The sequence below is a fragment of the Taudactylus pleione genome, unplaced genomic scaffold (assembly GCF_031769625.1).
Source record: "Taudactylus pleione unplaced genomic scaffold, aTauple2 ptg001750l, whole genome shotgun sequence".
In the NCBI taxonomy this organism is placed as follows: Eukaryota; Metazoa; Chordata; class Amphibia; order Anura; family Myobatrachidae; genus Taudactylus; species Taudactylus pleione.
The window spans coordinates 713,155-785,243 of record NW_028286147.1 but is presented as its reverse complement, the minus strand read 5'-3'; the positions used below and the strand labels follow the sequence as shown (position 1 = coordinate 785,243).

Genomic DNA, 72,089 nt, shown 5'->3' with positions numbered 1-72,089 from the left:
TCATTCTTAAAGCCACCCCAGTTTATTGTGCCTAGTAGGTCTGCCTCCTCCCAGGAGTCTCAAGTGTCGGCAGCCATGACAGGTTGGATCTGAAAATCCAGCTTCAACCCCTTAATAATGATGTCCCGGACCCACGCGTCCTCGCAAGACTTGATCCAAACTTCCTTGGAGTTGCAAAGGTGAGCTCCCACCCTGGGGTCCCCCAGGAGAGAAGGGAGCGCATCATGATGGAGGCTTAACTGAAGCCTTATCCTGCTGGAAGGAGGATGCAGTGGCTCTACCCCTGCCTCTGGGACCATGGGAGATAGCGGGAGCGCCTTTCCCATGGCCCCTGAATCTCCCTGGAATATGAAAGGACCGAAAGGACGGTCCAGCAAAGGGGGGAGCAGCAGATGGGAGATAAGTGGACTTACCACCTGTGGCTTGCGATATCCACTTATCTATTTCTGTTCCCAAACAGATCTTCTCCTGTGAATGGAAGCACTTCCACAGCTCTCTTGGATTCCACATCCGCCTGCCATTGTCGCAGCCACAGGGCTCTGCGGGCTGAGACAGCCAAGGCCGAGGATCTAGAGGAAAGACTACAAATATCTTTAGAAGCCTCTCCAAGAAAAGCATCAGAGTCTGCAATCTGTTCCGCTAGAGGAACCAGATCCTCTGCCGGAACCCCAGTCTTAAGGCCCTCAGTGAGCTGCATAGCCCATGCTTCCACCGCCTTGTTGACCTAATAGCTGACTAATGCGGGTCGAAGGGACACCCCTGCTACAGTGTACATTGACTTCATGGTAGTTTCTAACTTCCTGTCAAAAGGCTCCTTTAAAAATACTGCCCCTGGAACAGGGAGCACTGTCTTTTTTGATAGACATGACACGGAAGGGTCCACTGAAGGAGGTGTTTTGCATAAATGCCTGCTTTATGCAGGAAAGGGATAGTATGATAAAAGCTTCCTTGAAATCTGAAACCTTTTATCAGGGTGTTTCCACGCTGAGGTAAGGATCTCGTCCAATTTCTCAGACAATGGAAAAGAGGCTGCCAGTCTTTGCTTTTTATTAAAGATAGACGGCCTAACCTCTACAGGATCCTCATCCTCAACATGTAACACCTGGCGTATCACTGCAATCAGCACCATTACTCCCTGATATACAGGCTCCGCCTCCTCTGGCACCTGTTCCTCTATAGGGTCCTGTACCTCCCCTTCCTCCATATCAGGCATGACATCCTCTTCCGGATCATTCCACATAAGGGGATTCTGTATAAGTCTCCTGGTAGGGACACTAGAGGACGATGCCACGGGAGGAACCTGGGCTGACATAACCCTTGTGAGCCCTTCAACAGACCTGGCTAAAGACCGCGCCCAGTCTGGTTCAGAGAAGGCAGACGTTAGAGATCTTTCAACCTCTCTCTCCCTGCGAGAAGTTTCTAGCTCTGCAGACATTTGAAACATGACTGATGTCATTTGATCAGTCCATGAATTTTGTGAGCATGCTGCAGTCTGTGTATCTGAAACACACTTCTCACACAACAGGGAACTGGATGATAGTCCCTTTGTAAACTTCTCCGCACAATTCTTACAGGAGAAAGTTTTCTTGTGCAGCCTTAGACCCCTTAGATGACATTCTGCCACTTCACTGTACACAGCACACAGAGAAAAAAGGTAGTGATACAGACACACACACACACACACACACAGAGACTGTTTGAAGAAGGCATAGAGGGAGATTATGCTATCAACCCCGCCCAACCAGCTCTGCTTCAGAGACCAGCGCTATTAACACAATATAATGCTGTAATCACTGTGTAAACACAGTCCGACCTGGTCTTCACAAGTCTATCCCACTGTGCAGGCACAATCTGGGCAGACAGGTCTCTTTCTCTGCGTGTGCCAGCAGCCTTGTGTTTGTAAAATGGGCACCAGTCTCCTTCTGGAAGCCCTGGGGTTGCTGGGAGGCAAGAGAAGAACTGCGTGTTAGGCTCTGCCCCCTCCATTCTGGCGCCTTTCAGCGCTGCTGCTTAGTGCTTTTAATCCCCATCTGTAATTTCCTCCTGGTCACCCTGCTACTCAGAGTGCTAGGAGTCACTAACCTTCTGCTGCCAAATGCTGCCGGCGGTGGGCTTGCTAATGGGGGAGCGTGACAAACGCCGCATGCAGCGTGTCTGGCTACCCCCCAGAGACAGCGGTCTCTGTAGCTGAAGATCCCAGCGTGCACTGCAAGCAGCGGCGGTGAGGTCTCTCGGCAGCTCCAATGAAGCAGACAGCCAGGGGCAGTGAGCTGCCTGTCTGATCCTCATGCTGATCGAGGATCCATTGATTTTTAGGAGAGAGCTCTTGTATGTGACCAGCTCCCTTGGCACAAAATTTAGACTGACCTGTAGGGGGGTATAGAAGGGGAGGAGCTAGCTACTATTCAAATGTATTAATGTGCTAGCTCCCGGTTATCCCACATCTATACCCCACTGTACTGAGACTCCATTGTCCCCTAGTGGATGAAGGAAAAATATATATTTATATGCCCAGCCCCTGGCCACCATTCCAGCAGCACAGCCAGGCCAGCAGCGCAGTCACTCTCTCAGCACCCCTAGCAGACTCAGTCAGATGATGTGATGATGATGACGATTCATCCAACCAGCACAGCACCTCTGCCCAGTGCCCATCAGCACCCCTCAGAGTCTCAAACTCAGCAGACAGCCAGCACCCTTCTCTGCCCAGTGCCAAGTGAGTGCCTGCCGCCCCTCTCCCAGCCTGAGCTAACTTACCTAGAGAGAGTGAGACTCACTCTTGTCTGGTGGCCTCAGGTCAGCTATGCTGGAGTGGGGGTCGCCGGGTCTGTCCTGGGCTGTGCTGCAGTGCCACTGTACTGGTGCCTGCCTTCTTTCTTGATACCTGGTCCGATGGGCGCTGTGCAGCAAGCAGCAGCTAATATGGAGGTGGAGACGTGAGTTGTCGCTCATGGCTCTGCTGCGCAAAAGCCCATGGGAGGAGTGGCCGCGGCTGGGCATGCGCAGCAAAAAAATATATATGTTAACTCCCCCACTTAAATATTATTATAATTTTTTTATTTAAATAACGCCACAAGACTTCCAAAGTGCCTTACAAAGTCCATAAACAGAAACAGTATGAACTAGAGATGAGCAGGTCCAGTTCTCAGAGAACCAGACTCAACCGAACATAGGGGATCCGAGCAGGATCCGAGTCAGGCTCTGGTTAACCCGTCTAACTCAGAATCCAAAACAAGGCAAAACGTCATCCTCCCGCTGTTGGATTCTCGCTGGTTTTGGATTGTATATAAGTCCCTCCCCGAGGTGATCAGAGCCATTTCCTTGCTGAGTCCAGGGCTGTGCGGTTGTGTTGTGCTCCACGGTCACTCCAGGAGGGGGTTGTGTGACAAGAGGGCTGTTGTCCAATCCAGACTGTGCACTGTGTGCTTTGCTCAGTCCATGGTGCTGTCACTATGCTCTGGCTGTTGTCCAAAACAGGGGTGTGCTGTGCTCTGTCCAGGGGGGGATGTGTGTCCAATCCAGGAGTGTGCTGTCACTGTGCTCTGGCTGCTGTCCAAAACAGGGGTGTGCTTTGCTCTGTCCAGGGGGGGCTGTGTATCCAATCCAGGGGTGTGCTGTTACTGTGCTCTGTCCAGGGGACTTTGTCCAAAATAGGGGTGTGCTGTGCTCTGTCCAGGGGGGTCTGTGTGTCCAATCCAGAGGTGTGCTGTCTGTCCATGGGCTGTAAAAAAAAAAAACTGTGACGCTGTTTGTCAAACCCTCCCAGTGTATATATAAGCACTGTGACGCTGCTGGCCATACCGCAATATTCATAAAAGTATTGTGACGATGTCGGTCATTTAGTATAATATTCATACAAGTATTGTGATGCTGTCGGTCAGTAATACCACAGTGTAATATTCATAAAAGTATAGTGACACTGTCTGTCAGTAAAACCTCAGTGTAATATCCATAAAAGTATTGTGATGCTGTTGGTCATTCAGTGTAATATTCATACAAGTATTGTGACGAGGTCGGTCAGTAATACCGCAGTGTAATATTCATACACGTATTGTGACGCTTTTGATCATTCAGTGTAATATTCATACAACTATTGTGACGCTGTCGGTCATTCAGTGTAATATTCATACAGGTATTGTGACGCTGTCGGTCATTCAGTGCAATATTCATAAAAGTATAGTGATGCTGTTGGTCAGTAAAACCGCAGTGTAATATTCATACAAGTATTGTGACGCTGTCGGTCATTCAGTGTAATATTCATACAAGTATTGTGATGCTGTCAGTCAGTAATACCGCAGTGTAATATCATTGTGATGCTGTCGGTCATTCAGTGTAATATTTATACAGGTATATTGTGACGCTGTTGGTCATTCAATGCAATATTCATAAAAGTATAGTGACGCTGTTGGTCAGTAAAACCGCAATGTAATATTCATACAACTATTGTGACGCTGTTGGTCATTCAGTGTAAAATTCATACAAGTATTGTGATGCTGTCGGTCAGTAATACCGCAGTGTAATATTCATACAAGTATCGTGATGCTGTCGGTCAGTAATACCGCAATGTAATATTCATACAAGTATTGTGACGCTGTCGGTCAGTAACACTGCAGTGTAATATTCATAAAAGTGTAGTGACACTGTCGGTCAGTAATACCGTAGTGTCATATTCAAAAAAGTATTTTGCCGCTGTCGGTCAGTTTTACCGCAGTGTAATATTCATACAAGTATTGTGACGCTGTCGGTCAGTAATACCACAGTGTAATATTCATACAAGTATAGTGACACTGTCTGTCAGTAATACCTCAGTGTAATATCCATAAAAGTATTGTGACGCTTTTGGTCATTCAGTGTAATATTCATACAACTATTGTGACGCTGTCGGTCATTCAGTGTAATATTTATACAGGTATTGTGACGCTGTCGGTCATTCAGTGCAATATTCATAAAAGTATAGTGATGCTGTTGGTCAGTAAAACCGCAGTGTAATATTCATACAACTATTGTGACACTGTCGGTCATTCAATGTAATATTCATACAAGTATTGTGATGCTGTCGGTCAGTAATACCGCAATGTAATATTCATACAAGTATCGTGATGCTGTCGGTCAGTAATACCGCAATGTAATATTCATACAAGTATTGTGACGCTGTCGGTCAGTAATACCGTAGTGTCATATTCAAAGAAGTATTTTGCCACTGTCGGTCAGTTTTACCGCAGTGTAATATTCATACAAGTATTGTGACGCTGTCCATCACTAATACCACAGTGTAATATTCATACAAGTATTGTGACGCTGTCGGTCAGTAATACCACAGTGTAATATTCATACAAGTATTGTTACGCTGTCGGTCATTCAGTGTAATATTCATACAAGTATTGTGATGCTGTCGGTCAGTAATATCGCAGTGTAATATTCATACAAGTATCGTGACGCTGTCGGTCAGTAACACCACATTGTAACATTCATTAAAGTATTGTGACACTGTTAATCAGTATTACCGCAGTGTAATATTCATACAAGTACTGTGACGCTGTCGGTCATTCAGTGTAATATTCATACTAGTATTGTGACGTAGTCGGTGTCAGTAATACCGCAGTGTAATATTCATAAAAGTATTGTGACACTGTCAGTCAGTAACACCGCAATGTAATATTCATACAAGTATTGTGACGCTGTCCGTCAGTAATACCGCATTGTAATATTCATAAAAGCATTGTGAAACTATTAATCAGTAATACCGCAGTGTAATATTCATACAAGTATTGTGACGCTGTCGGTCATTCAGTGTAATATTCATACAAGTATTGTGACAGAGTCGGTCAGTAATACCGCAGTGTAATATTCATACAAGTATAGTGAAGCTGTCGGTCATTCAGTATAATATTCATACAAGTACAGGTTGAGTCTCCCATATCCAAAATGCTTGGGACCAGTGGTATTTTGGATAACGGAATATTCCGTATTTTGGAATAATTGCATACCATAATGAAATATCTTGGGAATAGGACCCAACTATACACACAGAATGCATTTATGTGTTATGTACACCTTATACACACATAAAATGATAAAAAAAATTGAAGAGGTTAAAGATGACCTTCTCAAATTGAGAGATCAAAATGCATTTAAAGAAAAAGATGAGCAAATCAATAATAGAGTAGAAAGATTTGAGAGAGAATTAGTTCAAACAAAAAAGCGCAAACTCCTTAGAGATCAAGAAGATTACAAAATGGATAGGATTAGAACATACAATAAGTCAAAAAGAGATTTGAGTATAATACAACGTTACACATCTACTCATTATACTCCGCCTGTGAAATGAAGAGAATACATAGAATCTCCAAGAAGGAGATATTCCCCTCCAAATAACTATAGGAATACCAATCTTAGAAGACAGAATGACCAGCAACAACATAAAACTAATTTTAAAGAGAGAACATAAAACTACCCACTTCTGTCTTAGACAGAGAAAGGGAACAAATTGATCTTACCAAGGATTTTTTCCCTTGGCAAAATATCGCCATCCAAATCCATACGAGACACTGACCAACTACACCCCCATAAGAAAACGCAGAGAAAGAGAGGAAGAAGAGGTAGAGGAAAAAGAAACAAGGAGAGCCACAGATAGACATCAAAGGTATATACAATCTGTCCTCTCAAGAATTGTCCATTGATCAGAAAACATTATTACAGAAAGGCCTTAGTTTTGCTCCAGCAAAAGAACCCAACATATTTGAGCTTTTTTTAGACCTCAATAAATTTACCAGAGATGTTTGTAGAAAACGTTATTTTGCCTCTAAGAAACATAAAACTCTTGATGTCAATGTTCAAAACATACCAATAGTCCTCAACGAATCAGACCAAGAAGGATTACTTTGTTTGGAGCAATTATTCAATGAAAATTCCACAGAGATTGTATTGTTTGATACCAAAGCAAATATTGAGAAATCAAAGCTACCTAAATTTAAAAGGAAATCACAATTTTTTCCACTTGAACATAAAAGCTCTGCAGTGAATATTTTCTATAACAAAACTTTGAATGAATTTAAAACATTATGTCAAAAATCAGATATTAAAAATAGAAACAAAAAGAAATATTATCCCATGTCATTCAAACAAAATCTCTCTAAACAAGAAAGATTAGCGTTAACGCAATTAAAAGATAATAACTCTCTGATTATAAGGCCAGCTGATAAGGGGGGTGGAATCATAATCCAAGATAGAACTGATGACATCTTTGAAGCAAAAAGACAGTTGGATAATATCAACTATTATACCTTATTACCAGGTGATCCCACCATACCGTATCGGCTGGACTTTATAAATATGTTAGATCAGGCAAAAACTGAGAATGCGATATCTGAAGATGAATTAAAATTTTTGTTTTGTGCACACCCTGTCACCCCGATATTTTATCACTTACCCAAAATCCACAAAACACTAATTTCACCCCCGGGCCGTCCTATAATTTCTGGTATTGGTTCATTCACTTCTAATTTGTCACATTTTGTAGATGCTCACTTACAATATCACGTCACTAATTTAAAATCTCACATTAAAGATACCAAACACATATTACAAAAAACGTCTGAAGTACACTGGACCAAAGGGTGGGGGTTCCTCACCCTTGATGTCCAGGCACTTTATACAAATATTCCACATCAAGCAGGTATCGAAGCAGTAAAATATTACTTAGAAACTGATGAAAATTTTACTGTAGAACGACGGGATTTTCTGTTGGAAGCTATTATGTTTATCCTCACACACAATTATTTTCTTTTTGACAATAATTATTATTTACAAGCACTCGGGACGGCCATGGGGAATCTCTATATGGCCCATCTTGAAGAACAACTTATCTGGACTGGCCCATATAGAGAGAACCTGGTCCTCCATGGCCGTTTTATAGATGATTTATTTATCATTTGGGATGGGGGTGTTACACGAGCACTAGAGTTTGTTAATTATTTAAACACCAATACGTATAACCTTTTTTACTCACACATTTAGTTATGATTCAATTAATTTTTTAGATATCGCATTCTCAATACAAGATGACAACATTATTGTTCCATCAAATTATGTAAAACCTGTTGGTGTTAGTAATTATTTGCATTATCAATGTGGTCACTACAGACCGTGGATAAAGAATATCCCAAAAAATCTAATTCTAAGACTTAGGTGTAATTGTGCCAAAGATGATGATTTTCTTCTTCAAGTGGAGGAGATGATCACTCATTTTAGAAGAAGAGGCTATCCAGAACAATTACTGGAAGATGCAAAACAATATGTTAAATCAATTAATAGATTAAATCTTCTTACAAATAAGAAAAAAGAAGAAAATTATGTACAAAAAGATGAAGACCCTGATAAAGATACTCTAGAATCAGTAACCTTTATATCCAGATTTAATACTAGCTCAGGACAAATTAGGAGAATTATACATAACAATTTTTCAATCCTGAAACAAGACCCTATACTCAAAAATTGTATTGTAGATAAGCCTAGGATTACCTTTAGAAAAAATACAAACTTAAAGAATATATTGGCACCAAGTGAATTGAAATCAACAGCGAAACCCCCAGAAAAAATATGGTTACAATCTAAACCTGAAGGGAATTATCGTTGTAACAAATCAATGTCTAACTTGTAACTATATGCAGAACAGAGCCCGTAGTGTCACTTCCACTGTGAATAATGGAACATTTCATATTAAACAATTTATTAATTGTGATTCTACACACTGTGTGTACGTCCTACAGTGTCCCTGCTCCCTACAATATGTAGGCAGGACTACACGTACCATCAAATGTAGATTTAGGGAGCATAGACAGAATATTATTAACAAGGTATTTACACACAGTGTGTCACAACACTTTTTCTATCATCAAAAGTGACCCTTCAGGTCTGTCTGTTGTGAGAGTAGAACATTTTGGCAACACCAAAAGAGGAGGAAATAGGTTTAGCCAATTATGTATAGGGGAATCAACATGGATATTTAAATTAGATACCTTAAATCCTAATGGGCTAAATGAGGCCCTTGACTATGTGTCATTAGAATAAAAGAATATGTCTTCACTATTAGGTTATTGCAGTACTAATTAAATATATAAATTGTCCATTTAAATTAAAAGAAATGAGTGAACTAGAACTGGTGATTATTATCATGATATAAAATATTTAATTATCTCATACACAGGAGGCTTGTGAATTTTTTATAATATATCTATGTTTCTTCACATCTACCATTATATGGGTTTTTCTTTTATATATATATATTTCTTATATATTTATTTATTTATTTATTTAAAGATATAAAATGAATTAGTAGTTGTTGCAAGAATTATTCTTACATTATAATTGAGAAAAGGATTTTATTTATTTATTTTTGTGAGGCAGAAGTGGTCTGTATGAAGTGGTAATACAAAGAGTTAAAAACCAGGTGCAGGAGATAAACAATCACTTATTAAGACACTGGAGGAATATGAGGAGACTTTTTGGATCTAAGTCCCCAGTCTTGAGAAAGTCCCGGCATCCCACCGGACGAAACGCGGTGACCTTTACCCTCCAGGATACCTTTGAGCCAGACAAGCCTGAGTAACCGCTGGACATTATTGCCGTGAGCACAATTCTCCCTCCCTGCTGCCTGCTGCCTCTGCATGGACTTTAACATCCAGTCCGCCGAAGTGTGACTAAGGGGTTTATTTACTAAGCAGTGTTAGGAGACAGAGTGAAAAGTGATAAGGTACCAGCCAATCAGCTCCTAACTGCCATCTCACAGGCTGTGTTTGAAAAATGACAGTTGGGAGCTGATTGGCTGGCACCTTATCACTTTTCACTCTGTCTCCTAACACTGCTTAGTAAATAAACCCCTAAGAGCGGCTGCTTTACATCACATTTACAGCGTCAACCTCTGCCTTCATAGGCAAACGCAGGGGGGGGGGGTTCAGTCTGCCTGGAAACCCCCCTCCCCAGCACACACCATGACCACAATAGAAATAGTAATATTATACAATGTTACTAGTGCTGCATGTTCTTCTCAGTATCACAAATGAAATGATTAGCACCAACTGTGGATCTTTTAAAATGTGGCAGCCAGTAATAAATATACCTGTGCACCAACTAGGAGATGTGGAAATCATGCACTGTTAGGGGCGCACTGCTATAAACATTCAATAGGGTTAATAATTAATGCTGTATAATACACTCTCCAATGTATAATGAGACCAATTTGTACATATATGTCCAGGGCAGTGCTAAGTTCTTCTGCTGCTCCCTCAGACTTCCGGACTTGTTTCAATGCTCAGGAATGGTGCCCACATCTGAAAAAAAGCATTCTGCTCAGACAGGATAGACCTACTGCTGCATCTAATGGCATACTATGATTGCAGGTCCTGTATATGCTGGAATTATGCAACACAATATGCTTTGTATGTGACATATTTTTAAAGCTGGATAAGTACTAATTATGCCCCCTTCATGGACTGGCCACACTCACTCTAAAATCAAGCATTTGGAAACCCCCCTCTAAAAATCCTGCATTTGCCACTGGCCTTTCAACAAAGGCTGATTGCCCTACACAGGGGATTTCACCAGGCTTCAAAATATCTCAGCGTGGCCACGCTTTTACAGGGAGTTGGAGACCACAGAAGGTGATTATACACCAGCCTACTTGGACCGAGGTAACACTGCATTATTCAGTGGCAGAATTATTTGATTTAACTGGGACGCCAGTATATTACTGTTTAACACGGAGAGTTAGCCTCAGGCTTGTTCTGTGAGGATACTGCAATTGTAACAATTGGTTACTTATTTAAAGCCATTTGATACATTCATTTGTAGCAACATTCATTCAGCTGTGAACACTGACTATTCCTATATACAAGTGGCGATTGAACAGCATTTTATGACCAGTTCATTTAGCAACCAATTTTTATTATATGATTATTTATGAGCTCATTAGTATTCTATATTATGCTGCTTTATCGATTATATATTTTTTATGCACTTCTATATATTTTTTTGTCATTCAGATATTTTTTGTGATTAAACATTATTGCATTTTAACAAGCCTCCTGTGTCCAGAATACTAACCAAACACTGATTTATATTATTTATTTTCATTTTATTATGTATCACCAAGCGCAGTTAACTTAGATTTTTGTAACACCTCATACACACAGCCTGCAGGTAATTTTATACAATATTTTTAATAATTTGTGCCTTAGACAAAGTTTGTGTACATTGAGCCATCAAAAGTCATAGGTTTCATTATCTCAGTCATGCCAAAATGATTCCGTATTTTGGAATATTCCGTATTTCGGAATATTTGGATATGGGAGACTCAACCTGTATTGTGAAGCAGTCGATCAGTAATACCACAGTTTAATATTTATAAAAGTATTGTTACGCTGTTGGTCATTCAGTGTAATATTCATAAAAGTATTGTGACGCTGTCGGTCAATAATACCGCAGTGTAATATTCATAAAAGTATTGTGACACTGTCGGTCAGTAATACCGTAGTGTCATATTCAAAAAAGTATTTTGCCGCTGTCTGTCAGTTTTACCACAGTGTAATAGTCATACAAGTATTGTGACGCTGTCCGTCAGTAATACCGCATTGTAATATTCATAAAAGTATTGTGACGCTATTAATCAGTAATACCGCAGTGCAATATTCATACAAGTATTGTGACGCAGTCGGTCAGTAATACTGCAGTGTAACATTTTTAAAAGTATTGTGACGCTGTTGGTCAGTAATACCGCAGTGTAATATTCATATAAGATTTTGACGCTATCGGTCATTCAGTGTAATATTCATACAAGTATTGTGAAGCAGTCGATCAGTAATACCACAGTGTAATATTCATAAAAGTATAGTGACGCTGTCGGTCAGTAATACCGCTGTGTAATATTCATACAAGATTTGTGACGCTGTCGGTCAGTAATACCACAGTGTAACATTCATAAAAGTATTGTGACACTGTTAATCAGTATTACCGCAATGTAATATTCATACAAGTACTGTGACGCTGTCGGTCATCCAGTGTAATATTCATATAAGTATTGTGAAGTAGTCGGTCAGTAATACCGCAGTGTAATATTCATACAAGTATTGTGACACTGTCCGTCAGTAATACCGCATTGTAATAAAGTATTGTGACGCTATTAATCAGTAATACCGCAGTGTAATATTCATACAAGTATTGTGACGCTGTTGGTCATTCAGTGTAATATTCATACAAGTATTGTGACGCAGTCGGTCAGTAATACTTTTAAAAATGTTACACTGCAGTATTGTGATGCTGTTGGTCAGTAATACCGCAGTGTAATATTCATACAAGTATTGTGACGCTGTTGGTCATTCAGTGTAATATTCATACAAGTATTGTGACGCTGTCTGTCTTTAATACCACAATGTAATAGTCATACAAGTAATTTGCCGCTGTCGTTCAGTTTTACCGTAGTCTAATATTCATATAAGTATTGTGACGCTGTCGGTCAGTAATACCGCAGTATAATATTCATACAAGTATTGTGACGCTGTCAGTCAGTAATACCACAATGTAATAGTCATAGTATTGTTACGCTGTTGGTCATTCAGTGTAATATTCATAAAAGTATTGTGACGCTGTCGGTCAATAATACCGCAGTGTAATATTCATAAAAGTATTGTGACACTGTCGATCAGTAATACCGTAGTGTCATATTCAAAAAAGTATTTTGCCGCTGTCTGTCAGTTTTACCACAGTGTAATAGTCATACAAGTATTGTGACGCTGTCCGTCAGTAATACCGCATTGTAATATTCATAAAAGTATTGTGACGCTATTAATCAGTAATACCGCAGTGCAATATTCATACAAGTATTGTGACGCTGTCGGTCATACAGTGTAATATTCATACAAGTATTGTGACGCAGTCGGTCAGTAATACTGCAGTGTAACATTTTTAAAAGTATTGTGACGCTGTTGGTCAGTAATACCGCAGTGTAATATTCATATAAGATTTTGACGCTATCGGTCATTCAGTGTAATATTCATACAAGTATTGTGAAGCAGTCGATCAGTAATACCACAGTGTAATATTCATAAAAGTATAGTGACGCTGTCGGTCAGTAATACCGCTGTGTAATATTCATACAAGATTTGTGACGCTGTCGGTCAGTAATACCACAGTGTAACATTCATAAAAGTATTGTGACACTGTTAATCAGTATTACCGCAATGTAATATTCATACAAGTACTGTGACGCTGTCGGTCATCCAGTGTAATATTCATATAAGTATTGTGAAGTAGTCGGTCAGTAATACCGCAGTGTAATATTCATACAAGTATTGTGACACTGTCCGTCAGTAATACCGCATTGTAATAAAGTATTGTGACGCTATTAATCAGTAATACCGCAGTGTAATATTCATACAAGTATTGTGACGCTGTTGGTCATTCAGTGTAATATTCATACAAGTATAGTGACGCAGTCGGTCAGTAATACTTTTAAAAATGTTACACTGCAGTATTGTGATGCTGTTGGTCAGTAATACCGCAGTGTAATATTCATACAAGTATTGTGACGCTGTTGGTCATTCAGTGTAATATTCATACAAGTATTGTGACGCTGTCTGTCTTTAATACCACAATGTAATAGTCATACAAGTAATTTGCCGCTGTCGTTCAGTTTTACCGTAGTCTAATATTCATATAAGTATTGTGACGCTGTCGGTCAGTAATACCGCAGTATAATATTCATACAAGTATTGTGACGCTGTCAGTCAGTAATACCACAATGTAATAGTCATAGTATTGTGACGCTGTCGGTCATTCAGTGTAATATTCATACAAGTATTGTGACGCTGTCGGTCATTTAGTGTAATATTCATACAAGTATTGTGAAGCAGTCGATATGTAATACCGCAGCGTATTATCCATAAAAGTATAGTGACACCGTCGGTAAGTAATACCGTAGTGTCATATTCAAAAAAGTATTGTGACGCTGTTGGTCATTCAGTGTAATATTCATACAAGTATTGTGAAACTGTCGGTCAGGAACACCGCAGTGTAATATTCATACAAGTATTGTGACGCTGTCGGTCAATCAGTAATACTGCATTGTAATAAAGTAGTGTGACGCTATTAATCATTAATACCGCAGTGTAATATTCATATAAGTAATGTTATGCAGTCGGTCAGTAATACTGCAGTGTAACTTTTTAAAAGTATTGTGACGCTGTTGGTCAGTAATACCGAGTGTAATATTCATGCAAGTATTGTGACACTGTCGGTCATTCAGTGTAATATTCATACAAGTATTGTGAAGCAGTCGACCAGTAATACCGCAGTGTAATATTCATAAAAGTATTGTGACGCTGTTGGTCTGTAATACCACAGTGTAATATTCATTAAAGTATTGTGATACTGCCGGTTAGTAATACCGCAGTGTAATATTCATACAAGTATTGTGAAGCAGTCGGTCAGTAATACCACAGTGTAATATTCATTAAAGTATTGTGATGCTTCCGGTCAATAATACCGCAGTGTAGTATTTATAAAAGTAAAGTGACACTAACGGTCAGTAATACCGCAGTGTAACATTCATACAAGTATTGTGACGCTGTCGGTCATTCAGTGTAATATTCATACAAGTATTGTGAAATAGTCGGTCAGTAATACCACAGTGTAATATTCATACAAGTATTGTGAAACTGTCGGTCAGGAACACCGCAGTGTAATATTCATACAAGTATTGTGATGCTGTCGGTCAAAATACCGAAGTGTAATATATATAAAAGTATTGTGACACTGACGGTCAGTAATACAGCAGTGTAATATTCATTAAAGTATTGTGATACTGCCGGTTAGTATTACCGCAGTGTAATATTCATAAAAGTATTGTGACACTGTTGGTCTGTAATACCGCAGTGTAATATTCATACAAGTATTGTGATGCTGTTAATCAGTAAAACCGCAGTGTAATATTCATACGCTGAATGACCGACGCTGTCGGTCATTCAGTGTAATATTCAAACACGTATTGTGAGGCTATCGGTCAGTAGTACAGCAGTGTAATATTCATAAAAGTATTGTGACACTGTCGGTCAGTAATACAGCAGTGTAATATTCATACAATTATTGTGATGCTGTCGGTCAGTAATACCGCAGTGTCATATTCATAAAAGTATTGTGATGCTGCCAGTTAGTAATACCGCAGTGTAATATTCATACAAGTATTGTGAAACAGTCGGTCATTCAGTGTAATATTCATAAAGGTATTGTGACGCTGTTGGTCAGTAATACTGCTGTGTAAAATTCATACAAGTATTGTGACGCTGTTGGTCATTCAGTGTAATATTCACAAAAGTATTGTGACGCTGACGGTCATTCAGTGTAATATTCATTGTGACGCTGACAGTCAGTAATACCATAGTGTAATATTCATTAAAGTATTGTGGTGCTGTCGGTCATTCAGTGTAATATTCTCATAGTCTTATAGTCAGTAATACCGCAGTCTAATAGTCATAAAAATATTGTGATGCTGTAGGTCCTACCCCAATGCATTCACATAAGCGGTGTAACTGCGCAGTGTCATTTGTGAACAAAGTTTAAAATAAAGTTAAAAATGTTACATTTTTGTACAAATTGATATGTGTGCTGTACCCCACTTTGTTCGTGTTTGTAGATGTGGAGAACGACCAGTTAAGAGGAGAGCAGGAACCACATACTAGTGCTGGAGCTGCTGCTACCAGTGACGATACTAATCCGTCAACGTCATCTACTCAAGCCGATACCCAAGGGCAAGGAGGGCTTAAGTCAGGGCATCTAAAATCTAAGAACCAGTCTTTTACAGTGGTAAAGAAAAATATCAAAGGGAAAGTTAGCTGCAGAAATACATAAAATTGGCTGTGCAGGAGATGCTCTCTGTGGCCCGAAAAATATCTGGACATTTTTGCCATTCAGCAGGTGCATGTAGAAGATTGCAGCACCTGCAAGAAATATTGAATTTGCCCTGCCACCAGCTGAAACATGAGGTAGTTACAAGGTGGAACTCCACCCTTTATATGTTTCAGCAAAAGCCATCCAAAGCTACACAACGAACTATGACATAGGAAGAGGAGGAGGAAATATACCTTAATCAGGCTTAGTGGAAATTACTTTCTGCGTTGTGCAAAGTGCAGAAACCCTTCGAAGTAGTCATCTGTGAAGTGTGTTCAGACACTTCCAGCTTGAGTCTGTTAATTTCCCTAATTAGATGAGTCAACACAGCCAAGTTTTGAATATTGTGAGAAGATGATGTACACACTGATGAGGGTGAGGAATCGGATGATGATGGTGACAACAACTTGCCTCTGTAAAGCCAGTTTGTGCACAGAGAGAGCATTGCCAGCAATGTCAGCTGCCCATTGGTAGCTTGTTTTGTGGGGGCCCAAACAAACCAATCGCTTCAGCCACAATTGGCAGTCCCTGTCGCTGACGTGATTGGTTAACCTTTGCATGTCCTGTTTAATATATACAACATAAGGGTGAGTGGAAGGGTCCGAGGACAATTCCATCTTGCACCTCTGTGCATTATGTGCTCTTGGGGCATTGCTGTCTGACTTAATTTTAGAGTTTATTAAACTGCCATCCTGTTTTCCACTGTCGTGTAGCAAATGTTTCATAGATGTCCTATATATTTTTAAATTGCTGTGCTTTTGTTCTGCTGCTCTGATGCTTCCATTTTTTTTGTTTCATACTGTATTTATTTCAACTAAATAGGTATACTTACAAAATACTCTTATGCCATTTTTCAACCTTGATTTGTAGATACCAACCTGGTGGGCTTGGTATGCCTTGATCATAACAGCCATGTTTGGTGAGATGCAACTCAAGCACCAAATTGACAGGCTATTTTGTGATGGTATCTGGAGATGTTCTGCCACCACCCCTCCCAGCATTCCCATACATAATTCCAGAAGAACAATAACATATGTTTAGTACCAGACCCCTTCCTGTTCAGAGTTTCCATTTTGTGTGCTGCCACAGACAGCATCTCATACATGCCCCTTTCATTTAAAAAAAAAAAAATGTGGAACCACCAAAGAGCTCAACTGGGGCAAGGACTGATGTGAATGAGTCAATTTTCTTTGTAAATGACTCCCCTCCTACCTCATAAATTTGCTTCGGAATCAAAAAAAATATTGAATTTATTACAAATCAACCCTTCATTTCGCTGCCTTCAACTACATACATACTCCGTCTCCCTCAGGCCTCTTGATTAATAAAAACACTTGTTTCCTGATGTGCCATTTTGGAAGTCGCACTGCCACAGACGCATCCCAAAAATGTCCAGAAATTGTTATGGCCACAGACAGCATCTTCTGCATGCCCCTTTCATTTTTTTAAAAAATTCTGAACCACCGAGTTGATGGTGTGGGCAAAACATCTCTCTTACATGCGTTTTCCGTCATGCATACTGGCGTAATTAATGCTGTCATGCATCCCGATTGCGATACGTCCAGCCTTAGATTCGCTGATTTGCTTTAAGTTAATTACTATTTTTTTATGTAGTTTTATGTATTCCATGTATTATATGCGTGTTATTCCGTTTTTTTTAACATTCTAGTCAGTGTGATGAGAATTATATATACAAGAAAGGAACGGACATGCCGGTTGAATGAGCCTGGTCCATCCTGTGGAATTTGTTGGGTACACTGCAGAACACGAAATGATCTTAACAAATATATATTTACAGATAATGGTTCATTTCTTAATTATGTGATAGATAAGGTCAGTGGCAGCCATTTAGGAGGCAGGATTCACAATGGGTAACTATTCAATTATATTAGGGGTTAGGTGCTTGCTTACACCACCATCTTCTAAAAGCACCAGCCATCACTCTAAGGCCGGGATGTACTAAAGGAACACTGAGGTAAAAACACAGTTTTCGGGGTTTTACCGCATTTCCATATGTACTAAGGCCCGGCCGCACTTTTATCGGTGCAGAGGGTAACGCCAGAAAAACCTGGCGTTACCCTATAGAAGCCTATGGGCTTCTTACAGCTCCCAACGATTCGCCGCCGCCTTGCCGTCACCCAGCGCTGGCCCCCACTCACCTGCTGTCCATGGTCGCCGACCCGCGCTCCTCCTGGGTCCTCCGCCTAATCTTCTTCTGGGTGCAGGGAGGAGGAGCCCGGGACTTCCTGCACAGGTGACCAGCAGGAAGCTCTCGGGGCTCAGAGGAGGCGGGGTCCCACGGAGACCCCGTCACCCGGCGTCGGCTGCTTCGCAAAGGGCAGCTCTTATAGCAAGAGCTATCCTTTGCGATACTAACCGCATATGTTAGTACATATGCAATTAGTAAGGTTTGCGGTGACTGTCTAAATGGTCACCCCAACCTTAGTACATCCCGACCTTAAGGAGTTTACTTATAAATATATAAATAAAAATACAGGCAGCCTTTTATACTGGATAAATGGGGGTTAAATGAGTAAAGATCAAGTAGATTCAAAAAAAAGGAGCGGGATGCACATGATCCATAGCGGCACTCAGCCAGGCTCACCAGCGCTATCCTGGCCTGGAGCAGTAGTGACGGCCCCTGGGAATCGTACCCCGGGCAACGTCACACCTCTCTTCCTACAGCCCTGCCTGGTCCGCGTCTGAGCCGGAAGATGAGCTCAGCGTTGCCCAGGCAAAAAGGTAGAGCCGGCGGCTGGGAATGCAGGGCAGCGCTGTCCAGCCTCTCCCATGGCTCCGGGCTACGGCCATCCCGGGTTGCCCTTTGTCTCAAATGACCTCTAGTTTAGCATTATTATTATTAAACTTTACATGAATCCTCCCTCCCCCTGAATTCTATTTGTCCGCAGCCGCCTCTTCCGCTCTTATCTCCTGCACTCTGAGCCTCTTCTCTCCCCTGATATACTGACAACGTACTGAGCAGGTCCGGGCAGGTCTGACTCCAGCTGTACTGAGCTGCCTGGTGTGTAGCCGAGCACTACATAAACCCCACTGCAGGAATATTGCGTCTGAATCCAGCACACTGCAAGGTCAGGAGTGGTAATTATTAACCCATAATACATCATTGCAAGTGTGTGTGTGTGTGTGTGTGTGTGTGTGTGTGTGTGTGTGTGTGTGTGTGTGTGTGTGTGTGTGTGTGTGTGTGTGTGTGTGTATATTTGGGCTGTCTAGTAACAGTGTGGATGGTAAAATAAAATGGCTGTAATGTCAGGTGAGAACTTGCAAAAGACTGAAAGACAATCTATATTTATATAAATATCCCCAAATATAGTACAGTACAAGTATTTCTTTTATATATTACCAGTTATTTATATATTGCACACACATCACAGAGAATATTTGGTCATTCACATCAGTCCCTGTCCCATGGAGCTTACAATCTATGGAGTTGATTCACTTATCGTATGCAACTGCGATTACGCACGCAATTGGCCAATTGTTGTGTTCTGCGCATGCATCGCATTGCACGTGTGCGAACAAGCTATTAAACATAAAAGTTAAGTTCTAAAGAATGTGGAGAGTGCCCCAGCTAATAGAGCATTTTTTTTTTTCTGATCAATGTTTCATTACTCTTGGGAGCACCACCAGTCTTCTGTTATATCTATCTATATATTTATATCTATCTCTATATCGCAGCGCTTTACAGAGAATAGTTGTCCATTCACAATAGTTCCTGCCCCAGTGAAGCTTACAATCTATATTTCCTACCACATGTACACACACACACACTAGGGTTAATTTTGTTGGGAGCCAATTAACCTACCAGTATATTTTTGGAGTACCCGGAGGAAACCCACGCAAGCACAGGGAGAATATACAAACTCCACACAGGGCCATGGTGGGAATCGAACCCATGACCTCAGTGCTGTGAGGCAGTAATGCTAACCATTACATTATATAATTTTATTAAATTTTTTTGCATCTAGGCAATTAAGTCACATCAGTATGTATTCTGTGATACCATGACACTGGTAAAAAAAATCAGATACTACTATCTTTTGCAACAAAACACTTAAATAATGAAAACAGCCACATTTTAATAGACATGTCTTAATTGAAATAAAAACTCCCCCCAGTCATTCTCCATGTAATATTGCTAAATCCAAAAGCATATCCTTTTCCATGTTCTCTGGTGAACCAAAGGTTTGACAATAAAGAAAAACCCTGTGAGACATGATCCTTTTCTCCTTGCAGAGTGATTCACAGCCTGCTGATCTGCCCACCATGGACCAATCCAGAGCATGAGAAAGTTGCTCTGATTGGTTGTTTGTGTATAGATCCCATGTGCAGTCTCATAGTTGGTTATTGATAAAATCTAGAAGAGACCACTTAAATGAAGCAAATGAGGAGTGGGGGTTGTTTTCTGCACCAGGCTGCCTACATTGTGGAATCCTGCAGGATCGAGAGGAACGGAGGCTCCAGCCTGGAGGACAGGGTGAGAGGGGGTGACCACCTGCATGTTGCAGAAAAGTTGTGAATCTCCTGCACCTACTGTAGGAGAATCTAGTTTCTATGTGTAGATAACAATAGCTGGAATGTTACATTTACCTGCATCTGGACTTAAGCCAGCATACGGTTTAACTTATTAATGGCAACTGGCCTATTCCTAAGGTGCAGGAGGAGCAGAGTGTATGGAACTGTTCTGATAGTAACCTCAGCACTGTGCAGGAATGAGATGAAGTTTGTACTGTATGATCATTGTGTAACACCTGCAACTTAAGTTATGCGCAGATGGTTCAGAAGGAGTCGACCTTACCTAAACTTTTGTTGGAATGCAGAATTCTACAAGTTCAAGATGGGGAGTTTGTTTCTGAAAAGGGGAGTGGGAGTACAGCATACTTGCCGACATTCTGGCTGCCCCCCCCCGGGAGGGGCAGCCTGGTCGGTGGAGCGGGGGCGTGACCATGCGATTGCGTCATTGCTGCCCTGATAAGCAATGCAGGGATTACTGGTATTGTGAAGCAGAAGGCGGGGTCATAATGACGCAATTGACGCTACGTGAATCGTGCCGTCGTCCCCTCCCCACCGCAGAGGTTGGTGCGGGGGTAGGCGGCCAGCCGGGATACTTGCCCACTTTTCCAAGAGGACAGGAGCGCCACCCGAATTCCGTGAGCCTCCCGTCACTTCTAGAGGAGTAGGCAAGTATGGAGTGCAGCAATGTTGGTATTATTAATATAACCTATTGGTATGACTAGGATGGTTGCAATAGGTGTCAGCGGAATGTGAAATGGAGGTTAGTCCACACAGAGGTCCTTAACCAGACTTGCAGGTTTATTGGTAACAGCGGTGGGTCAATATGCACAGCAGTGGTCACAGTCATGACTAATGATGATCATAATAATAATGGCAGGTTATTAGTGTGGCCTCAGCTGAGGAGCAAAGTACTGCACTCCACACAGCTTTGGCTGGCTCCAGGTCCTAGTGCCCGGAGTGTGTTGCAGAGAGGAGACCGTGCAGGAACGCACTCCTCTCCAATAGGTACAGTATACCTACCAGCAAAAAAGCAGACGAGCCTTTGTGGACACTAAGTACTCTGATACAAATCTACTATTTTGTTGTGTTTGCATAGGGGAACAGTGCCCATTGTTATTCTACCCTGGAGACAAGGGCAGATACCAGGCTTCTCAGTGACTTACCTTCTGTAAGCTGCCGTGTTGTGCTGGGGCTTATAGTCCCAGAACAGCTAGACCGGCACAGACAGCCCTCTACGACTGAAATGGGTGTTTGGGGATTTGGATGGCGCTTCATTGGGTTAAAGCAAGCCTAATATGGCATTGGTTTCCCTAGTGAAACCTGATTAAATGACTGGCAAATAGTGAAATATGTCATATATAGCGCTGCCCAATAAACCAAGTAATTATAATCAATTTGACGTTCAGGTTTTAAGAAAATACAGTTATTAGACATGGATAAAAAATTTAATAAAGGCACAGTATACAAAAAAATAGACAATGAAAAGGCTGTTTAATGATGATTGTCATATAGATCATAAATCGATAAATGTAGGCATGAAATACATTTAAAATGTAAGTGTGCAGCTGTGGTGTGATCCTTGCTGCTTACTACTGTACGTAGGATTAAGAAGGAAGAGAAGGAAAAACGCTGTAGAATGTTCTTAGATGTTTAAATGGCAATTGCAGCTGAGAAAAGGTCCTACCACACACTAATTAGAGAGCGCTCATTAAAATACAGTATTTTGACTACAAAGGTCGCATCCTAATTAGACTGGTAATGCAATATAAAATCAATTGTCCAGAAAGTGGAGTAAAAGTTATTTAGATGGCAAGTACGGTAAGCATTCTTGCTGCACACTAATCCAGATCCAATAGGTCACAGGTTCTCAAACTCTGTCCTCAGGACCCCAAACAGTGTATATTTTCCAGGTCTCCTCACAGAATCACAAGTGAAATAATTACTCCACCTGTGGATCTTTTAAAATGTGTCAGTGAGTAATGACTACACCTGTGGACCTGCTGGGTGACCTGTGTGGGGTCCTGAGGACCGAGTTTGAGAACAACTGCAATTGGTAAAAGAGATGGCACTCGTTATAACAAAATATTATGACTGCAACGGTCACATCCAAATTAGCATGGTTATGCAATATAAAAAAAAAATGTCCAGAAAGAGGAGTGTCCTACCGCAAATGGTGGAGGGGAGCCGCAGGTGTTAGAAACAAAACATGCAGAGTAACCGGTATAACCTGCATGAGGCTCCTGAACCAGATGGCCAGGAAGTCCGGATAGCACAGGGTTAAAGCTTCAGGAGCCTCATGCAGGTTATACCGGTTACTCTGCATGTTTTGTTTCTAACACCTGCGGCTCCTCTCCACCAATTTCCAATACAGGACACAATATAGTAATGACTCCTGGTCGCCGATGCAGGGTTGGAAGTATATGGGGCATACATTGCTCAAAAGAAACAAGACCATATCAAAGGGAAAAAAGGGGCATTTAGGAGAGGGGGCTGCACAGGAAACATAAGAAATATAAGCTATATATGAAATAATATAATGTGGGGGGAATAAATTCTTCCCATGTGTTAAGCTAAATTACCTGTGTCCCTTTTGTTTGGAAACATATGGAGGTGCTCCCCAGACTAAATGTATGGTGCAATAAACCAAAGAGAAAGAGAATCTCTGTAACGGGGGCACACTCCTAAGTATGTATGATGGAAATAAATTAAAATGTAACTTTTATTACAAGACACTGATTAAAATAGAAGGATGCTAGCATTGTATACGAATGGAACACACTAAAGGGCGAACATCATAAATATGGAGTATATTTAATTTGCCCACACATCTGCACAAAACCAGATTAAACATTGTTCGAAAATTAATGTAGGGAGTGTAAAAACTGAATAGGTGAAGGGAACACCACACCAGGATCCCTTACAATACCTCACTGTATGCCACTTCTCACTTACTATAACCTATTCCTTACATTACCTCACTGTATGCCACTCATCACTTACTATAACCTATCCCTTACAATACCTCACTGTATGCCACTTATCACTTACTATCCCTTACATTACCTCACTGTATGCCACTTCTCACTTACTATAACCTATCCCTTACATTACCTCACTGTATGCCACTTCTCACTTACTATAACCTATCCCTTACATTACCTCACTGTATGCCACTTCTCACTTACTATAACCTATCCCTTACATTACCTCACTGTATGCCACTCATCACTTACTATAACCTATCCCTTACAATACCTCACTGTATGCCACTTCTCACTTACTATAACCTATTCCTTACATTACCTCACTGTATGCCACTCATCACTTACTATAACCTATCCCTTACAATACCTCACTGTATGCCACTTATCACTTACTATCCCTTACATTACCTCACTGTATGCCACTTCTCACTTACTATAACCTATCCCTTACATTACCTCACTGTATGCCACTTCTCACTTACTATAACCTATCCCTTACATTACCTCACTGTATGCCACTCATCACTTACTATAACTTATCCCTTACATTACCTCACTGTATGTGCCACTCATCACTTACTATAACTTATCCCTTACAATACCTCACTGTATGTGCCACTTCTCACTTACTATAACCTATTCCTTACATTACCTCACTGTATGTGCCACTCATCACTTACTATAACCTATCCCTTACATTACCTCACTGTATGCCACTCATCACTTACTATAACCTATCCCTTACATTACCTCACTGTATGTGCCACTCATCACTTACTATAACCTATCCCTTACATTACCTCACTGTATGCCACTTTTCTACTTCAGGGTCCATAGGGGGTCCACAGGGTTGACCTTGGGGTTATAGCTGGAACAGGATCCATGGGCACCACACAGTTAAGCTTTTAGCTCCCAGGATGCACTTGGGTCCTCCTCTATACCCCGCCCCCGAGCCACAGGCACCTCAGTGTAAGCTGGTGCCCGGCCGGAGTCGGTCACCGCGCAGGGGGGCTGCAGGAGCAGCCCCCAGAAGCTTTTTATTTTAAGTTAAATTTTATTTATTTTTAATCTATTTTTACTACAGACGGCAGCGAAGGGCTGTCTGTACAGACGCCCACGCTGCCGCTCTGATCCCCGACTGGCGCCGCGACGCCAGTACTGATCTGGGGATCGCGGCGGGAGGACAGAGTCCGTACTAGCCGGACTCTGTCTACCTCCCAGGACTGCTGCCGGAGTCGCCGGGGATGCAGGTAAGCCGCGCGTCGCTGGCTAGCGGCGGCGCGCGGAATGCCTTAAATGCAGTCCTTTAGCCTCCGGTCCTGGGGACAGACCGGAGGCTGCTGGCAGTGGCGGCGGGGCCCCCCCCATAACCCGTGGGACCACTAGACCACCAGGGATAACCGGCAAGGGAAGCCAGCATCCCTGGGGTTATGGCCAGCCAGGGGAGGAAGCCTTCCCTGTCAGCGGCTCCTCCCCTCAGCTCAGCGCGCCTTTCAGCACGCAGTCTGGCGTCGCTGAGCTGCAGTTACTCGGCCACTCCTCCTCTGAGGTCTCCAGCGGCCATTTTCTAGTGGCAGCGCAGATCTCAGGGAGCACGCGGACCGGTCCCCCTGTGTACCTCTCCCCTGATTAAGGACAGCGTACACAGCACTATAGCCCTCCCAGACACTGAATCTGGGCAGGTTGATTGTAGTGTAAAGGTGCAGTGAGTATATCTTCCTGCATGGTATGTGACTTTTTGCTAGTGCTGCCTGTCTGTGCTTATTTTCTACTTACTGTCAGCTTATACCTATCCCTTTACTTCTCCTACAAGCCCTGCAGGTGTGTGGGGGAGGGGCGTTTCTACTGACCTCACTTATATAGATCACGTATTTGTGAGGTCCGTCACATACAGTTGTGTGCTACTCAGTGCCATATTGTGGGCTGTTGTTCAGCACACCGGTGAGTGCGTTTCACTTCTACCCTGGTGCCAGATATATAATATATTCTGTCATGTCAGACGAGGAGGTTGAGCGCTCAGTGGCTCCGGTGTTGGCCTCCTGCGGACGCTGTTCTGCAGGAGTAGATAGGGAGGATTTGTCACAGGATGGCCTGTGTAGTCGATGCCAGGTGGCTCCTGGCCCATCCAGACCTTCTCTGGCGCAGGAACCACCGTGGGCGATGTTTTCTCAGGTGCTGGTGTCTATTGCGGACCGTCTGTCGGTCCCGACTGCTCTCCCTACTAGGGTGGTGCCCCAGCCGACCATCCCCCATTCCCCGGGTGTCCCGCAGTTATTGCGGAGTCCTCCTGGGTCTCAATCAGTTGGTCCCTATGCGGGGTTGCCTATGTATATACAGGCTTCCCCTGTGCCGCAGCAGCCTGTGGTACCTTTTCAGGCCCCTATGGCGACGCCTCCACCATGGGTGGATGTGCTCTCCAACTCCGTGCAAAATTTGGCGGCCGCTTCCTCGGCTTTTCAGTCAATGTTGCAGACTGACATGCCTTCTAGGATTTCTAAACGCCCACTCATGACACGGGCTGCTCAGGTATCGGACTCAGAGGGTTCCTCAGATGATGGGGAGGTCCCTGATGACACTGACTCGGACGCCTCGGTCCAGGAAATGGATACCAAGTCGTCCATTAATGTGCGAGCACTAGTTAGGGCGGTGCGAGCTATTCTTCTTATAGAGGATGAGGCACCGGTTCCTGGGTCGAAGTTTCCTAGTTTCAAAAAAACTAAGGTGGCTTCTGCGGTGATTCCCCTGTCGGATCAGTTGACGGATCATATGGCGGTAGCTTGGCAGGCGCCCAGTAAGAGATTCCTTCCTCAGAAGCGGTTGGCTTCTAATTACCCCTTCCCTGAGGCACATTGTAAAAAATGGGAAACTCCACCGGCGGTGGATTCCCATGTCACCCGTTTAACTCGGGGCGCCACCTTACCATTACCGTCGATATCCTCGCTGAAGGATCCCACGGACAGGAAAGTTGAGACTTGCTTAAAGTCTATTTACTCCCTCTCCGGGGCGGTGGCCCGACCGTCCATGGCCATTTTTTGGGTGGCCAAGGCCATTGAGGGGTGGGCCAATGCATTGGAAGATACCTTCCCGGACGACGCTCCGGATGTCCAGCGGGCGTTGTTGGGACAAATGAGGGACGCCGCTTCTTACATTGGAGAAGCTTCTTTAGATGCTAGTCTGCTGACCTCGCGGGTATCGGCTGCAGCGGTGTCTGCCCGCCGATCCTTATGGTTGCGGTCCTGGAGAGCGGACTCTGATTCAAAGAAAGGTCTGGAGGCCTTACCTTTCAATGGGGAATTACTATTTTGTCCGGACTTGGACAAAATAGTGGACACCCTGGCTAAATCCAAGTCGGCCTTCCTCCCTTCGGCGGCACTGCCTGCTAAGGTTCGGAGTTCGGCTTTTCGTTCCTTTCGGGTTCAGGGTAAGGCGAAAGGTCAGTCCTTCCCGAGACAGTCTGCGAGTAAGACGGCCTCTAAACCCAAGAAGCAAGCCTGGAGTGCTCGGCGCCTTTCTTCCAAGCAGGAAGATAAACCTGCGGCCTGATGGGACGGGCCTCCCTCTGGGGGACCTCAGAGTGGGAGGCCGACTTCTTCTATTTGCCCAGTGCTGGCACAATACCACCACGGATGCCTGGGTTCGAGAAGTGGTCTCCCAGGGGTACGCCCTGTCTTTTCGGCACAGACCACCCCACCAGTTTTTCTGCACAAGTCCTTCTCAGAACAAGACCAAGGCGTTACAGGTTCAGGAGGCTATAGAGTCCTTGCTGAAAGCAGGGGTCATTGTTCCCGTTCCTCTATCACAACGAGGGACGGGGTATTATTCGTCTCTGTTTCTGGTGCAGAAACCCAATGGTTCTCATCGCCCTATCCTCAACTTGAAGTCTCTGAACAAATTCCTCAGAGTTCCCAAGTTCAGGATGGAAACGTTACGTTCCATCATTCTGGCGATGGAACCGGGGGATTACATGGTGTCCCTGGACATCCAGGACGCCTACCTCCATGTTCCGATAGCATCTTCACACCAGCGGTATCTGAGGTTCGCTATCCTTCAACACCACTATCAGTTCCGGGCGCTACCCTTTGGTCTCTCCACGGCACCGAGGGTGTTCACGAAGATTATGGCGGTCATGGCCGCACATCTTCGGAACCAGAATGTACGGCTGCTGCCGTACCTGGACGACCTCCTGTTGCTGGCGAGCTCCCCGGAGGTACTGCTTCAACATCTCCACCTGACGATCGCTTGCCTGCAAGCACACGGGTGGTTGATAAATTGGAAAAAGTCCTCTCTGATTCCATCACAGCGGATGGTTCATTTGGGAGCCCTGCTGGATTCGCGTCAGCAAAGGATCTTCCTGACTCCGGAGAAGGTCGCCTCACTACAGCTGCGGATACGCAGTTGCCTGAGCCGTTGCCGCCTGTCGGTCCATTCGGCTATGAGAGTTCTGGGGTCCATGGTGTCGACATTCGACATGGTGGAATTTGCCCAGTTCCATTCCCGGCCCCTGCAGGGGCTGATTCTATCAGAATGGAACGGGTTACCTCACCGGATCCGCTCTCAGGTGCTGGTGTTGTCTCCGGACGTTCGGCTATCTTTGGCTTGGTGGCTTCAGACAGCTCATCTGGTCGAGGGGCGCCCATTTTGGATCCCGGACTGGGTCCTGCTCACGACGGATGCCAGTCTCCGGGGTTGGGGGGCAGTGACCGGCTCTTTGTCGCTTCAGGGTCGTTGGTCAGCGGAAGAAGCACTTCTCCCCATCAACATCCTGGAGCTGCGGGCAGTATACAAGGCCCTGCAGTCGTCCGGCCCCGCTCTTCACGGAAGGGCGGTACAGGTGCAGTCCGACAACGCCACCACGGTGGCGTATATCAATCACCAAGGCGGAACTCGCAGTCAGGCAGCGATGTCGGAGGTGTCTCGTATCCTGTCTTGGGCGGAGGGTCACATTCCAGCGATCTCGGCGGTCTTCATCCCCGGAGTCCTCAATTGGGAGGCGGACTTCCTCAGCCGTCACGACGTGCATCCCGGGGAATGGTCGCTTCACCCAGAGGTGTTTAAGCTACTCGTGGACAGGTGGGGACTGCCGGAGCTGGACTTGATGGCCTCCCGTCACAATCACAAGTTGCCCGTTTACGGGTCGAGGACAAGAGACGCAGGTGCAAGTCTGGTGGACGCGCTGTCGGTGACATGGACGTTTCACCTGGCGTATCTGTTTCCTCCGATATCCCTGTTTCCTCGGGTTCTGCGGAAATTCAAGCAGGACGGCGGCATGCTCGTGCTGGTAGCTCCGGCGTGGCCCAGACGTCCTTGGTACTCCGATCTGAGGAGCCTCTCCATCGACGCTCCGTACCTTCTTCCTCAACGTGGGGACCTGTTGTCTCAGGGGCCCTGCCTTTACCCGGATCTGGGTCGGCTGTCTTTGACGGCGTGGCTCTTGAGACAGCCGTCTTGAGGTCTCGGGGCTTCTCCAGTTCGGTTATTGGTACGATGCACAGGGCACGCAAGCCTGCTTCAGCACGGATTTATCACAGAGTGTGGCACACTTACTTTCAGTGGTGTGAGTCCAGACTTTATGATCCTCAGGTGTTCCGAGTTTCTAGGATCTTGGAATTTCTTCAGTCAGGATTGGATCTCTGCTTACGCCTTGCATCTCTGAAGGTTCATGTGTCCGCCTTGTCCGTGTGGTTTCAACGGCGGATTGCAATACTACCAGACGTTCACACCTTTTTCCAAGGTGTTCTCAGGATCCAGCCTCCCTTTGTGCCTCCTGTGGCTCCTTGGGACTTGGCGGTGGTGCTACGGGTCCTGCAGGATCCTCCGTTTGAGCCTCTTGAGGCGGTGGAGCTCAAGTGGCTGACATTTAAGATGGTTTTTCTCCTGGCAATTGCTTCGGCCAGGAGGGTGTCTGAATTGGGGGCGCTTTCCTGTCGCCCTCCTTTCCTGATTTTTCACCAGGACAGAGCGGTGCTCCGCACTCGTCCTGAGTTTTTGCCCAAAGTGGTCTCGAAGTTCCATATTAATCAGGAACTTGTTGTGCCAGCTTTTCAGTCCCCTGATCTTTCAGCTGGTGAGACTTCCTTAGATGTGGTCCGGGCGCTTAGAATTTATGTAGACCGGACGGCTTCGGTTAGGAAGTCTGATTCCTTGTTTATCCTCTTTTTGGTTTTCACAAGAGGGGTTGGCCTGCCAACAAACAAACGTTAGCCCGTTGGCTTCGTTCCGTTATTTGTGAGGCTTATGCACAGGAGGGCTTACCTGTGCCAGCCTCTGTTAAGGCTCATTCCACTCGTTCTGTGGGTCCCTCTTGGGCTGCTAGACGTGGCGCTTCTGCTGTTCAGCTGTGTAAGGCGGCCACTTGGTCTTCAATTCAAACGTTTTTGAGGTTCTATGCGTTTGACACCTTTGCCTCTCAGGATGCATCCTTTGGGCGCCGGGTACTCCTTTCAGCACAGGAGCGTCCCCGCCCTTAGTTGTACTGCTTTGGGACATCCCCAAGGTCAACCCTGTGGACCCCCTATGGACCCTGAAGTAGAAAACAAGAGATATGGTAAGAACTTACCTTTGTTATCTCTGTTTCTACGAAGTCCATAGGGTCCACAGGGCGCCCGCCCTGACGCACCTGGCTTCAAATGGGCTGTGTGGCTGGTCACCGGTTTTCCGTCTCCTATTGCTGTGAGTATGGTTTCTTGTGTGTTCCAGTCTTCCTTCTCTCTGTTCCATATTCTCCTCCGGCCTAGGCTGCTTACCAACTGAGGTGCCTGTGGCTCGGGGGCGGGGTATAGAGGAGGACCCAAGTGCATCCTGGGAGCTAAAAGCTTAACTGTGTGGTGCCCATGGATCCTGTTCCAGCTATAACCCCAAGGTCAACCCTGTGGACCCTATGGACTTCGTAGAAACAGAGATAACAAAGGTAAGTTCTTACCATATCTCTTGTTATCACTTACTATAACCTATCCCTTACATTACCTCACTGTATGCCACTTATCACTTACTATAACCTATCCCTTACATTACCTCACTGTATGTGCCACTCATCACTTACTATAACCTATCCCTTACATTACCTCACTGTATGCCACTTATCACTTACTATAACCTATCCCTTACATTACCTCACTGTATGCCACTTATAACTTACTATAACCTATCCCTTACATTACCTCACTGTATGCCACTCATCACTTACTATAACCTATCCCTTACATTACCTCACTGTATGTGCCACTCATCACTTACTATAACCTATCCCTTACATTACCTCACTGTATGTGCCACTCATCACTTACTATAACCTATCCCTTACATTACCTCATTGTAACATTGTCTCCTGTCTCTCATTTAAGATTAATCCCATCTTATCTGTATCTTGAGATATGATCGGTCTTGCAGTCTCACCGGAGAGCTCACTAGTGGATGAGCCGCTGAAGATCCAGGCCTGGGGTCTCCCACCACAACAGATAATCACCCTGAGAGCATGGCTGGAGGATGAGAAAGGGCAGATATTTTCCTCCAGAGCTTTCTATAGGAGTGATATGGAGGGGAAAGTAAACCTAGAGAGCTCGCCAGCAACTGGTGGAGATTTTGAAGGTGTATATCCTATGGGACTGTTCTGGTCCCTGAAACCATCCATCCCATTCCTAAGGCTGATGAAACGTGACGTCATGGGAAGTCCCTTCTATATTCATCTGGAGCTGTATCCTTATCAGGAGATCAGCCAACTACCCGAAAAAACTCCCGGTGACAGTAAAATCGTGGAAAGATGGTACGTCAGTCCCGGGGTACAGAGAATACAGATAAGAGAAGGTCGGGTCAGAGGTGCTCTCTTCCTCCCACCAGGTATGCAAATAAAACACTTCATTGCAGTAGCGGTTACATTTTGATAATGCGGTTTACAAATCACTGCTTGGTCATGTAGGTGTGGTTTTTGTTTTACGCATCTTGTTGGTGTGGCAATAAAATTCAACAAGCATATAAAGCTGATTAGGCAAAAAATTCATGTGATGGGTAACAGTAGTTTTATTTCCTTTGACAGTCTACTGAATGTATTTAGTGCATGGCTACTTGTGTAAAGTAGTCAAAGGGCAGTCAGAGGTCAGACCCTCTAAGCCGCGACGGGTTGTAAAGACTGCCGGCTCATTTTAATGGATGGAGGCAGCGCAGAGTGCTCCTGATCCAACACCCTATACCTTCAGCAGACATCAGTAGGTAACAGATCTGTTCAGCTTACAGAGATACCAGGCTTGTTATGTAAGCCTTATTTCCCACTGATATAGATGACTGCCACTGGCACAATGGGTACAATGCTTCTAGTCTCTATTGCGAAGAAGAAACCAACATGACCGTGTTGGAGTCCTTAGAAGCCATTGGACAAATAAAATTATCCTCGTATAGTGTTCACTCTAGCTCCGGCGCGAGGCAGGGCGCTGGAGCTAGAGAGGGCACGTTCGTGCGCCCGCCGAAGGCGTGGTCATCAAAAAGGGGGCGTGTCTATAAGACGCGTCCCCTTTTCGTCACTCTTGGGGGCGTGCCCGGCACTTTCGGACACGCCGGGCAGCCCCCAAGCCCTGCAGACGGAGAATAGATGCCGGGCGCATGCGCCCGGCGTCTATTCTCCGGCGGTGACCGGGTCACCGCACATTTCTTCACCCGCAGGACACTGCGACCCGCGGGTGAAGACGGCTCCCGCAGGCTGTTAGGGCAGGGCGCTTTTTGCCCTCCTTCTGGAGGGCAGGGCGCTTTTTGCCTTCCAGAAGGAGGGCAGGGCGCCGCGCTGCGCTAAAACAGCCTACCGGGAACATATCCTTTCCAGACAAGGTGCCGTAGGATAATGTAAGAAGTATTTTATTATGTTGCCTAGCGGTTTGTTATGATCCCCATGTGTGTATGTGCATGAAGTACCTGGAATGTATTTAACATTGTTACCAGAAATATAATGAATCAAGGTTAATTTGGCACACAAAGGGAGTAGTACAGAAATGGTCAGGTTTAATCGGAACATTACTGAACAATACAGATGCTTGAAATATGCAGGTAACCAAATAGACAGAGTTCTAATTGTTGAGAAACCCTTGCAGTTCAGAATATAGGTATAAGGTGCACAGGCTGAACTGATGGAACCAAACTAGATGCCCACAGCAGTGCTTGGATACAGGCAAAAGTTATGCAAGCTGGAGTGGTGTCACGACCTGGCCTTGGGGATCTTCAGTCGACGAACTGGTGTCACAACCTGGGCCGTGAGATTCCAGTCCAGGGACTTTGAGTCGAGGGAACTAGGTGGGGAGGCAGCAGACAAACACTAGAGGGTGTTGGTAGTGACTGATATAGGGAACACTGGAGAATATCAGTCGTGATTGATGCTAAAACACTAGAGAGTATCGGTAAGCATGTCACTGGAGAATGTCACATAGAGAATATCACCTAGAAAATATCATGTAGAGAATCTCACTGGGGTATGTCACATAGAGAATGTCACGTACAGAATATCACATAGAGAATATCACGTAGAGAACATCCCTGGAATATGTTACGTAGAGAATATCACTGGGGAATGTCCTGTAGATTATCGTTGAGAGCCGATGTTGAAGAAAATCGGTGAGAACCGATGTTGAATGTCCTGGAGAATATCGGTGAGAACCGATGTTGAATATCCTGGAGAATATCGGTGAGAACCGATGTTGGTAAGATTGTAGAATTATCAATAGTGGCCAGTGGTGATTATACTGTAGAGTATCATTGAATGTCACTGGAGAATAACACTGGTGATCATCACTAAAGAGAAATGCTGTGAATTCGCCCTGAGGAATAGTACTGCAGGCAATCGCTGAAGAATATCACTGGAGATAGTTCTGAAGAATGTCACTGAAGAATACCACTGGAGAATGTACACAGAAATAGCACTGAAGTATAACACTGGAGATAGTCACTGGAAGTATTCAGCGTGGAACCTGGAACGATGCTTAGCAGCAAGCAGCTTCTAGGTGTAGTGAAGAGTTGTTCAGGCAACTTCCTGCTTCCTGGGGTCCTGCTTTATATCCTATGGTAGCTGTCCATTGGAGGAGAGAGACAGTTAAGAACTGACAAGGCTACCATTGGAAGAGACCGGTAAGGTGATACAGACAACATGGCTGCGCCCATGACCACTGCCGCGGGAACTCCGATATGGAGAATTGTGTGGAACTCACCTGGGCCCCTGGGGAGAATACTCAGCATGTCACCCACCGCCGCACCTGACGTCGCTTTCTAGTCAGGGGAAGCCGGCGCTGCGGTAAGTAAAAGCCTATTCCATGCTGAATCCTGACAAGTGGAAGGTACCAAACTGGATGCTCACAGCAGAGCTTGAACACAGGTTGAAGATATGCTGGTTGGATCGAGTGGAACCGGATTGGATACTCACAGTGCTTGGACATAGAAGTTATGCAAGCTAGACCAGATGTGGTACCGTGCTGGATGCTCACAGCAGAGCTTGAACACAGGCTGAAGATATGCTGGCTGGAGCGAGTGGAACCAAACTGGACACCCATAGCAGAGCTCGAACACTGGTAGGCATGATGCAGCTGGACCGGATGGAACCGTACTGGGTACACACATCAATACTTGTAATCCAAAAAATGTAGAAATGCACCGCATGAATGGATACTGAATCTTGCAAAGCAGAGAAGGCACAAAGGAAACAGGTAGGAGAACCAGGATCCAAAAGCAGTGGACAGAAGATATCCTTGCAGGAACAACTGGAAAGGTAACCTGGAGCGCAGTCAGAGGTAGACTTGATGATCTGGCACAGACTGCTGAACAGAGCAAACTTAAATAGTCAGTCCCCAGGTGCAGCCCACAGCTGCTAAATTAGGTAATCAGGCTACGGGATAACGTACTACCCAATGTGGAATGTGCTAGACAGACCTCAGACAGAGTGACACCTAGAGGCAGGAAGGAGGAACTGCACGGATTGTGACAGTTATTTTTGGTCCATGCTTCAGTGATGTCACTAAATCCTAGTGAATTGATTGGCTGCACACAAAATAGCTTCTTTTTAAATAAATTTGTATAACTAAACTAATTAAACATGACTTAGGATTTGTATTGTGTCCTTATTTTAAAGGTGAAGGTCCCTTCCTGGGAGTGGTTGACATGTTTGGCGGTATCGGAGGTCTAACAGAATTCCGAAGCAGTCTCCTTGCCAGTCGTGGTTTTGCCTCTCTTGCTTTGGCTTATTTTGCTTATGAGGATCTTCCAAATGCTCTATTCCATGTAGATCTAACATATTTTGAAGAAGCAGCTCAGTATCTGCAACGTCATCCAAAAGTAAGTGATAAAGAGAATTATTAGAAAATCAAGCCTTAAATATTTATTTTATATATATATATATATATATATATATATAACACTTGTCGACATTCTGAAACGAAAATGTGGCGAATGTAATGCCATCAACTTGCAGGAAAGGCCGCATCCTGCGTTGGTAATGTTACTGGCCATATGCTGAGATTGTGGTGGGTAATTGGGACTGGTCACAAAATGGCTGCCAATCCCAACTGGTATCTGATTGGGAACATCTACATATGTCAGGACTGTTGGAAAATGTAGTCCGATGAAGACTATTGTCTCACTGTGGGCCTGATGCAGGGGATAAACTTATTGTCGCTGTCGGACGCAAGCGGGTAATGTATTCAGCCTGCGCTTGTGTCTTGATGGTTACTGCTGGGGAATGCAGAACGTATTTGGACACAGCACCCAGGGACGCTCACTGAAATTTCCTCTCTAACAGTTGGAGGCTAGCCAGACACGGACATGATGCAGTCAGCGACTACGTCTTTTGCCACAGTGGCACTGATTTTGGGGGCCATATACAGATTGACATTCTGCGCCTCCATAGGGCTGGTGCAACGTTTGATGGTGTGACCGATTTGCAGCCCATGATGCGTCTTTATATGTAAATAGGTGCATTAGCGCCACAGCCAGTGGCGTCTGGCGTCTCTGTAGGAATTCCACCTGCTGCAGCTTTAGCATAAAGATTCAGCCGCACATTCCCCTGAATCAGGCCCTGTATGTGCTATCACCGTATAATTGTACGTGATCATTTTAGCATGGATTGTAACTGTTTATGCTTAATTGGACTGGGAGAACTTGGTACTTCAGTTTATACACTCCATATAGTAATCCTATGGGAGGCTTATAATGTCCCAATTTACAGATGTGTCCTCTACATCCTTGCCAATCGCACTACAAATGTGCGCACTATCATGCCATGCAATCCTATGTAGTCGTGGGTGTGAACGCTGTGCGCGTATCCACTTGCGCATGATTTGACGCGTACGCAGCAAAGATGCAAGAGGACACATCTGTATGTGTGATGCCGTCAGAGAGGAAGCCAAGGTTGGATCCTTTTGTCTATCCCACAAGTCAGACAAACCTTTCTTGTACTATTTTTCCTTTTCGTGAATCTTTGGAGGGAAATGTGGCATCTGTCTATTTACTGTGCGTCTTCTTATCAGAAATATGGAAGTTGATTCATAACACACAGAACGTTTCAAATTGTGATCCATAGGTTCCAGCCATGGGGTCAAGCAGCAGCCTTGGCCAATATAGGGGCAACTTTTTTTTATATGGGTTTCACACAATAGAAACATAACAGTTGCAAATGACTCTTCTTGTATTGCAAATGGGTATTGAAACCAACTAATTTGATCTTTGCTCTGCACCTACTAAAGTGGTAAATGCATTTCTGCTGGTGCAACCTGCTAATGGCGGCAGAGTACATGGACTAATCCCATGTGAATTAGTCATTTTTATTACATTGTAATATTTTTTCAGTCAAGAATATGGAAAAGGATACAAAAAAAGCAAAAAGGCATAGGAATGGTGAAGCGAGGGGTGCATAAATACCAAAAAATCTTCTGTGTCCATAGGACACAGAGGTTTCACTGACCGGTGGCTTTTCAATAGGGCAAAAGGGTTAGTTTTTAGTTTCCCCCCCCCCCCCTTTTTTTTTTTTTTTGTGCAAGCATTCAGATGATGAGATGTTGGACGCACTTAAAAAAAGAGAGATTTTCCCCCCAGCACACTGCAGCAAATACAATACTTAAATCCTACATGATAATAGGGATTCAGAGGTATTAGTTACATACATTTGCAAATATATGAATAAGCGCCAGGCCAATCGTCAAGGCTCCTCTATACTGGCGTCCCTAGCATTAAGGGGTTCACGTCCGAGAAGCAAGGCACCCCAAAAAAATTTCAACCAAGGGCCATCCCCAGGGCATCACACGAAAAAGGGAAAAAGGTGATAGTGAAGAATAAAGAAAAGATGTGTAAGTATAAATCAATAAGTGTTAATGAAATGAGAATGAAGGCAGTCAGCATTAGGAGGATGTGCTGATGCTTATAGTGCCATGTGGAGGTTTTTTGGGGTACCTCCAAGGTAAGTTAGCTCTCAGCTTTTATATGTACTGTTATCATGCAGTACATCAATTGTAATTATATGACCCAGAGTGGGTGCTACTATTATGTAGCAATAATTATTTTGGGGTGAGCGTTTGGGAGTGGGGCCCCCGGGGGGGTTCTGACTGGGCCTTTCTCATGGCATCACCACTTAATTCACATAGAATACTTTTATCACTTTTCTATTTGTTTGTATATTATTTATGTAATTTTAATTCCCTCTCATTTCATTAACACTTATTGATTTATACTTACACATCTTTTCTTTATACTTCACTATCACCTTTTTCCCTTTTTCGTGTGATGCCCTGGGGATGGCCCTTGGTTGAAATTTTTTTGGGGTGCCTTGCTTCTCGGACGTGAACCCCTTAATGCTAGGGATGCCAGTATAGAGGAGCCTTGACGATTGGCCTGGCGCTTATTCATATATTTGCAAATGTATGTAACTAATACCTCTGAATCCCTATTATCATGTAGGATTTAAGTATTGTTTTTGCTGCAGTGTGCTGGGGGGCAAATCTCTCTTTTTTTCTGTGTTCAGAGTAAACCCCGCCCTTTACAAGCACCTGTGTTATGCAATTAAGCTGATCTGAGCAACTACCAATTTTTTTTGCAATGTTGGACGCACTTGTATGTTAGAGTAATGAGCAATATCTGTAGACATGGTGTGTTTTAATATGTATATATGAGCAATGGAGTCTTATGCATCTTTCAGAATGAATTGTATACATGAGGCCCAGTATACACAGTAGTATTTCATGGGTATGGTTCAGATGTTAGACTGGTGGACACACTCTGCCTGATTCGGAGGTGGACGCTATTTCCATTGTGACTGCGTCTTTGTGCACCGTGGTACTGCGAAATAATGCTAATGCCGCAACGCAAATTTGTACAGAGACGCCCACTGTCTGTGTCTATAATCCGCCACTTGCGTACAAAGAGGCACCAACGGTTGCACCATCTATCTTCTCAGCAACCCTAAGGTTGCTCAAAATGTCCGTCAGAACTAAGCCGCCAAGACAACTGCGTACACTGATGCAGTCACAGGCTGCGACGCACCCATGAAATTCGCAAAACACGTCCGCGTTTGACAAGCCACCCCCCCATTACCTCCCATAAACACCCACTGACTGTAAATTGCTCTGCATCCAAATTGTCACTGCGACCGCCATTGGTAGCCAGAGGCGTAGTGCAACTTGGGCACAGTATAAAAGACATCGCTCAAGTGTGCAGATATCGGCATATAGCGTCCACCCCTGAATCGGGCCCATAATGAGGAACATTATCATATTGGAAACAATGGGAAATTGACACACTGACAGGTTATTAGAGTAATCTATCTCATGTTCGATCACAAATGTGTTGGAGCATGAACTCCTCTCACCATGTTGTATGTCTTTCAGGTGTCAGGAGCTGGAGTTGGAGTGATTGGTATATGTAAAGGAGCTGAGATGGCTCTGGCTATGGCCTGTTATTTGCCCCAGGTTCTTGCTACAGTCTGTATCAATGGAACAAATGCTGTGAATGGTAACAGTCTTGCCTATGGTGATTTGCTTCTGGATGGAATTCCCTACTTCGGTGAAGCAATTCTGGTCACAGACAATGGAGCCCTGAAACTTGGCAAGGCTATGGGAGACCCAAGAAAGGCAGAATACCAAGACTCCATACTTCCCCTGGAGAAAGCCAGAGGTCCCATCCTTTTCCTGGTGGGAGACGAAGACCAGAACTATGACAGTTTGTTTTTTGCTAAGGAAGCATTAGCCAGGGCAGGAAAGTATGGAAAGAAGGATGTGTACATGCAGTGTTACCCTGGGGCTGGGCATCTCATAGAGCCACCAGGTTCCCCCTTATGTCCAGTGTCACAATCTCCTTTCTTCCCACTTCCCGTGACATGGGGAGGGGAGCTTCTGGCTCACTGCAGAGCACAGGAAGTCGGCTGGAGAGAGACACAGGACTTTCTGCGCAGAAATATACCGTGCGTCCGCCGGAATAAATTGTGATTATTTTTTTTTATTTCAGCAATTGAAACTAGTTGGCAAAGAGAAGGTGGTGAACCAGCCATTACTGCCAGAGCCAGGCAGAAGATTACAAAGAAGTTTATTTTTATGAATGGACCGGTTTGTAGGAACTCCATGATCCTTAAATCTTTCATATATAGTAAAGAGCTAAAAAAATATTTATCTTAAGTAAAGACTCAGTGTGATCAGGTCTACACATGCTTAGAATTAATCACTTGAGTAACACTTGACATTACTTAAGGTATTAAGTAAGGCATTACTTGACTAGTTCTGCCACAGACTTAGAACTAATTTATTTAGCCGAGCTCCGGCATTGCTTACATGATCAGTTCTAAGCATGTGTAGACCTGATATCCTCTCTTCAGCTTAAGTTATCTGTGAATGCTGAGATCACGTGGAGTTTTGACATCCCAGAATGCCTTGCGTGGATGGCATCCAAGATCACTAAATAAAGACAATAACTAAAATATAAATACAACATTGAGGTAATTATGGTAAAAGAACATTATAAGAATGTTGTGAGAAAATAATAAAATGGAGTCATGAAATGATAAACTATGTAGTATTAATGCTGAACTTCTCATTAGCAAACACATTTCGCCACTTGTTACCTTTTCAGCAGTCTATGACATTTCTGCATTGTCAGTCCACTGAACAAGCTACGTGCGGCAAAACAGATTTTAACAATTACAAACTCTAAACCAATGATCTAGAGAATTTTTTAGAGCAAAATGTTTTATTAGATTTTTACAAATGGAAAACAAGAACAAACAAATTTTTAAGAACAGAGGGGGTCATTCAGACCCGCTCGCGAGCGGCAGGACGCTCGCAAGCGGGTCGATGTTCCCCAATGTGCATGCGCACGATGGAGGGAGCTCCGTCGTGCGCATGCGTGAGACCCGGCGAGCGACGGGCTCACCATCGCTCCGGGTCTCGCACCAAAGGGGGCGTGCTGTCGATGTTGATTGACAGCACGCCCCCTTTGGTGGGCGTGCCTGCCAGACGGAGGCGTTCCCATGGGAACGCCTACAGTCTCAAGCCGGCCCCACTGACATCACTAGTGATGTCAGTGGGAGTGATTTTGGCTCTGATAGAGCCAAAATCACTCTAGGGCTTGCGGCAGCGAGACCCTACCACAGGGTCTCCGTCGCAAGCCCGATGGTCAAGACCATCGCGACCATCATCATGGACGCTCGCTATAGCTGTGGGTGGTAACCCACAGCTATGCGAGTGTCCATGAGGACGCTCCAAAAAAAGGTAGGAGGGCCCTGATTCAGAGCGAGCGCTCTGGTCAGAGCGTTCAGCTCTGAAGACCTGTCAATCATAAAACAGAGCATCAAAAAATACAGATACACTTAAAAAAAAAAAGGGTTAAAACTCTGTAAAACAGCTGGAAAGAATATCAATGGATCCACACAAAAAAACTGAGACCCACAGATATAATAAACATACTATGAATAAATGTTCAAATTAGAACCATGACATCAAGAAAAGGAGAGGGAGAGGGAGAGAGAGAGAGAGAAGATTGAAGAAGCTCCAAGTCTGATGCTATACACTAGCAGTGACCAGTACCAATGTAAAAAAAAATAGGATAAAAGTAGTGCTACAATACAGACATAATGATCATCAACTGGGGGGGCTGGAGGAATAGGATGGTTTTGAAGGCCGCTGAGTCTTAAGTCCGTTCACTGAAACCAGGTATCTCTAAGGAAGTCAATATATCATCCATTCCATATTAAAAATTATTTAATTAAACCAAGCCAATACTGTTGGAGGAGAGGAGGAACGCCAACGTACTGGGATAACTGATTTAGCAGCATTATTCAAATGGCTCAATAGGGATTTCTTATATTTCGAGATGGGCATGGAAGATAGATGAAACATCCAAAACAAATTGTAGGGTCCACAGGAACCGATTCTCCTAAAATTTGTGTAGGTAGGTTGAGCACATCTTTCTAAAAAGGTTGGAGTATAGACCATTGCCACCAGATATGAAGCGGTTCACCCAGGCCATTTTAACAATGCCAACAAATATTTGGCAAACTGCTCCCCATGTTAGAAAGGTATTGATGCCTAATGATCTATACACCTTAAAGTCGCTATTTAGCGTAATAAGTCGCACAAGAAATAAATGTTTTCCAGACTGATTGCAGTTCCAAAGCACAAAAAGATATTATTCACCAAAAAGCAGATAGGTACATGCTGTGATCTAAATACAATTAGCGCAAACAAAATTATACAATAACAAGGTACAGTCGAATACATACACATGCGCCCTGGATCCAGATTTCCGGCATCAAAGGTGAAGCCTCCGTCAATAGCAAGAAAAACATGACTAACTACCAGAAATAGAGAGCTTGCATATATACCCTTACAGAGATAGGCAATACAATAGAACAAGTTGGCATAATCCCATTGGTTCTTCCTCCTGGTTCTACTGTTACGGTACAGTTCATAGGTCAGTTTGTATTGTAATAGTTCAGCCTCCAACAGCTCTTTGTGTCCGTTTTCCCGCCGAAGTCTAAACTGGCTAATAAACATGACATTATAGGGTACATTCCAATGCCTATCTCTCTATGATCCATAATTCACAGACGCATGTTGCGATTTTCTTGCCGATGGGACCGGAAGTCTGAAAATAAACAGTGGTTCAGAATAGCACCAAACACGGTCTGCTTATCATGTACTAAACCTGAGACCTTAAATACAGTCACTTTATTATATAATTAATAATGAATAAAACCTTGAATATTAACCTTAATGCTAGGGAACCTTTCTATGTAGGTGTGCAATGTGTAAGTGTAAGGATATTAGGAAAAGACGATAGTTAGCATTGTGCGTCTACGTGTTTGTGGAGTACACCGTGGTATGTGTTTTGCAGGGTTGTTCGTATTATATGTTTTAGTAAATGTATGTATTTATATAATGAGGACTTTTAACATTGTTCTATTGCGTGGGAATCTCACGACGCTAAATAATAGCATCGCCGTATGTACTGATATTGTGTGAGATTCGCTAAAATGGCGGTGGGCGGCCATTCGCGAAATGGTGTCATGCAGATTTTAATTTTTAACAGATTCTGTCTCAGCCAATCATCTGGCTTCGACAAAGGGTATCCGGACATCTGTACCAACGGTATAGCAACTTGTATTGAGTCTCCACAACACAAACACTGGAGGAGCAGGCATGGGCTAATTGGAATATTTTTTCCCCATTTTTCTACACCCAAATCCTCACCAATCTCACGGTCCCAAATTGTAATAAAATGAAGGCAGGTAAGGCTAGTATCTGCCGACAGGAGATAATAAATCAGAGAAATGGCGTGTGTCGGGGGGGCAGAACTGGCACACAATTGTTCAAAAGGTGTAGGAACCAAGGATAAGGACCCAGAAGGGCCGAAAGATTGTAAGAAATGGCAAACCTGTAGATAGCGACCAATTCTCTCCCAGCGGCAGGTTCCATTGCTCACATATCATTGAAGGGCACAATATTACCCCCACTCATCAGCTGTCCAATACAGAAAAGACTCACATCATACCAAGACTGAAAAGCCCTAATGTCAGTGCCAGGAGGGAAACGCTCATTAAACAGAAACAATGTAAAGGAAGAAGTTAATGACGATATCGAGGGGGACTTTCTCAGGGCCTTCCAGCAGAGCAAGGTAGGTCCTATGGAGGAATTGGGGAGTGTGGAGAGCCATGGAGCAATAGAGACAGGGACAGCTAGCACTTAGTTCTCAATTTGCACCCACTGTTTGGTTGTATCCGCTCTAGACCAATTTAATTACTTATTAAGGAGACATGCCTGATAAAACTCCTGAATATTAGGGTGACGCAGCCCTCCCCTATCATTGCTTAAAAATCAGGTTTAGCCTCAGACGGGACCTACCACCAACCCACACAAAATCCCTAATTAAAGCCTGAACGCCCAGGAACCATCTGGAAGGCAACTTAATAGGCAAGGTCTGCAACAGGTATTGGATCTTGGGAAGAGAGTTCATTTTAAGAATACCCAGCCTCCCAAACCAAGAGAAGGGTCTGGACTTCCAAGACTGTGAGCCAAATGTAATAGGGTGAGAGTTTAGAAAATGTGAGTTTTTCTCAGACTTTTTAAACTTGGCCAATGTAATAGAGTCCGAGAACATGCAAACTCTCACATGTTCTAAACTCTCACCCTATTACAATTGGCCCTGTAAATCCAAGCGTAATGTATGCAAGAGAGGAGTGAAATTAGCCTCAAATAAGCGGGATAGATCTCTAGTAAGAACGACACCAAATATTTGAATTGAGAGGATTACCAGGTAAAGGGGAATGCTGTTTTAAGACCCGCTACCATTTGAGGAGGTGCCGTAATGTTCAAGGCAACTGACTTGGCATAGTTGACTTTAAAATTGGAGATGCTGCCAAAGACTTTGCATTCATCTAGTAGGTTAGGAAGGGTGATTATATGGGGTTCATGAGTGTGGCCAATAAATCATCTGCAAGGAGGGCCAATTCATACTCGGTACCTCGCAACACAAATCCCGATATATCCGGGTTCAACCTTAATAACCTTGCCAGAGCCTCCATACATAGAACAAAAAACGGGGGGACAAAGGACATCCCTATCTAGTTCCATTGTTAATGTCAATGCAGCCAGAGGGAGCCGTTGATTCTTATTCAAGCAGAAGGGGAATGGTAAAGGGCAAGGACACATTGGAGCATACAGGACCCAGTCGCAAATGTCCCAACAACCTAGACCTAAAACTCCAATCTATTCTATTGAACACCTTCTCAGCATCTGTAGACAATAAAATGGCAGAGGCATCCATAGATAAGATATGGTGGATAAGAGCTACAAGTTTGTAAGTATTATCCTTCGCTTCGCGACCCGGGACAAACCCTACCTGGTCACTACAGATAAGAGTAGACCGGAAACATTTCAACCTTTTTTCAAGAAGCTTTGCAAACAGTTTGATGTCAACATTGAGAAGGGAGATTGGACAGTAACTGGGACATAGGGAGGGGTCCTTGCGCTCCTTGGGATAACTGTAATTTGGGGCTCCAGGGACTGAAGAGAGAAAGTGGTCAGTCTAAAACACTATTATTAGCCTCCAAAAGTAAAGGAAATCATTTCTCTCTCTAAAAGCCTTATAGTAATTGATGGAAAATCCATCTGGGCCAGGACTTTTTCCCGAGGAGTTAGATTTAATAGCTCCCTTTAGTTCTGGTAAAGTGAAAGGCTTCTCTAAGTCCTCACTGGCAAAGTCAGCAAATTTAGGAAATTCAATTCTAGTAAGAAAAGCCTTAATGGCTTGTTGCTTCCAAGTAACGTCAGGGTAAGTCAAGGGCGTAGGCAAATTATACAGTGATGAGTAATAAGTACAAAAAGCTTCTGCAATCTTACGGTTGTTATGGGAAACCCAACCCTTCTCATCCTTAATAAAGGAGAGAGCTCTTTGAAGCCATTCGTGCCTCAACTAGTTCTATAAAAACATCAGAGGAAAGGGAAGCTTTGTGTGTAGTCTCCAGGATCTGTATTTTCTGCAATTGCCCCTATATCTGTCCCATCCATTGCTTCTTTAGGTAGGAACCCAATTGAATGCATTTTCCCATTAGGACACATTAATGAGTTTTCCAAGTAGTGAGGCTGGAAACATCTGGAGTTACATTATAGTCTATATAGACATCGATAGCCTCCTCTATTTGGGATCTGCAATATGGGTAATTTAATAAGGACTTATTAAAACGCCAGCATCTACATATAGGGTTAGTAAAACCAAGTGGTAATTTGAGACTCACTGGAGCATGATCAGACCAGGTCATTACACCTTTAAAGGCTGCCTGAACTAGGTGGAGATGTCTATGACCAAGCAATATGTAATCTATCCTGGAATATGACTGATGAGGGTTAGAGTAATGTGTAAAGTCCCTTGCTGAGGATGGAGTCTTCGCCAGGCATCAGGCAGCTGATGAGTGTGACGCAAACACCTAACCCTTCTCAATGTACGACTAGGAACAGTTGAGGAACCTGATGATGGAGGTCCAAGGCCCACTTGAAGTCCCCATTGACTACCAAGTACCCCTAGATCAAATTTATCCAAAACCTCAAGAAAGGGCAGCTGACACTGGTTCGTGGCATAGATATTTACAAATGTTAAAGATTGATTTAACCAGCAGACATCTCCCCTCCTCCAAGCTTTGTACTTCAGCATTCAAGACCAGCAGCTGTTTAGCAAATAAAATTGCAAGCCCCTTAGATTTTGATTGGGAGTAATTACAATAATACACTGTAGGATAGAATGTATGGGATAGGGGAGGAGTGGCAGATGTGGGTTTCTTGAACCAGAACCACATCCACCCTATCAGCATGGAAGGAGCGGAGAGCTTTAGCCTGTTTCTCAGGGACATTTAATCCCCTAGCATTGACAGGGAGGAGAAAAACGTAGCAATACACATCGTAACTGGAGGAGCAGTTTGAGTAATGGAGACAAGAAAAGGTGGGAGAAAGAGAAAAGAAGACAGGATGCAGGAGGGGGGGGGACAAAAGAGAAAAATGGCAATGGTACAACAATACAATATGAATAGTCGCAAACCACAACTGGACATTAGGGGGACCACCAAGGTACCCATGTCACTGTAAAAGTACAGCGGTGGGGAGAACACAGGGAGGTAGTGACTTCACCATCCTAAATAAAAAAATAAAAAAAAAAACACAAAACAACAACAATAATAATAAAAAGTGATTTTTGGTAAATATCTAAAACTGTACATGTGACTCATAAGTGAGATATAAAAAGTAGAAAAACAGACATCTACAATGGACAAATGGAAAGCAAAAATAAACAATGAAAGACTAGATGAGAGACAGATTATGTTATCTACTTTAAATATCCATAATTAAATCATGGACTAAGGAACTATAAACTTTACCTTCGGTGTCAGTGACTACTGTATAGTCATCAGCATGAATAAAAGTGCGGGTAATTCTGTTTGAGAACAACAATTATTTGCAATAGGGCAAATTGACTCTTAACAAGAATAACATTAAATGCAGAATAAAAGAAAAACAATTGGGTCCTAAAACTAGGACAAGATGCAAACGAGCCATGGTTCAAGTAGGGTCAGCCGCCTGTGAAGATTCATCCGCTCTGGGCTTCTTTTTGAGATGATGATCTTGTTGCCAGCGTTCACTCCTCAGCAGACTAGAAGGCATAGCATTTGGGAGGGAGAGGGCCTTCCAATCAGGAAGGGTTATGTTCTCTAAGACCAAAGCGGCACAGAAGTCGGGCAGATCCACGGGTGCCTGGAGAATTAAAGGCTTGCCAGCATGGGAGACTTGAAGAGAGCAGGATGCCCCATCGGTATTTGGGATTCCAATAGTGAAATGCCTCAGTCAGAGGTTTCGTCAATCTCCGCTGCTAAAGCGTGCGCCATGAGAGGTTATGGAATATTTGTAGACGGATACCTTTAAACTCCACTCCTTCCAGGCTCCGGACCTTTCAAAGAATCTCTTCTTTTTGCAAAAAATGGTGGATCCAGCATATAACATGCCGTGGACGATCAGACGGCGAACCTTTCGGTTGGAGGGCTCTATGTGCCCGGTCGAACTCAATGGAGTCATTAGGATCCAGTTCCAAAATATCCTCGAATAATTTATTAAGAGCGTCAATAAGACTAGATGGAGGGACATCTTCTGGAAGGCCCCAGATCCAAATGTTATTCCGGCGGCTCCGGTTGTCCAAATCATCCAACCTGGTTTGCATAGCCCACATGTCCTGGGATTGTTGGGAAACCATTTCGCGAAGTTGGGATAACAGGTCGTTTACAGATTCTCTCTCTTCCTCCAGGGTGACAATGTGGGAGCCTAAGTTTTAACATCGGCCTGCACTAGAGACATTTTGGTCTGAAGAGAGTTCTGCAGCTGAAGCTACAAGTGAGAATGATAATAAACAGGAAAATTGACAGGCCCAAACAGCGCCCCCTGCCCTGTGGTGCCCTGTGCCATGGCACTGGTCGCACTACCGTAGTTACGGCCCTGCAAGTGAGTTTCGGGAATCCAGCTTCTGCAAGTCTTTCTTGGCTCTATCCATTAGGAAGGGAAACTGTATTTAATGCCGGACTTAATTCCCGACTGGAGCTGGTAAGTAACTCTCCCTTAGTGGTCCTAACCCTAACCGCCCCCCCTGGTGCCAATTCCTAACCTCTCCCCGTTAGTGCCTAAACCTAACCCCCCCTCACCGCACCCTGAACCTAACCCTCCCGGGAGGGGGGGTGCCTAACCCTAACCCCTCCTTTCCCTACTATAACCCTCATGGGGTGTGCCTAACCCTAAGTCCCCCTGGGGGTCCTTAAACCTAAACCTCGGTATGCCGGGTTTCTGTATTTTGTAGTGGGACTAATGATAGGCATCGGGATTTCGACACCTATCTTAAGTCCCCTGTCGGCAGTCAGTGTCGAGATATCGGCGGGCAGGATAGCGCCCGCCGGTATCCTGACTGCATCCCATTAGGAAAATGTGTAAAGGGGAGTTGTATAGGAAAGTTGCACTCTAGACCGAATGTATGGCGAAGGTCACATTCCCCCATTAGTGATATGGCATAGTGAGGAGAAACCGTGTACATGGAGCCACCAGAGACGGTAAACATCGGTATTACACGGTGGGCTATTGTAGAAGGGCCAATGAGCAGATCTCGTAGCTATTAGGAGGTGGACAGAGGGCCTGATTCATTACGATCGCAACTGCGACTACGCACGCAATCGGACGATTGTTGTGTTCTGCATGAACCAGCCACTGTGATCGCAGTGACTACGCAAACCCATCGTAGAGTGATTGACATGAAGTGACATTTGTGGGAGGTGACGAGGTGGTTGGCAAAATGCAGACGTGCCAGTGCGTTTGAACGCCGTTGCAGGGGTGTGCATGAATTATCAACTGCAATGCCATTCGCAGCTTGAGTACTCACAGTGTGCGACAAGGTTAGCAATTCTTGAGTAAGGTCGGAGGTTGTGCGAGTGCGTGAGGCTGCGATGGTACTCGACGTTACCAATGGTTTTGTAGCCTTGCTAAGGATTATGGATGTGTGTAAGGTAAGGTGGGCGTCCTTGTGTTGTGCTGCAGCGGCATAGCGATCACTGTGGATTAGCATACTATCGCAGTGAGACTGTGTGTGTAATCGCTATTGCAATCACAGTTGCGATCCATAATGAATCAAGCCCAGAGTCAGGGAGAGATAACTTAGCCCACTATAACTCTGTACTGTAATAGCCCTCTACTATGTTAGGGGGGCAACCTCTGTTTGTCTGTTTGAGAGTAGGAGAATTTACAAAGGAACTGTCTCCTCTGAATTAATTACAAGTGCAGAACTCAGTAATTCAGCAGGGTCATGAACTACAGATTGAGGGGCTGATTCAGCAAGGAACACAGTTGCTAATAAGCACGCAATCTGTCAATTGTTGCGTACTGCGTATGCATTGCAGTGCAAGTGCACGAACTAGCAATTGCGTTCGGAACTGCGATTGCAGAGGCTACGCAGACCAAAAGCAGAGTGATTGGGGTGGTCAGGCGAACGCAGGCGTGCCAGTGCATTGCAATGCCATTGCAAGGGAGTGCATAAGTTATCCACTGCGTGGCTATAAGCAGCCAAAGCACTGATAGCGTGCGTGGCTGTGAGCAATTCCTGAGTAAGGTCAGGGCTTGTGCAAGTGTGCATATGGGTCCGATGTTACTCGATGTTACCGATTGTTTCGCTATGTTGTCCTAGTATACGGATGTGAGTAAGGGGAAGTGGGCGTCCTTATGTCAGGCTGCGATCGCAATGTGAATGCAAACATTTACATATCCCCGCTGATATTAGCAACTGCGCTGCGTGCGTATAAGCCGAATTGCGATCCGTAGTGAATCAGGCCCCGTGTTGCTATATCCATCTAACGGGTGTCAAAAAGTGCAGCAAACAGCGCTTACAGGGATATGGAGATAACAAACACTATATGCAAGAGGGGGCCAAATCCTCAGGGATGGGAGCTCAGTAGGTTGTAATATAGGATTTAAGACAATGTAGCAGCACTTTTAACAGAAGGGATCCACTCTGCCCATATCAGATCAGATTATGGAATATTAGGGCCTTATTGGAGAGGGCCACCTGGGGCCAATATCTATGACACCTCAAGGAGATGGTAATTGGACAGGAAGGGTTAGCAAGGGTGAATGACAGGTGAAGCGAGAGCACAGTACTGCCTCAGGGACTTGCGACTGCCCCATACAGAAAGAGTAGATAGCAGGGCCGGCAACAGAAATCACAAGGCCTGGTACACATATTTTTTTAGGGCCCCCCCATCCCCAGGTGAAGCAGAAGGTGACAGGGAGAGGGTAACAGAGGAAAAGGGTAACAAACAGAGAGTAATAGGGAGAAACAGAGGATGACAGGGTGTGGGTGAAGGGTATGGGGTAAGTGAGGGCAAGAGAGAGAGATATCTGACTTTACCTTACCTTTCACTCCTATGTACAGCATCTTCCCCTGGCCGACGCAGTGACAGAGGACTCCAAGTCCGCATACCCTTTGTGCCGGTCACTACATTGTGACATCAGGGCCCCGGCAACAGCAGCTTCAGAGCGCAGAAGGAGAGGGGTAGGAACGGGGCCGGTCACTACATTGTGACATCAGGCCCCCGGCAACAGCAGTTTCAGGGAAGAGAGGAGAAAAGAGGGGAGGAGAAGGGAGGGGAGGAGAAGGGAGGGGAGGTTACGGCCCATGGCAGTGTAAAATGTACAGTACTGTTGTCAATACTGCTGTGAGCCCCCTTATAACCATGGGCCCCAGGTGCAATGCACCGCCGGACATGACGCCACTGAGCTGGTGATGGACCATAGATGACTGTAGCAGAGCAGGCAGCTGTTATAGCTGGGTTTGTCTCTGGGCCCCTCCGGAGCACCTAGAATGTCAGAGCCCAGTACAGCTGTGCCTCTAGTCCCCCCCTGTCGCCGGGCCTGGCAGATGGATATCCTCCTGGATTTAGGCACAGGTAGTAGTGGAAGACTGGAAGCGGGGCACCGAGTGTAGTCAGGACAGCTACCTTAGAACCACTGGTGCCCACCCGACCATGGGAACACTGGCCATCAATAGCAAGGAGACCGGAGCATACAGCTGCAAGCTGTGCCAATGCTGGCACTTCTGTCCATGGAGTTGAGAGGTCCCTGTGAGTAAGTCAGGTGGCCTAGTCTACTGGGTGCAGAGAGGTAGTGGTGGGCTCGGGAGGCACAAGCGGGTTGGGTAACAGGTGTCCCCAGCTGTAGGAGTCAGCGCCGACATCCACATCAAATCGAGACAGCGACTTTAGTAGGGTAAGTACATAGGTCACAACCTGCAGGGACACAGGAGAAATACCCGGCTCTGCAGACTAGATCACCAGGTGTGGTTAGGGGTCTCCAGAAAGCTTCAGAAGGTGGAAAAACTGCTTTTATGAGGACTCCAGACTGGAGCTCTTAATCAGCACATTTACTCCTGTTGGCTACCAGGCCACGCCCCCTTAGAGAATGTTTTAGTTGTGGGAGTTTCTTTTCCTCTGTGTACCCCGTTCTTAATTGATCCATTATTTGCTTGTATGTGTTCTTTGTGTCCTTTACTCTTTGTCTCTTTCCTTGCGTGTATTCCTTACTTGTTCTCCCTTCATCATACTGTATAGCCCTTATGTACCTCCTAGACCTTGTATTTGTGTCTCTTTTTTCTTGATGATAGTTGGTGTGAAAATGAGGGAGACTTAGGCTGGATACACACTAAAGCTATATTGGCACCATATGTCTTTACCAGGTAGATTGGGATGACATAGCGCACGGATTGCACAGTGTGTACACCTGCACTCCCACAGGCCTTATACTACTTCTTGTTGGCTGAGCTGCACAGTCAATCAGATATTGTGTATGACCTCCATGCTTCTGGATACGGCCACTGAACGATATGTTGTGTGCTATATCGTTCAGTTTGTACAGGCGACCGCAATGTCGTTCCGTCGGTCGGCTCGGAGACTCATTGTTCTGATGTGTACCTGGCCTTATACTAGCTTCCTTTCTAGTTGTGGGTGCGGAGGTAGTGGAGTGGCAGACCTCTGGATTGTATACTCACTGTTGTGCAGTGACATCATTGCACACGTGGATGCCACTATAAATGTGCCAGGACTGAGACTGGCTGCACAGACGCTAGCTCCTACAATGCATGTACCGCCTGGCACTGAGAATAAAACATGGATGCTTGAGCGGTCTGCAGAGCAAGAACGTGCAACAACGTTATTGAAATGTGGTAAGGTGTAGGGCAAGGATGGGGAACCTTAGGCCCGGGGGCCATATAAGGCCTGCGGAATCATTTGGTCTGACCCTCTGAGCTTTTTTCTGCAAACCTCATCTGGCTAGCAGGGTGCCTAGAACGGCACCCTGCAGCCAGAATCTATGCAGCAGTGCAGTCTGCAGCGTCCTTAGGACGCCTCAGACGGTCACAACGCTGCCCTTACAGCTCCCGGAGCATCCTCAGGATGCTCCGGGCATTGCTGTAATCACCGAGGATTGTGGCCGTCCCACGGAGGGGGTGTGGTCTGCACCAGGCCCACAAATAATGTTATATACTGTATATCAAAATGGCCTTCGGCCGAAAAAAAGGTTCCCCAACCCTGGTGTAGGCAGTCAGGAGGCCTGTTCCTTTACAAATAAAAATCTCTTTCTCCCTGTTCTACCTAGCCCCCCCCCCCCCCCCCCCAGACAAATTCTGATCATGTACACCAATCAACTTTAATCCCATTGCTGTATTCTTAAAGTTTTTTGCATTCATGCAACAGGTAAGCTATATTGTTTTACCATATTTTTCCTGGAAACCTACTGCACTATTTTCAAGTGGGGAATGCATGCTATGCCTCTGCATGTCTCTGTTCAAGGTGTCAACATTCACATGTTGTGACCTACAAAATGTTGATAATATCATAAATGTTGACATATCCGCATTAAGGTTGGGGTTAGGGGCAGAATTAAAGTTAAGAAAAAGTATGTTGACATTTCAAAAATGTCGACATAACATCAGTGTTGACATGCTGGATATCAACATGGTCCAAGTTGACATTATGAACATTTTAAAATGCTCAATGTCTACATTACAACCATGTGGACATAATGAATGTGGACATAATATACCACAGCCGGTATGGACAGCGGGTAAGAGGCAATTGACCATCACTGAGCCTACAGCTTGCTGAGCTTGATCAATTGGATCTGCAATCCCTGAATATCTTACAAATACATCATTTTTCAGAGTGGTCTATTGGTCACGCTTTGTATCAAAGCATTTATTGTAAATGCAGTCAAATGTGTTGAAAAAGCATTTTCTGTTGCATTTAACACATATTTATTTATTAACAGTTTCTTATATAGCGCAGCATATTCCGTTGCGCTTTACAATTGTAAACATTAAAAGAACAAAACTGGGTAATAACAGACGGATATATAGGTAGGAAGGCCCTGCTCGCAAGCTTTCAGTCTATTGGGGTATATTTACTAAAGTGCGGGTTTTTAGAAGTGGAGATGTTGCCCATAGCAACCTATCATATTCTAGCTATTATCTTCTAGGGAATGGGTATGATATCCTGGCTGTCGGGATGCCGCTGGTCACAATACCGCCAGCGGCATCCCGACAGCCAGAATCCTGACACCCATAGCAAGTGATAGTATTTTCCCTCCCCGGTGCCTAACCCTAACCTCCCCCTCCCAACACTCTAAACCTAAGACCACCTCCCCGGTGCCTAAACCTAACCTCCCCCTAGTGCCTAAACTTAACGTCCCCCTCCCTGCACCCTAATCCTAACACTCTCTACCCGGTGCCTAACCCTCCCCCTAATGCCCAAACCTAACTCCGCTACCTAACGCTACCCTCCCCCTGTACCCAATATTTACCCATTGGGATGCCGAAGGTCAGGATACTGGTGCCAGGATCCTGACCTGTTGGGATTTTGGCGCCGGTATTTAGACAGTCGGCATCCCGCACGCCGGGATGCCGATTACATCCCTCTTCTAGAAGGTGCTAGATGAATAATAGGCAACAGGCATCGACTCCATTTCTAAAAACCTGCACTTTAGTAAATATATTGTGTAAAGATTGGTAGAAGAACCTTACTGAGGTTTATCCGAGGCCAATGTGTCACCACAGTCTCTCTAGAGCTTCAGCCTTGAAATATGTCCTCTGTGATGTGTTAACGTTACCTCAGCACCTGTTATAACCTTAGTACACAATATCTGCCTCCTTTTCAAAAACAAAAAATGTAATAAAACCAGTTTAGAAAACATAAAAAAAACCTGTTGAACTTGGTCATTTATTTATTTGTTTTTTTAGTTTCCCCTCTAGAACTATGGGCCTGATTCAGAGCCGGACGCTCTGACCAGAGCGCTTGCTCTGAATCAGGGCCCTCCTACCTAAACTTGGAGCGGCCTGCTGGCCGCTTGCATAGCTGTGGGTGGCCACCCACAGCTTATGCGAGCGGCCATGATGATGGTCGTGATGGTCAAGACCATCGTGACCATCGGGCTTGCGACGAGACCCTGCGGTAGTGTCTCGGTGTCCGCAAGCCCTGGAGTGATTTTGGCTCTATCAGAGCCAAAATCACTACCATTGACATCACTAGTGATGTCAGTGGGGCCGGACCCAGACGGTAGGCGTTCCCATGGGAACGCCTCCGTCTGGCAGCCACGCCCCCGGCACACCCACCAAAGGGGGCGTGCTGTCACTCACCATCGACAGCACGGCTTCCCCGTCGCTAGCCGGGTCTCGCGCATGCGCACGACGGAGCAGCCTCCTTAGCGCACATACGCACTAGGGCACCATCGACCCGCGTGCGAGCGCTCAGCGCTCGCGAGCGGGTCTGAATCAGGCCCTATATTCCACCCTTTTCCCAATAGAGTGTAAGCGATCACGAGTAGCGCCCTCTCTCAATTTGTTTTCTCTTACATATTTCTATAATTTGCAGGTTGTAATTAGTTAATTATGTATGTAGTGTAGTGTGCACCTATCACAACCCTTGCAGTTCCTCTTTCCTGCCTGAGGTGTCGCTCTCTGCTCTGGTGCCTGTCCGTTTGAACTCTGTTACATGGGCGTGCATGGCATGCGCAGCTTGAGTACTTACTGTGTGCGACGAGACTAGCAATTTCTGAGACAGGTCAGGGCTGCTGTAATTGTGCGTGAGGTCCGATGTTTCTGATGTGTACGCAGGACTGTGAGGTATTATGGATGTGAGATAGTGATAGTGGGCATCTCTATGAGGGCCCTGCTCATGGAGCTTACAGTCTAAAGCAGGGGTGGCCAACCTGCGGCTCTCGACACGCATGCAGCTCTTAGTTATGTTGCGGCTCCTAACAGCAGACCTCACGATGGCAACTATGAATGCTAAAGAATTCTCTGATCGCTACAGAGGCCAGCGTTCCCAGTGATACAGTGCGCAGGTGATGTCATAACGTCACCCACGATGTGAGGAGCCTGCGCCTGCGCACCTTCTGGATCCAGTTAGATCCAGTCATAGGTAGCGGGAGCTGGAAGCCAGCATAGTCAGGTAAGTACTGGGCTGGGGGCACTGCATATGGAGCACAACTACAGGGGGCACAAGTACAGGGGGCACAAATACAGGGGGCACTGCATAAGGGGGCACTGCATATGTAGTACAACTATAGGGGACAATGCATATGGGGCACTGCATAAGGGGCACAACTACAGGGGGCACTGCATATGGGGCACAACTACATGGGGCAAGCATAAGGGGCACAACTATAGGGGGCACAACTACAGGGGGCACTGCATAATGGGCACTACTACAGGGGGCACTGCATAAGGGGCACAACTACAGGGGGCACTGCATAATGGGCACTACTACAGACTGCATTACATAATGGGCACAACTACAGGGGGCACTGCATAATATGCAGTCAAAAATGATTAAAACAAGGATTGTCAAAAGTCCTACTAATAAAAATTACAGCAGGGTTGCCTACCCTCCCGATAAACGGATGCAGCTCCCGGCCCCCCGAAAAGGCAGGCAAGCCTTCCCGGCTGTCGCCGCCCCACCCCACAATTACCTGTTAAACCCCCGCAGCGGGGGGGGGCGATGACGCGATTCACGCTGAATCGCATCATTTTGACCCCGTCCCCTGCTTCACAATGCCTGTATTATCGTCATTGTGTAGTGGGAGCGGGGCCAATATGACGCGATCACGTAGCCCAGCCCCCGTTACGACCGCAAAAGTCATCAGCCCATCTGGCCACGCCCCCTTTTGCCGGCCACGCCACCTGCTCTGCCGATCTGGCTGCTCCCTCCCGGAAGGAGCAGCCAGACCAGATAGTCGGCAAGTATGAATTACAGCAAAGTAAAAAGGTTAAAAAATATATATTTTGGGAAGATTATGTAAATTGTGTATTTTCAATGTGCTATGCTCTTCCCCAGCATGAATAAAACGTGGGTGTGACAAAGGTCATGCTCCTGCAAATGTCTTACCAAAGGCGTGCGCACAAAAATGTGCTTTCGCGCACACGTGCTATCGGTTCTTTAACTTCACTACAAATATTTTTTGGCTCTTTGCCTCTGACTGGTTGGCCACCCTTGGTCTAAAGAAGGGGGGAGACAAACGGAAGACATAAGGACTGGGTCAGTGTATGGGGAGCAAAGACCAGGAAGCAGAAGTGGGAGAATTGGAGAGTGCACGAGAGTGACGTAGACTACATGGTAACACGGGACATGGACCCACTTATTGTTGATATGTGCGTGGTATTTGGTGGTGGTATGCATTTGCCGTTGCAATTTACCGTGCAGTGCTTTTGAAAGACACCAAGGGGTAAATTTACTAAAGGTCGATTTGGTATTTTGAGTGATTTGAGGTGCGATTTTCATTCGAGTTTGTTTTTCAGAATTTACTAAATGCCAAATCGCATGTAAAATCGGACTTCAAATCAACTTTGGACTCAAATCGCCCTCAAATCCACCATCGGAAAAACATTGGTACTTTTACATAGCCCAACACACAAAACCCTTATTTACTATCATTCGATTTGAAATCGTCCTCAAAATCGGACTTCAAATCACTCTTCAAATCCCCAATACAATAGACCTGCTTCATGCTTTCAATTTGAGCATGGGCAGGTCGGATTGACACAGATACATGCAGACATGAGTGAGATGCCTGCATGTATCTGACTGTAACAAGCATTTAAAGTGTTAAATTATGAAAAAAAATGACGTGAGTTTCCCCTTTAATAAGAACCAGCCCCGGACTTTGCCAACCCAGTTCTGGTTGACTAAGTACAGGGAAAAAATTACGTAGGGTCTCCATGTACTTAGTACAACCAGCACTGGGCTATGGGAAGCAGAGCTGGTTCTGGATTTACAGGGAAAAATTTGCGTAGGGTCTCCCTGTAAGATCCAGGACCAGCCCTGGACCCTTTCTAACGGGGGACTGATGCCACAGCCAGGGGAGCCCTATCACCAGGCCCCCCATCCGCAGCATCAGCCCTGACCGTTAGTCAGCCCAGGCCAGGGATCCCTGGGGAGTTGGAGACCCCTTCAAAAAAAGGGGTCTCCCTCTCCAGGGCACCCCTAGCCTGGGCTGCCACCCCTGGGCGGTGGGTGGCGGGTTGATTGTGAAAGTGTGGTGTAAAATTAGAAGTGAAAAAACATTGTCTTTCCAGTAGAACTGCAGGTCCCAGCAAGCCTCCCCTGCATGCTGGTACTTGGAGAACCACAAGTACCAGAATGCAGGGCATTAAGGGACCACTGGGACTTGTAGTTCACCTGTAAAGAAATGTTCCAAGAAACACACACACACCTTACAAAGTATAACTTTAATACATACATACATACACACACTCACACAATACTCACCTATATTACCTCCAGTGGTCCCCTTCTCCAGTAGGCATCCATGGGTTAAAATAAAAAAATGAAAACTCGACCATCGCTTTAAGGAATAATCATTCTAACCAGAATGATTATTGCTTCCCGGTGATGGGGCTCCCCTGGCTGTAGCATCAGTCCCCCGTTAGAAAGGGTCCAGGGCTGGTTCTGGATCTTACAGGGGATCCCTACGCAAACTTTTCCCTGTAAATCCAAAACTAGCTCTGCTTCCCATAGCCCAGTGCTGGTTGTACTAAGTACAGGGAGACCCTAAGTAATTTTTTCCCTGTACTTAGTCAACCAGAACTGGGTTGGCAAAGTCCGGAGCTGGTTCTGATTTAAGGGGGGGACCTCACGTTTTGTTTTGTTTTTATTTAACTCTTTACACACTCTTCCCAGCCAGATACATGCAGGCATCTCACTGATGTCTGCATGTATTTGTGTGACAACGAACTGCTCATGCTGAAAGTGAAAGCATGAAGCAGTTCGTGTGTCAAGGATTTGCAGGTCGCTTTGAAGGGTGATTTGCCGTTCGATTTGGACATGAACATGTCAAATCGAACTGCAAATCACTCTTCAAAACCGACTCAAAACGAATTTTTGAGCCAAATCGACCTTCAAATCGAATCTTAGTAAATTTGGCAAAATCACTGGTTTTCAAAAATTAGATTTGAGTCGATTTGAGAAGTGCTAAATCACTCCTCAAATCGACCTGCAAATCGACCTTTAGTAAATTTACCCCCAAGTCTTCAGAGGTTTCAGCCACTAGGTTGAAATGGGCAATAATAACACATGGTTTTCTATTTAATAGTATTATCCTTTTAAAAAAAAGCAACCGAAACGCCTTAATAGACTACAAAAGCTACTTACAATATTGTCTGAGGTACCGTCCTTAGAGGGTTCGGGTAATTGCTTTTTTTTATTTTCTGAAGACGCTGAATGCCTACAGGGACAGAAGAGGACCGCAACAATGGGTAAGGGAGTGTTTTTTGTTTACAGGTGCCGTGGATTCTACTGGACAAGTGAACGTGAATGGCTACAGGGATTATAGGTGAGTATGTGTGAGTGTGAATGTGCATCATGCTTTAACCACTTAACCAACTATTTATTTATTTATTTTTAAAAAACGCTCAGAAATTGTCGTTTTTTTGTGTGAGTGTATTAGGTGAGGGACATCTATTTCAACTTATCCAAAATGATTTCATTGCGACTTTAATTTTGACCCCGGTTTCAGGCACCAGGTACACTAAGGGGGTGAGGGGGGAGGCTAATTTATTTTTTCCCAACGGCTGCTAATCTCTGCAGCCGCTAGGTGGGGGGGCCCTGACTTACTGACCGATCAGCAGTGAACAGGAGCACAGCAGACACTGGGGGAGGGTGCCGGGAAGCCTAGGGACCGGAAGGACCCTCTGAGAGCAGCAGCTGTGGGAAGATTCTCTTCCTGCAGCCGCCCTCACTGTTTATCTGACTGGTCGAAATTATGCGACCATATCAGATATAGAACTGCCTGGTGTGGTCGGAAAATTGCGACCATGCCAGGCAAGTGGTTAATAAAACTTTTACTGTCACTGTGTGTGTGTGTGTGTGTGTGTGTTGTGGTTATTTTAATATTTATTTTGCCAAGTAAACTACGGTTACCAGCCAGCCCCTAAAACCCCACATGCTGGTACTCCAAGAGGGGTATTCAATATGAAACGTAAACTTTGCTGTCGAAGTTTACGTTTCATATCGGAGATTTTCCTGGGATAAAGTATCGGGCGCGCGCCCGCTTTATCCCCATATACAATATAAAATCTATGAAAACAGGACCCGGCGAAGAGGGATTTGCGTTAAAAAATGAAATTTACCTTGAAAAAATTGTAGGACCCCCCTAAAGTTGTAAAAACATGGGGGATCACTATGGGTACCCCAGTTTTAGCCTGCAAATGAAATGCGGGGATTTAAATAGCCGCAGCAGGTGTATTTTTTTCCCGACATTGAAGAAGTGATACAGAAGAGCACTTAGGTTATTTTTTTCGTTTTTTTAAGTGGTCCCATCAAATTTGGGGTACATGAAAATGGGTACTAGCATATTTTGATGTCCCTAAAGTAAGTTTTTAAAAATTCTGCAACTGTGCACCTGCCGCTATAAATCTATTCTAGAAAACACCTGCCGCATACTTGCAGAATAGCCCTGAACCTATTTCCCTAGTTTTAAACAATTTTTTCCCATTTTTTTTTTCACCCCAAATTTTAAATTGATTTTTTGGGGTGTCCCTATTTTTTTTTTTTTTGACACAGTTCTTTTTAAAATGTCATTCCCAGGGGTGCAGGCTATTTTTTTTAAGCCTGCACCCCTAAACCCCAATTCTGCACTTTTTTTCTTTCGACACCTATTCAGTGGTGAAAAGTTATCCCCGTTTTTTTTCAAAGACTTTTCGAACCTGCGAAGTCTTTGAAATTGAATACAGTGTAAAACCAAAACCTGCGATAATGACGTCATAGGTGCGAAAACATCGCAAAAACTGACTTTTCGCTCCATATTGAATACCCCTACAAGTGTACTCCATGCGAGTTTGCATGTTCTTACACCCTAATAATAGGGTGAGTTCTGAAAATGTGCGAGTATAGCGCTATACTCGCACATTTTCCAAACTCGGACCCTATTACATCTCGCCCCTTGTATTATGTCATGCGGCTGTGTAAGGAGGATACGTCTGCACTGAATGTATGTTTTGCATTCATCTAGTGAAGTCTGCTAATAGTCACATGTCTTAGCTTACCCTGTACTGTTGCAGTGTAGACCAGAGTTCCTAACTCTGGGCCCGATTCAGAGGTGGACGCAGGGGCGATGTCGGATGCAAGCGGCTGATAATTTCAGTCCACACATGCGTCCACATCGCACTGCGCATGCATCTTCAATGGTTACCGCACAAAGATGCAGATTGAAATTGCACGCAGATCCATGCAATCTTGGTGGGGATTTCTGGGTGGTAACGGGAGTGGCTAGCCAGTGACGGGCGTGTTGCGGTCAGCGACTGCGTCCAAAGCCGCAGTTGCACTGACCCCAGCGGCCATGTTCAGAGGGAGAAAATTGCACCTGCCATAGGGTAGGTGCCATCTCCGGTGGTGCAACCAATCTGCCCCGAGTCAGACGTGCAGTGGGAGCCACTGCACTCCTGCACTAACGGCTCCCACTGCACTAACAGCTCCCACTGCACTAACCCACTGCACTAACGGCCCCCACTGCACCAACGCACCTCCTGCACTAACGGCTCCCACTGCACTAACCCACTGCACCAACGGCTCCCACTGCACCAACGGCACCTCCTGCACCTCCAACAGCACCTCCTGCACCAACGGCTCCTCCTGCACTAACGGCACCGGCTCCCCCTGCACTAACGGCTCCCCCTGCACTAACGGCACCTCCTGCACTAACGGCACCTCCTGCACTAACGGTACCTCCTGCACTAACGGCACCTCCTGTACTAACAGCTCCCACTGCACTAACAGCTCCCTCTGCACTCACGGCTCCCACTGCGCGGAACAAAGAGAAGAGGGGATTGCAAGAGAGTGCAGGCGGGTTAAGTGTGGGGGCAGAGATGTGTGACTTTTTACATCAATTCATTCATTCTGTATTTTATACAACAAAAGTTCTATGGCCCTCATTCAGACCCGGACGCAAGTGGGCGTTCGTACGCTCGGCGTACGTACAGAAATATGTTAATTCAAGCGCTCGCTCGTAATTTCGAATGCATCTAAACATCCTCCCCAAACTCTACCGACCCCTCCTCTAACTAACGACCATGCCAAATAGCGAGCGTACATCCCCAATGTGGCTTGCAGGGAACGCACGCACAAGTCCAACCCGGAAGTGGGCCTGTCAGATTCCGATTACCTGCTCCTTTATTCTGCCTACCTCCTCTCAATCGTATCATGCCAATCAATATATCAATTATCTTAATTGTTCGTCAATTTTATTTTTTTTTGCAATGCAATAAACTTTACTCTTGTCCGTGTTTGTGTTTACCCGCAGAATACGTACGGCTTAAACATTCGCTTTTATTTGTCAAAATACATGTTTGAGCCAATTATCCATTTGTTTTTTTTGTTTTTCTCCCCGCATATTTTACTGGGTTAATTTCTTTATTTAAATTAGCTTACGCATGTCACTGCATCAAGCCTATCATAACTCGCAATAGATTTGTGGCCCTGTCGAACACATGACTCATACACTAACCAATAGAATTTGTCCTGTTAATTACCCAAATACATTAGCCAATCAAATTTTTTTTCTGGTCTTTATTAAAATTGTTTTTTATAAAATACACCATTGCCATCATGAGAGCCTCGGCATTCACCAGGCGCGAGCTGATGGTGTTAACCGAGGTGATGGACAGGCGGATCACCAGCCAGCCTCCCCCCATCACCAATAGGGAAAAGCGTTCCGCATATGTGGAGGTACGTGGCCGCCTGCGTTCCTTCGGCTCACGCCGCCAGATCGGCCAGCTGGAGCGCAGGTGGTCCGACCTGCAACGGCGGACGCCCCGCTTGCTGGCATGCTTTCGCATGCAGATCGCGGAAAGTAAGTTTTTTTGACTGTGGTTTTCATGTTTATCTTTGTGGCCCTAACTGCATGTGCATGTTTTCATGTATGGCCTATTTATTCTTTGTACTCATATCTGCATGTGCATGTTTTCATGTATGGCCTATTTATTCTTTGTACTCATATCTGCATGTGCATGTTTTCATGTATGGCCTATTTATTCTTTGTACTCATATCTGCATGTGCATGTTGTCATGTATGGCCTATTTATTCTTTGTACTCATATCTGCATGTGCATGTTTTCATGTATGGCCTATTTATTCTTTGTACTCATATCTGCATGTGCATTTTTTCATGTATGGCCTATTTATTCTTTGTACTCATATCTGCATGGGCATGTTTTCATGTATGGCCTATTTATTCTTTGTACTCATATCTGCATGTGCATGTTTACATATTTGTGGTGTAAAAAATTAGCGTTTAACAAGGTCATGTTCTAAAATAACCACAATTTGTTTTCCATCTTTTAGGGGCAGAGCGAAGACTACAGCGTCATCGCTGTCAAAGACGGCGCTCTCGGCCCCTCTCCCCAACCCCCAGCCAAACATCCTCACCCCTAAATTCCCCCTCCTCCCCAGCCTGCACAGACCCTGTGGCACATGCGTCGGGACTCCTTCCCCTCCATCCCAATTCCCCCTCCCCTCCAACCACCCCTCTCGTAACTACCCCCTCCCCTGAATCCCAAATCACCCCTCCCACCTCATTGGGGAATGCTGCCACCTCCGAGGAGGACGAGGGAGTTGGTTCTGGGCCAGGCATCATTTTGAACGGTATGTTTCCCTTTTATCCTTTTTTGTGTTTTTAAATGTTTGGATCTAATCCTGTGTCTGTGCCTTTTACTTTTTTTGGTTTGTCAGAATTTGGGGTAGATCTCTGTTTGTCTTTACCTTTTACTGCTGATTTCCCCATACACATATCCCACCTGTCAAAATTTTAAGTTTTTTTGTGCAATTTTTTGGGTGTCCATTTTTGTGTCCTTTGGTTTTTTGGGTTAAATGTGCTTTTGGTCACAGTATTGTCATTTTTGGATACCTTTGTTTGGCTTGTTTTTTCAGTGAGTTTCATTAATTATGTATTAAGCCCCACACTTTTCTAACCCACAGAGGACCAGAGGCGTTTGGCGGACCTAGCCAGGTGCGTCCAAAGGATGCGGGGCCACGTCATCGGGCTGCTGGTGGTCCTTGACCGTATGTCTGGGATCCTGCGTCCATAATTTATTTTTGTCATTTTAAAATATTTGTATTAATAAAAAATTTAAACTTAGCGTTCTGTCTCATTCCTTGTCTCCAAATCTTAGATTGTTTAGACTTACATAAGTAGACTCTTCCAGCAAGTATTTGCAATTAATGTCACTAAGATTGTGTGTTGTAGTTTTTTAGGAAACAGGCACATGAAACAGCTAACAGTAACAATCTGCTTGGGCTTTTTTGGTGTGTGACAATTTATATATTACTACATTTTACATGTTCCAATTTGGGGGGCAACCTGCTTAGGCCGAGATTACAAAGCCTACTGATTGTACAGAATACCTTTTGGTGTTGGTTTTGACCCAGAAAGCATATTTAAATTTAGATCAAATTGCGACATTACAGGATTAACCCTTAAGCAATTTTAACGTGGGTGAACCTGGTTACACTTGCTTGCAATGGTCAATAAAATTTGCAAAATTACACTCTCAAAACATTTATTCACAACATAACTAAAAAACCAAAGTGTTGGCTCACAAACAATACACACATTGATAACAAAAAATACAACCCATCAAACACCATATGAAAAAAGTAAAGAAAAATCAAGAACTGGTTGACGAATGAGCATGCCAACATGATTCCACAAATGTTGCGTTTCAATATTGGTTCCAGAATATATATCCAATGTGTCCCCATGAAGGTTTGTTTTGGGTAGCAGGAAGTAGTCATCGTTTGAGTCCCAAAGATTATGAAATCCAACAGAAGATGGGGAACAAAAAACAAATTAATTAGATGATCTCCAAAAATCCTTACCACATTGTGTCAAAGAACTTCTTTGGTGCCAATAATTACCTAAAATATCTGGCCACCACATCATCGCGTATGGCCCCCCCACATACTGACCTCCGACCAACCTCGGGGGGGCCATCCTCAGGCAAGGCATCCTCTGGCTGCATTGGGACACCACTCCTTATGGCGATGTTGTGAAATATCCCACACAGGACCACAATTTTCGAAACCATATCCGGCAAATACATGAGCTCGCCACCAGAGCGGTGGAGGCATCTGAATCGGCCTTTTAAAAGGCCGATACAGCGCTCCACCACTTGCCTGGTGGCTGTAAGTGCGGAATTAAAATTACTTTGTGGCCCTGGTGTGGGAGCCAAATTAGGAGTGAGCAGCCAGGGCGTGCAAGGGTAGCCACTGTCTCCTGTGAAAAAGAAGTGACAACATCAGGATCACTGTGTATCAAGCTTAACATTGTTATGTAGTAAAGGTCTCCACTTACCCAGAAGCCACGCATCACCAGCTTGTAGGTTGTTTAATTTGTGCCATATCCCTGATTGCCGGATGACGAATGAGTCATGTGCACTTCCGGGTAATTTTGCATTCAGGGACAGGATCTGGAGGGAGGCATCACATACCACCATTACATTCAGGGAGTGATAGTGTTTGCGGTTGCGAAATATGGCCTCCAGCCGTGCTGGAGGCTGAAGTGGTATGTGAGTACCATCCACAACCCCTATGATGTGTGGGAAGCCAGCTATTTGGTAAAAATTTGCCTTGGCCACACTAAGGGCACCCATATCCAAAGGCATTTGAATAACATGATGGAGGTGCTTGAAAAGGGCCTCCATCACTGCCCTCAGGATCCGGGAAAAAGAGGATTGGGAGATTCCCGCCACTATTCCCACCGTTGTTTGAAACGATCCTGAGGCACAGTATGTAACACCGCCATAAATTGCGTAAGTGGTGGTATTGCTGTAGGACTGTCAATTTGCCGCTCAAGATCACTCTCTATTAATGAGAGAGTGTCTATGATGATTTGGGGCGGAAGACGGTAGCGTCTTAACACCTCATCATCGGGCATTCCAAAAAGGGTGACACGTGTTCGATATATCTGGGGCCTTGCACGCCTACGATGCCTACGCCTGGAACGAGATTGAGGTTGGTCGGCTTCCGGGAGCATGGCCAGAACAATCCGACCAAGATCAACCTGAAATGGCAAGAATTGAATGTAAGGTTTTTTTGCCCCCCCAAAATTTAAAAATTACTTAGCTTGACGATACAATCCAATGATGCTTACATGCCGGGGTATTGTCATGATTTTCCCAACCTATAAATAAAAACAAACAAACAATGCTACAATTTAGGGTGGCCATTTAGGAATCTAAATTGGGTGCAAGACAAAACATAAAAGGGGATAAACACACATTTGGGCAAAGAGCAAAACGACAGTGCGCAGACTACCACAATTTGGGCCCAAAATTATTAAAAAATTGCTAACGGGAAATCACAACCAATTTCAAGTCCAAAAATAAGCAGATAATAATGCGCCAATTAGTTCGCAAATACAAGTCCAAAAATAAACAGATAATAATGCGCTAATTAGTTCGCAAATACAAGTAAAAAAATAAGCAGATAATAATGCGCTAATTAGTTCGCAAATACAAGTAAAAAAATAAGCAGATAAAAATGCGCTAATTAGTTCGCAAATACAAGCCAAAAAATACGCAGATAAAAAAGCACTAATTAGTTCGCAAATACAAGTCAAAAAATACGCAGATAAAAAAGCACTAATTAGTTCGCAAATACAAGACAAAAAATACGCAGATAAAAAAGCGCAAATTAGTTCATACATTTCGGAATCACAAAACCAAAGGTTAAAAGTGTAAGGTCAAACAAAGTTGCGTTAAAAAAAACATGAACATTTAATAAACAAGTGAAAAAATAAACTTACCAATAGAGGATATATAAGTCACCGGATAAAAAGGTCGTTGGGGCAGAGCCAAAAGAAACCTAACAAAGGAGATTTTTTAAAAAATTTACGAGCCAAAATTAACAAAAAGAAGGAGACACAAAGTGAACAAAAGTAAGACGGGCAAAAACTTACCAAAAAAAAACACGACAAAGAAAACAACCACACCAAAAAAAGCGAACGGAAATAAAAACTCCAAAAAGAAAAACCAAAATTAACTCCAAACAACGCCAAATACAAATCCCGCCAACAATCCACTCCGACCAACGTAACCTCCAACAACCAACACCCACCACCTCGACTCGAGACGCCCCAAGCCATAAATAGTGTTTATTTTCCCGCACAAATTAAAGAGGGATCATAGGAACGCACAATCAATGATGCGGACGAAAAATAAGGACGCATGTATAAATACGTCACGACCCAAAAAAAACGTTCTGGTGTATTTCTTGTTTGGAGTTAAGAAATGGCTACAGACCAGGGAAACAATGGGCAAGAGTCTGCCGGTAAGTATTTCATGCATTTCCAAACAAGGATTATTTTGAAACATAATATAGTGAAAGTTTGCAAGCTTAAATTTCTCAACGTTTAAACAAATAGGTGAGGAGGATGACATTGAAGAGGCTACTGGGCCCAGTATTCCGGCCAAAGCAGGGAAAAAGAAAAGGCAGCCACAATTCACAAGAAAGGAGATGGAGGTTTTGGTTCAGAAGTGTGTGGACATCCTGCCACAGGCAGACAGGAATATGGGTGCAAGCCAGAAGTGGAGAATGTGGGAGGAGGTAGCCAGTGTTGTCAATAGGGTGGGTGATTATGTCCGTCTAGCCCGGGATGTCAAACGGCGGTAAGTAAAAACTTGACCCCCCTAAAACCAAAACCAAAAAAAAAACCGGAATAATGGTTCCTTTTTCACCCACAGATGGCAAGACTTCAAATATCGCCTGAAACAAAAAATGGCGGACAGGGCTAGGCATGAAAGGGGGACAGGTGGGGGTCCCACCCCTGTGTCATTGGAGTTGAATGATTTAGAAGAGCTGGCACAGGGGTGTGTGCAGGCTGTGGAGGTGTTTGGCGTGTCCAACATGGATACGGACATGCCAGACTTTGCGGCTCCTCATGTTGTTCCAGGTAAATATTGCGATGTCACCAACTCTGAAATGTTATTGTGCCAATATGTAGATTCTAATGTGACTCTTTTCTCATTTTTCAAACAGAGACACAGGCGGATGAGTCTGCTCCAGAGGGGAGCCTTGGCCGCAGAATTTCTGCTGGCTCTGCAGGGGAGGAACCAGTACATCCGGCTGAGGTCCCTGCAGAAGCCAGTCCAGGGCAATCCCCCTCGCAGGCAGTGTCCGTCCTCACAGAACTCAATTTTAAATCGGATTTCCATACGGAGATTCTGCAGAGGATGGACGCCAGTCTGGTACGGGTGGCTGAGGCCCTGGAGCAAAATGCTGCGCCCAACGTGACCATTGGTCAGGCCCTGGCGGAAAATACCAGGGCCAACATCCGCATCGCCAATGCCCTGGAGCAGCTCGTTCGCCAGCACATGGTGGAGCCGACCTCCCTTCCTGCCGGGACATCAGGATCCTCCACCTCTGGCACAACATCAGCCAATCCTCCAAATGTGCCTAGCCCTGTGCCTAGTCCAGAGGCCACAACATCTGCCTCTGGACAGGCCAGCCCGATGACATCCCGGACCCGGTCTGGCGCCCACCCTCCCCCAGCCAAACGGGGGAAAAACGTTGACAGCACTGGCTACTTTTCCCACACTCCTTCTTTGCTTGCCCCATATTCCTTTCTGGCCAAAACTTCCCTCTCCTTTCTTGTGAATTGTTTTTAATTTTTTGATTTAAGTTTCCATACCTTTTATGTTTGCACAAATTATAATTTTTATTGGAATAACACTGCCAAAAATGTTTGGGCCAAAAATGTGCCAGAAAATGTTTTTAGTTTCCAATAAATTTTGAAAAAATGTTCGACATTGTATTCTGACATTATTTTAGAAATGGTTTACAGTTAATCCTGGCCCACAAGGCAAAACGACCTCCCAAAAAATTAAAACGATTAAAAAAAAAGGGCACTTTAAGGAACACTTTAAAATTTACATAAGGATGCAAATTCTCCAGACAAAAGCAAAATGGAAAAATACACACAAACATGATGACATTATTGTTACAATAGCACAAAAACCAAATATAAACAAAAAAAAACATACCTACAAATGTACACTAATTGATTGTGTAATCCTGAAATTAGCAGCTATGATTTCCACCTGCGTACGGTTTTGTGCTAACCAAAAAAACTGTTTTCAAAACACATTACAAGCTGGTTTTCAATTCAAAACTGATTGATTTTCTGACAAGCCGTGATTAATCGATGAAACATCGTGGAGGGCCGGGACGGAGGAGAAGGCCATCGCCAATGTGGTCAAGTAACCCAGACCCCAAGCTGTGCGAGCAGTTTGAACGGAAAGAGGATCATCCAGTGACGTATGACTTGATACGAACACATTTGATGTTCGCATCAGATAATGTATGTACGCCCAAAAAACGCCTCGCCACGCCTGCGTTTTTCCATCTCCACCCCCGTCAACGCCCAAAAACGCCCTGTTCTGTCAATCACATTTGACATGTCACTTCCTGTACGCAATTTGACGAACGAGACAAAAAAAACTCGCAATATGCCGTACGCACATGCGCAGTGTTACACCGACGCATGCGCGGTTTCTCAACATCGGAACGCAACGAGCGTACTGCTGTTAACGAGCGGCTCTGAATGAGGGCCTATATCCGACAGTGGCTGGATCTCTATTGCCCCTCCCCATATTCAGGAACTATTGCACCTATGTGTGTACTGAATGATATTTCCAGTGATGTGTGTACGTCTTGTATACATAAATGTAACATGTACTGATATATTTCTGATGTATGATGCCACATCGCCTCCTGGCTTTCCTTCATGTAGCCTAACTAGCTTCCTGCCTCAAGGCTCTGCCCACAGCCGAGCAGCGGTTGGTTACACAATCCCGGCACACACAATGCTGGTGGTCAGAATCCCAGCAGCGTAATCCTGATGGTGGAAATCCCAACACATTCAGGTGAGTACTGACCCGCTGAGAGCGGCGATGGCCCGGGTAAAAGGGGGCGTAGCCTAATTGCAGGAGGTGTGGCCATGCCCCCTTCAAGGAGAAGAGAAAAAAAAGTTTTGCAGCACGTACGCTGGGGAGGGGGCTGCTCTGAGCCCCCTCAGCCCGGCGCATAACCAGTGGGGGGCGCGATCAGCTTGATTGCTCCCCCCACAGGCATAGAAGACTGCTGTGGCTGCTTTTTAGAAGCCGCGAGCAGTCTCCCAGTGCAGCCCAGCACACAACAGCGTGTGCTGGGCTGCTGTCATGTAAGAGGGGGGGCAGTGGTGCCGGGCCCGGGCCCCTCCAGCAAGCCCGGGCCCAGGTAATTTGTACCCACTCCCCCCCCTCTCGGTGGCCCTGGGTGAGTATCCTAACCCTTCCACAAACCCTAAACCACCTTTCCTGCAGCCTAACCCTAGCCCACCCCTTCCGCAGCTTAACTTTAGCACCCCCCTTCTCCCACAGCTTAACCCTCCCCCTAGTGCCTAACCGGGATTTTGGCCGCCAGCATTTCGCGTGCTGGGATGCCAACTACATCCCCCGAGCAGCTCTTATACTGATCTACGTATCCTGGCGCACTCCCATAAACCCCGCAGTCCTCACTCTTTCTATCCCATTTTAATATTTGTTACCATAACTTGTCTCATTTTTGCATTTGGGAGCCGTGTGCAGAGCATTGCTACCGCTAACCAGCATTTAGAGCCTGATTCGTAGATGGACGCAGGGCCAATATTTATGCCGTTGAGCGATGTTTTTGCGACTGCATATGCACGAAAAGTCCAGAAAGCCCTAACTGAGCAAGCACGGACACAAGTGTCGCATGATGCTCGCAATTGCTGCCACTTGAGAAGGAGTTTGCGATCCCCGGTTGTTTCAGGGTGGATATCAGGAGGTGACTTATGCTGGGTACACATGACAGATATATTGGCCAATCAATTGATCAGCCAATATATTGGGTGCCCGTTGGCCAATGTGTACCAGCGATATGTATGGAGATATATCTGTCCATCGGGCAGTGTGTACCGCCCGTACACTTGCAGCAGAGGCCGTAGGGAGGGGGTGGGACACACCTCCCAAACAGCGGAGCCCGCGGCCAGAGACAGATGATAGTCGTTTGGACGACCAACATCTGCAGATATATCTGCTCAGTGTGTGCCCAGCATTAAAGTGATCGCAGAATCGGTCCGTTTCATGGGCATGTTTTTGGAGTGTCTGGGGACACTGCTGCATTCCCAATCACAAAACCAATGCTATAGAGGCCATGTTTAGTTGGATTAGAGGAGAGTAGCTAGAGTAGACCCCAGGATACCGCAAATGTCGATGGTGCGACCAATGTTGCGTTGACGTTGGAGTGTTTACAGTCTCCATCGCAAATGCACAGACCACGGAGCCTGAAAGTGGCGCCTCACCGATCATACTGTACGCTCCATCGCGCTGTCCAGCACAAAAGGAAACCGAGATTATCATTTGCATATTCTATTAACCGCTACTGAGAGAGCGGCTTTGAGCGCGTCTGCGTTACCCACCATTTCTGAATCAGGCCTTTAGTAGGAAAAACCTGATCCAGCTATTTACTCCCATCAGAAAGAGGCTGAAGGATAAGGGAAGATATTTAGGGGCATATTCAATTAGGTGCGAAAATAGCAAAAATCCAGCACCTGCACGATTTTTCCTGCAGGTGCGGGATTTGTGCTATTCATTTAGGTGCTGGGTTTTTCAGTTTTTTAACGCCAGGAGGTTTTTTCCTCGCACCTCCAGAGCAAGTATGATTTTTCCTAAAATTGTTCATTTTAGGAAAAATCAGATGGACTTGCTCTGGGTCCCTGGTGGCACCCCCCCTCTGAAGACTAATTAAGCAACTGGAAGTTTTCAATTAGCTTAATTAGGTCTTTATCACTTATAGTACCTTCCGCAGCAGTGTCTTCTTCCTACAGCATCGTGAGCCGGTCTCCTTCAGCAGGGTGAGTATGTCAGTGTGTGTGAGTGTTTGTAATTGTGAGTGAGCAAGTGTGTGTGTGTGAGTGACCCACGGTGTGTGACCCCCCCTATGTAAGTGTATACCGCTTGTAGCCGACGCTAGGAAAACTACATCCCCCAGCAGCCATTATTAGATGCAGTGCTGCTTCTCCACCCCAAGTCATATTTTGCCTTTCTTTAAACCCCTACTTCTCTCCTTGATCGAATCTCTGCTTAAAATTATTGTGAGGGCTGACTGAGCTACTGTACGTGTCAAGTTTGGACTGTCTGAGGGCGTGACAAGTTTTCTGTGAACCCTCTTCTATATCAGATAAAAACATCTGCTTTTCTACATTACAGGGACTGAAGTTTCTTTAACTGCCTTACATATAACTTTTCCTTTAATACAGATTGCTCATTAGAGCCGTTTATGGTTATAAACTCTGTTGATAGACTTGTATATTAGGGTTTGTCTCCATCTAGTGGTATTTTTTCAAAATGACAGCCTCTTTAATGTAACAATTTGAGTTTTATAGTAACAATTGGCAACAGTGTACTTTCATCTGCAACAATGCACCCTGCATACTCCTTTTCTGCTACTGAGCTGGCGGAAGCCCTTGCCCAGATCCTTCTGCCTCATATTGACAGATGGATAAATAAAATCACACTGAAACTAGATGCTGCTTTTCCTAAAGAGGAGTCTCTGGCAAATTGTGTAATTACAGTTGCTGATAATGACCCTCGTGAGTTAGGAGATCAGATAATTTCTCCTCAACCCATTTCTATTCAGCAGACCCAGTTCTATTTTCTTACATTCGGGCTGGTGGATAATTTTCATTACCAAGGAAACCAGAGCTCTTCTCACTCCATAGAGACCCTGGGATCCCCGGTAGAGTCAGTATTGCCTGAGACATCAGAATTGGCTTTAACTAGTGCACTGGATGTAGTAGCTGCTAGAAAGGTTCCCCAATCTAAAAGTGCAACATGCATAAGCTTTGACAGCCTGATAGCTGTAAATATTCTGGGTTTAGACTAGTGGTGTCAAACTCGGGCCCTACTGCTGCTGAGGGACTTCATATCCCAGCATGCCCTGCCACAGTTTTAGCATGCCCTAATACAAAACTCTGTCAGCGCATGCTGGGATGTGTAGTTCCACTGCAGCTGAAGGGCCCGAGTTTGATACAACTGGTTCAGACCAACTCAATTTTTGATCAGTATTAGCTCTTTGACACTGGCCTCTTATATCATTTTAGCCCACGAAGGTAGCAGCACTGTATATGCTCCATCTTTAGAGCATCGACCCTCAAATGCTGTCACGTGAATACACTATTCTTTGCTTATTCTCTATTGTCTGGCTGGTATTAGACATACGCTCACTATTTTGACAACCGAGATGCTGTTACTTGAATATTGAGTTCTCTCTCTGTATATATGTCACCTAGTTCACAAAATTTAGGTATTATTCTCCAATTAATCTGTCATATACCTATACTCAATTGTACAATTCCTATTGTTAGTTCATTTTTTTTTATTGGCTGATTATCATTTGTTTTAGTATTACTGAGAGTAAATCTCCTATTTTTCTAGCTAATTTGCATGCCCTGCCCTTCGATAATTTGATTATTGCTATAGCCCATCTAAAGGATTTTAAAATGTTTAATAATCTGTAATTTATATTGGCTAACTGACAGA

The 72,089-nt window shown here is 44.7% G+C and overlaps 1 protein-coding gene across 2 annotated transcripts; it reads left to right on the top strand.

Moving 5' to 3' along the window:
* Positions 1–18,642: 18,642 nt before the first annotated feature.
* Positions 18,643–39,468, top strand: LOC148439485 (acyl-coenzyme A amino acid N-acyltransferase 1-like). 2 transcript variants are annotated; one of them, XM_088464684.1, is made up of 4 exons: positions 18,643–19,022; positions 30,791–31,283; positions 34,543–34,745; positions 38,285–39,468. In XM_088464684.1, the coding sequence occupies exons 2-4, from the start codon at positions 30,821–30,823 to the stop codon at positions 38,879–38,881; spliced, it is 1,263 nt and encodes a 420-aa protein (XP_088320810.1). In that variant the 5' UTR covers positions 18,643–19,022; positions 30,791–30,820; the 3' UTR covers positions 38,882–39,468. The 2 variants fall into 2 exon arrangements, with proteins under 2 accessions (XP_088320810.1, XP_088320812.1); XM_088464686.1 differs by having other exon boundaries at positions 18,643–19,032.
* The last annotated feature ends 32,621 nt before the right edge of the window (positions 39,469–72,089 follow it).

Bases quoted from the DNA above. Each gene is read 5' to 3' on its own strand.
- LOC148439485 (XM_088464684.1), top strand. From the start codon at position 30,821: ATGATCGGTCTTGCAGTCTCACCGGAGAGCTCACTAGTGGATGAGCCG. The intron at 31,284-34,542 runs GTATGCAAATAA...CTTATTTTAAAG, and splicing joins TGCTCTCTTCCTCCCACCAG to GTGAAGGTCCCTTCCTGGGA. The intron at 34,746-38,284 runs GTAAGTGATAAA...TATGTCTTTCAG, and splicing joins ATCTGCAACGTCATCCAAAA to GTGTCAGGAGCTGGAGTTGG.